The sequence below is a fragment of the Ipomoea nil genome, unplaced genomic scaffold, assembly GCF_001879475.1.
Source record: "Ipomoea nil cultivar Tokyo-kokei standard unplaced genomic scaffold, Asagao_1.1 scaffold0317, whole genome shotgun sequence".
In the NCBI taxonomy this organism is placed as follows: domain Eukaryota; kingdom Viridiplantae; phylum Streptophyta; class Magnoliopsida; order Solanales; family Convolvulaceae; genus Ipomoea; species Ipomoea nil.
Window position 1 is genome coordinate 5,173,260 of NW_017616745.1, and position 57,059 is coordinate 5,230,318.

A 57,059-nucleotide genomic window follows, 5' to 3' on the forward strand; every position below is an offset into this window, starting at 1 on the left:
ACTTAATATTGTTTAATCCTTATCATATTAGAAAATCTAATCAGACCTCAACTATGAATATATGATCGAAACTGTATAGAATTAGGATTGTTTAAACATAATTGAGTGCCTATATTAATACCATCTGCTCCCCTCCTACCCAATCCCTACAATTCTCCTTATCAGTTCGCGCGCGAAATTAAACTTTGAGACCCAAATTCTCCAATTTCTTCACTGCCATCATGTCTTCTTCGGACATCAACGACTGCGAGAAGATGGTGAGACTGAGAGCCAACGACGGCGAGGAATTCGAGGTGGCGGAGTCCGTGGCGGCGCTGTCACAGACACTCAAGTTCGTGGTGGAGGATGCCGGCGGCTTGGGAGAAGACTCTGTCATCCCATTACTCAAAGTCGACGGAAATACGCTGGCGAAGATTCTCGAGTACTGCAAAGTGCACGCCGCCGCCGCCGGCAAAAGCAATGCCGAGAAGAAGGAGTTCGACAAGAAGTTTGTGGAGGTGGATCAGGCGGAGCTTTACGATCTTCTCACGGCGGCGGACTATCTGGAGATAAGAGACTTGTTGGAGTTAATGGCCCAGAGAGTTGCGGACATGATCAAAGGCAAAACCGCGGAGGATATTAGAAAGATTTTTAATATCAAGAACGACTTCACGCCGGAGGAAGAGGAGGAGATCTTGAGGCAGAATGCTTGGGCTTATTGAACATTTTTTTGGGGTTTATAGTTTTGGAATTTTTTTTTTCTAATTGTATATTTAATTAAAATTGACGTTTTGGTAGATTATTGAGTTGATTTGTATATTAATTCTGTTCAATTTATGTTTTGTGAAATTTTTTGTAATTTTATTACTGCTTTTCTAAAAAATTATTTATTACGGTATATATTTCGAATATAAATCACAATCACATCCGACTTTAAACATTTAATTGTATTCGATCTAAATTTTTAAAGACTTTTTAAAAGTTTGTCGGTATTTGATCCAAAATTCAAAAACTTATTAACTTTTATGTACTCTATAATATTAGAATTTCACTAAACTTTTTCCTTACAAATATAAATAGTTGAAATGCAACATTCAAGACCTCAACTCTAAGGGGTCGTTTACCAAAATGGAAAAATAGAGGATTTTCTGGAAAAACAGAGAATTGGAGAGGTGGAAGAATGGAAAATGGAAAACTTGTTTACCAAAATTCTCTTTCCAAATTCTTATTCCATCTCCATTCTCCACTTTTCTTAAGGAATTTGGAGAAATAGAAAACCAACTTCTCCAAATGGAGAAATGGATAAGCACGCGTGAACAGTGCTTTAGGTCGTAGGATCGAATTCGCGCGAAGCCAATTTGACGCCTCTCTCTTCAGTCTTCAAATCTGATGTGTGCCTCTTCATTGCTAGCTTGTTCCTTCATTAATTTTTTTTTTAGAGATTATTATTATTATTATTACCAACGCCACCCCCCTCTTCAAAGCCAGCTTCTTCTTCTTCTTTTATTTTATTATTATTATTATTATTATTATTATTATTATTATTATTATTATTATTATTATTATTATTACCAACGCCACCCCCCTCTTCAAAGCCAGTTTCTTCTTCTTCTTCTTTTTATTATTATTATTATTATTATTATTACTAGCATTGTACCCGTGCGATGCACGATATAAAAATTGCATTTTAATTTTGAATTGTATTATATTGTAATGCATAATACGATTGTTCATTGTCATAATAAACTACAAATATAACATCAAAATAGTTCATAATACAAAATTGCAAGTCCAACAACAAAAAAAACTTGGACATACCAAATTATCAATTTATTTAACAATTATTAAAAACTTCATGGTAAACAACATTTGTTGTTGAAGTACAATTCTTATTATGATCATCACAAATTAAAATTTTCAGGCCCTTAGGATTGCTAACTCTAGACGCTGCCACATACAATTGTCCGTGTACAAACACTGGTTTCTTCAATAGCAACCCAACATGCGATAGTGTCTGACCTTGACTCTTATTTATTGTCATGGCATATGACAACATTACTGGGAACTGTCTTCTTTGAAATTTGAAAGGCAATCTTGTATCTGATGGAGTCATAGACATTCTAGGTATCAAGACCGAACTACCGGCATTGTCACCCGTCAAAATTTTGGCCTCGATAACATGTTCGGACAATCTTGTAATAACCAATCTTGTACCATTACATAAGCCTAATGAGTGATCTATATTTCTCAACAACATTACAGGTGATCCAACTTTCAATGTTAATGCATGGTTGGGGATCCCAGATGCTCGCAACCCGTTGAGAAACTCTGGGGTGTGAACATCTCCCAATATACCGCTAACTGAATCTGATTTACATACAGTGTCGCAACTGAAGTATGTTTTACACTCAGCTATATGCAATTCACTCATATATTCATTTATTGCGTTGACAACATCTAGCGTTGGTGCTAGTACGGCACGACTTTGCATATAGTTGTGATTACAACTACCGTTCAGAAACCCTGGAAATATACAATCAACAATCGTCTTGATCGGATCACCGTCACACTGTAGTAACAAATCATGCGGAATATCAACATCTGCATAGCCATCATTTGGACCACCAATTTTTCCATCACCGATAGAAGCAATCCAATTAGCAAACTGCTCAACTTCAGACTGATCCGCACCAGCTTCTATTCTATTGAGACGAAGATTCTTTGTCAATCGCAAAACTATACAATTATCCCACAAATATGAAGAATTTATAGTTGCGCCAACAATATCTTGCCTTGTGCCTATTGGAATCACAGGCAGTATTTGTCTAAAGTCTCCACCAAATACAACTGTCTTTCCACCAAATGTTTTGTCAGCACTTAAAGGATTGTTGAATCTAAGCAAGTCCCTCATCGTCCTATCAAGAGCTTCAAAACAATGTTTGTGCATCATAGGAGCCTCATCCCATATTATTAGCTTTGTCTTTATAACCAATTCAGCAAGATGACTACCATGTTTTATGTTACATGTTGAATCCTCATTTACTGATATGGGTATTGAAAATCTTGAATGTGCAGTCCGACCACCAGGTAGAAGCAAGGAAGCGATACCACTTGAAGCTACATTAATCACAATATCACCTCTAGATCGCAATGATGCTGATAACGCCCTCCAAAGAAAGGTTTTTCCGGTACCACCGTAACCATATACGAAGAATAAACCACCATTATTATTTTGAACATCTCCCATGATCGTGTCATATACAACCCTTTGTTCATCTGTGAATTTCGAAGTTAACATCTCACTCTCTTTAGATAGAGCTTCACGATCATATGACAATTCTTCTAACAACAATCTATTACTAAGTAATGATATATCAGCCAAGTTGGGTAATGGCATTGGTGGGAAGTCTTTTAAAGACTTATTATAGACTTGTAACAATTTTTCTATTTCCATCAAAGCATAATTTTTCTTCGAATCTTCAGTCAAACTCAAGTCTGTAATAATTAATATTAATGTGAGACAAATTAACTTATACTATTTTGCAAAATGAATAATATTTTAAAACATAAGTGATAAGAAACCTTGATTTCCAGCTATTCGCCTATGGTAGAATTCTGCATCTTCAGAAAGGTGTTGCCATGTAGCACCCCAGACTGATTCTGGCCTTACTATTGAACTTGATGTTAGCAATATAACAAAAAGTTTTCTCATTGAGTGCCCGGACGACCAATGGCTTGCCTCATTGATTGCATCAATATATTCCTTATCATCATCTAGCAAACCGCGGGCATAACATGCATCCTTGAACGTCAAGTGACTTACACCATTAAATGTCTTGATGTCTTCAAAACTGGTAGGACCACGTACAATGTTCAAAAGGCACCTTAAGTAATATATTTCGCCACTTCCTGGTGGGACATAAAATATACGACCAATGGAAAAGCCCCTCTTCCTTGGATGCCATTCACGAACATTCTTTTTCCAAACAAACTTATTTGGCATGTCAATGTACGTTAAAAGTCTTGCATCTGGGTATTTCTTGTTAGCTTCAAACCAAGCAGTAAACATGCTCTGAGCTACGGTTGGACGACTTAACACTCGTTCAATACTATCGTCATCCTCAAAAATCACTGACTGACAGTTTGGCAGATGAAAACTCAATCTCTCCACAGATGGCGTTCGAAATTGGACGTCAAAACTGAACAATCGCCATGTGGCCTCACATGCAGAAACATAACGACAATCATAGTACATGCCTATCTCATCTATAACCTCATTAGAATTTTCATCCACTGTACTTTTATAAAACTCAGCAGTCACTCTATCGTTTCCCTTGTTCACATACTTGAAAAGGTATTTGATAGACCTTGATTGGTTACACCACTCAACATTGATGTGTGCATTGTATTTAAGAAGAAGGTACCTGTTATGTGGGACTACATATTGATTATCCAACTGCGTACCATTTTTCACTACTGTTCGACCATCATCACGTCTCCTATACTTTGGGTAACCATCATCATCTAAGGAAGAAGATTCTACAAATGTTTTGGGAAAATGCTTTGAACATTTTCCGTTTGCCATGCATGGAGACTTCTTATTTGCAGCACCACAAGGCCCATGAATCATGAATTCCTCAACTGCATTAAAGTATTTGATATCCCAATCTTTGTCGGGGATCTCAGCTGAGATAATGTCATCCATGTAAGTCGTGGATAATTCAACACATTGTCTTAACAAAAACAGTAGAATATGGGCATGGGGCAACCCTCTCTTTTGAAATTCAATAGTATATATCACTGTAAAAAGAAAAAAAAATGTTACTATGCAATATCTTATTGAAATAGTATATGTACAAACTAAGGATAAATATTAATACTCACTAACCTGATCTAACTTCCCCAAATAATTGACCAACCCTTATCTCCCTAATAAGGGAATCCAGTTTTATTTTAAAAATTCGACAAACTATGTCGGGTCTATCCTCAGCATTTAATCCTCGTTTCTTTATGTATCGCTGAATCTCTGGCCACTTTGGATTACATGTAAATGTAATAAACAGATTCGGGTACCCAATCCATCGACAAATAGCCATGGCATCTTGATAATTTTGTATCATGTATCTAGCCCCCCCTGTGAAGCTTGACGGCAAGACAATTCGTCTACCTTGAGTGCTAGGGTCAATTTCACCTCGTGTCAATGCATCTGATAACCCTTTATATGCTTCACACCTCAATGACTTTTGATTCTGCCGAATGTATGTTAGTCTACTGGATTCGACCATGGTGTACGCATCAACCAAAAACTGTTGCAACAGCCTCTTCGAATATAAGATTGTGTTGACCTCCTCTACCCTCTCATGTATACGGAAAGAGAAAAACTCCCTTTGGGATATTCGTTGCCTTCCAAGAGTAGAACTTGATTTTGGTACAGTGAACTGTATATATTCACGATAACCATCCTCACCGTATGGGAACAAAACAGGATATTGTAAGGGCAAATAAGATGGATTCAACTCACTTATACGCTTCAATTCTCCACATTTGGACTCAACCAAAATATCTCGTTGCCCTAACATTGGATCTAGATCACCAACTATTAGTGCTGCAACTTCGAAGGCCGTTGGTAAGTTATAAGTTCTTGCATCACTACTTCTTTTACCAATGAGTCTCATTTTAACATCCACTCGGGGGTTAGACTCAATCTCACCCTTAGCCATCCGAAACGATTTAACTAACACATTATGCTCATCTAATACTTCTTTTATGTCTGCAACAACACCATCATGAATTCTGTTTTTACCATCGTCACTCCTACAAAAACGTCACAAAATGTATATTTTATTAATTTATTCTTTGAAGTTGAGCATATGCATAATTAAAAATTCTTGTAAGTTTTTTTGAAACAACACCTGAATGTGTTGATACGGTTGTTGACCTCGTTTTGAGTATCGTGTATATACAGCTGGGCAAATTTTGGTTGATTACCATCTGCAGGTAATAAGCTTCCGATCAAATGGAAATTTTGACCATTTATCCTAAAAATTGGTGGGGCATTTCCACGGTTTATAGACTTGTCAACTTTACCACCCATTGAAGTAAAACAAAACATACTATTATATGTCCTAATATGTTCTAAAAAATTTGTCCTTTTGTCACCCTGAACAAAGAACAGGTCATGCAATTTTTTGGGAGGGACTGTCATTGACGGTAACTTAATCTTCCCTTGAGCACAACATCCTGAATACTTTGGTGATCTGCATACAACCGATTTATTAACCCTTTCTTCATACCAAAAAATAGCATCGCACTGATCACAACTGTATACCGGATCACCTAAATCTGCATATTCAACTACAAAATCCAAAAAGATATAATAAAATAAGTTTCGCAAAAACAAATGTCAAACCAAAAAAAAATTGAAATCGTAGTTAAAATTAAGTAATTTGGCCCTTACCATTAGTACAATCCTCTTCTATTTCTTGTACATGGAAAACGTCATCAAAATCTTGAGATAAATTCATCGGAATGAACTTAGCTTGCGAACTTGTTTCAATATTCTCGTTCATATCTTGTTCAGCTGGTTTTTATAAAATGACAATCTATATGAGCATTTTATATTAGTTTGAATGATAGTTAAAATTGTATAATTAGAATTACATATTTGTGTATATAATATTTCAAAGTACTTTGATTTCTTTTGGTCCGAATCATGCTATGAGGGTCGCATTGACGACTTCTGCTTGCCCGTGTATGTATTTTTTTTGGTGGTACGACATTTGATGTGCCTGTGAATTTTAATAAACTTCAGTAAGTGGTGAAAAAATGTCAAATTTGGCACTTGTAATAAATGGTTGTAACTATCGATACATACCATTTGTAATATCACTCAAAGGTATAGTTGAATACATTGTTAATTGAGATTGGGCATCCTTTTGCATCGGTGTACATAAAGACCTTTTCTTAATGAGTCTTTCCTTAACTACATAAAAAAAAAACGTACGAAGTAATTAATAGAACATTTTTTAAGACTAATTCTAATCATGTTTATAAATTCAAAATATAAAACAACATACATAATCATGAATAGCTAATCTCTATACAAAATAATTATCTATCTAACTCTACGTAAACATAATTTTATTCCGTAATCTTAAAACTTATCACCTGTATCATGAGCTCTTGAGAATGAGTTGTTTTGTCAAAAATACCTTGCGATTGCATCTTAATTGATGATGCAATCTCATTATTACTCTTTATTGACGACTTGACTAAACTCCCATCTTCCAAAAAATAAATATATAAAATAATCATACTTCAAATCTTATAAAAATATTATTCACTATAAATATGGAATTAATCAATCAAAGTACTAAAATAAAAATTAACACCATACACTTACTATTGTATAAAATGTTTATAGGTGTACAATAATTTGCTTGAAAAACACCATACAAACAATTTTGAATTGTAGTAGATTGGCAAATAACCGTCTCTTCCAAACAATTTTCTTTGTCCTCTGCATCAGTGTATATATTTTATTAAATTCAAATACGTACATGGTCATATTTAAATAATAAAAAAAAACATAATAACAATTTTATTTAATTACTAACAAATAAATTGAATTTCTACTACATAAAAATTCATTAACTCAGTATTTCTACTACAATAAATAGATAAATAAATAAATCAATAAATATCTATATATACATATATATAATGAATTCTCACATGTTTCGCCGAAAATATAGCATAAAAAAACTATATATATTATATTATTAGTTAGTGAGTATTAATATTTAAATGAGGTTAGTGCCCCAAATCTCCCCCAAACCTGCTAGAATATTCTTCTCATGAGCTCCTAATTCTGGGCGACGAAAACCAAAAATCTCATTTTCTCCTACTGCATCTTACTTGGTTCTTTGTACAGTTGTCTTGCTCTATCGTGGATTTTGAGTATTACGCTTTGGAAATTTCCTCCAAAGTCTGGGGGGTTCTTCCTTCTACTTCCCTAATTCTAAGGTTGGAGTTCTCTGAACTTCAACCTCAGTGCATGCGGCTCCATCAAAACTTTTTACAGCTTTCTTGGATTCCGATTGGTTTTTTAGAACAAAATTTTCAATGGGGGTATGTTTTTAGGGGTTTTCTGTAGATTATTTAGATCTGACCAACTATATTTGTTTTAAGGAACAAATCGACGTAGTTAATGAACAAACTTCATCGATCCAGATTACGGTGACTCAAATCTTGGGTTCCTAGAGGTTTACTTTTACATCTCTATTATCTCTGTTAGACATGCTAAGAGACTCTATCATGGATTTTCAGTATTACGCTTGGGAAATTTTCCTCCAAAGTCGGGGCGTTCTTCTTTCTACGGGTATAATTCTGAGCTCGGAGTTCTCTGAACTTCAACCTCAGTTTACGCGGCTAACACTTATCTTTATTCAGCTTTCTTGGATTCCGATTAGTTTTTTAGAACAACTTGTTTCAATTATTACTACAATGGAGGTATGTTCTTAGGGGTTTTCTGTAGATTATTTAGATCTGACCAACTATATTTGTTTTGAAGGAACAGATCGACGTAGTTGATGACCAAACTTCATCTATCCAGATTCCGGTGACTGAAATCTTGGGGTTCCCAGAGGTTTACTTTTACATCTCTATTATCTCTGTTAGACAGGCTAAGTGACATAACACCCCAGATATGGGTCTTTTATCTCTGTTAGAATGATTCATGACATAATACAAACTATATTGTGTTTTTGCATGTTATGCTCGCTAAGATTTATATGGAAGACAAACCGGGAATAAGTACCTATCTTACTTATGTATGGATTTCGTATTGTATTCTAAGCATCTATGATAGTTCTCTGTGAATGAAATTACTGATATGATAATATGAAATTTATGTTGCCCGATTTTTCTGCTTTATGTTTTACCTAAACTGTTCTTCTAAACACAGATGTTGAGATATTTGCACATGATGAGAATTAAATCTGATGCTTTATGCAGTTAGGAAGGTTGAAATACCTGGATTTGGAGAACATTGTAGCTTCCTCTTTCTTCCTATGACTGCAGAAGTTGTTAGTTTCTTCATTCTGCTAGAATTGTGTTTTGGGAAAATATGAGAGAGGCTTAAAATTATATAATATGATGTAAATATACAAATGGTTTCTTTGACTATTTAATTTGGCATTACATTGGAATACTAACAGTTTTGTCTTAATTATTTCGTGTTTCCAGGCATTGGAATACCTCAATGCTGCGCAAAGGAAACTCTGTCATTATTGCGTTTCGAAAATACAATTCCTATTATGATTATAGATATGTAAATAAATAATGACCATCAATACTTTGAAAGGCGTATCCCACTTTCGGTATACCAAAGTCGTTTTTCGTGAGCGGGAATTTGGCTCTATTGTTGTTTCCTAGGTGTGTGACTATTTTATATAGTAAGATTATTATTATTAGTACCAACGCCCCCGGCCCCTCTTTTCAAAGCCAACTTCTTCTTCTTTATTATTATTACTAGTTTTTTTACGTGCATTGCGCGATTGGTATAATGTCCAATGCTTTTTTTAAAATAATTACTTTAAAGTATATTAAGGCAAGATTATATTGAAATTGTTCATGCATAGATAATTGAAGGTTGAATTTGCGTATTTAAATAGGTAATTCTTCTCCTAAAGGTTGAGTCCCCAACCCCAAGGGCCCCCCACACTCCGACCCGACAGAGCATTGTGGGAAGTTGTAAATCACGGTGACTCAATGGTTCAGCAGACAGGGCCAAATGCTGGTACGCACAAGGAATCCGCCCACTTTGGACATAATTCACGCATTGCCGCCGCTGAGGTTCACACCTTGGTCTCTTCTCCCAAATACTACCCACTAAACCATTGAGCTAAGCCCGTGCATGTTAAATAGGTAATTCTAAGTTTACAAATTCAAGATAATATAGTCAATATTGATTATAATTGTCAATAAAATAATTGTATAAGTATGGTTGAAACCAAATACGGGACATAAGGGAGAACAAATAAAAATTAGGGCATAAAATATGAAATATATACTAATATTGTTTGAGGAGATTCCGACATTAGGATTTGTGGTTAAGTTCTATTGAGATTTTAATATTAGAATTAGATTAATGGTGTAGTTATAATTCTATATTAGACTTTAATATTAGAATTAGACTAACGGTGAATTAACGGAAAAGTTAAATGGATAATCATATAATTAAGGATAAATTAGAAAATCTTAAAAGAAAAAAAATTAAAACCTGAACAATATGAACCATTCATTTGATTTAATAATTTGGCGGTCATTTTTTCTACCCAATGTTAATAATTAAATAAATTCGCTGGTCAAATCCGCTAATGTTAATCGCTAACTGCTGATTGTCAAACAAGGACATTGCGAGGTAGTTCTCACTTCAATTTGTTGTGTGATTTGAATACTCTCTTTGTCACAAAATCTCTCAAGTAGTTAATATGGTTGGCTTTATTAATTATATTTTTTTAATTTTTTCATGGTATTAATAAAATACTTGGTAAATAAATATATAGCATTATTTTATGTTATAACTTTGATATTTAATTAGAAAAATAGTGCACAAAAAAGATAATAGATAATGTAGTGAATATAATCAATTGATGAATTTGAATTTAAAACTTTTAACATTTGAGAAAAATAAAGACAACATAACTAATGAAAATATTTCTTTTAATTAATTTATTGATAATTAATAATTTGTTTTTCAATGAATAAAGACATTGTAAGGACAATGTAGCGAATATAATCAATTAATAAATTTGAATATAAAGAATTTTTATATTGAAGAAAAATAAAGACAATATAACTAATAAAATTATTTATCTTATTTAATTTATTGATAATGAATAATTTTTTTTTTTTTGAATAAAGACATTGTGAACACATAATTCTAAATTAAAGAAATGCATATGTATTATTTTTTGTTGTAACTACTAAATTATTATTTATATAATTTAATAAGAGTAAAATAGAGTACTAATTATGCCAACTTTGATTGGGATGAGGTTCGAACCTAAGACCTTTTTTTTTTTTATTGAAATCAATGAGTAAGTTTTTTTTTGAAAAGAGCCTGTACGGCATTTTATTCGAAGTATGCAGAAATAGAAGCTGGAGGAGCAGAATCCCAGTACATAGGATTCGAGTCAGTAAATGTAGTAGATGCTAATGTATGAGCTAAATAATTATCTACTCTAGGAATGTAATGAAGTAAACAGTAATCAAATGTCGATAAACTAGTCCTGCAACTATCAATGGCATAGCCCAAGTAATCCCGTGACGAGTGTGTCGTAGAAGACAGGCATTGTTGAAGCACCAAACAATCCGTGTATAGCTCGATAGAGTTTATTTCGCGACTCCTCAACCATGACAATACTTCCTTGCATGCAACAGCCTCCGCCATTAGGGCTGAAAAACAATCTATCACTGTAGTAGCCATGGCTGCAATATAACTCCCTTGGCCGTCTAGGATAATTGCTCCCATTCTTGTCCTGTTCGTCTGTGGATCGTAAGCCGCATCGAAGTAGCATTTTCCCCTCATGCCGTGAACAGCATTGCGCGCGGTGTATGTCGTAGAGAGTTGCGGTCGATGTACTGTGACGATGGGCGTGGCAGCCGTATGTAACGCCGTGGCTATAGGCACGTCCGCACCGGTTGTTACTGCTATGGTGTGGTCTACCGTGGTAGCATGGATCGGCTGAGTTGGTGTTCGGTGGTGAACCGCCTTCCAAGCATTGAGAGCTGATGCCGCCATCACAACCACTTTCCGAGGCCTGGGTAAGTACGCATCCCACACAGCTCCATTCCTTGTGCGCCAAATATAATAGAGTATTGCAACTGCATAAATAATCCCGTCATCATCTAAAACATTCATCAAATCATTAAACCAATCTCCAAAAATATTTATAACATTATTGGGGATTGGAAGGTGGGATTGTGTCCAAATGGCTGCCGTGTAGGTACATTTGATCAAGGAGTGCACAACATCTTCATGTTCAATTCCACACATAGCACATGTTGGGTCAATATCAACCCTCTTTATAAGTAGGTTCTTTGTAGTGGGCAAAATATCATTTAGAGCTCTCCATAAAAATGTTTTCCACCTGGGTGGGATTTTAAGCTTCCATAACTTTTGCCATTTATCAAATGTCACAACCTGTTGGCTATATTCTCCAACTACTGTTCTGTATCCATTCTTAACAGAATATTCACCTCTTGGATCCCCATACCAGTACCACAAATCCTCATAATCTGGTGACACAGGTATTTTCAGAATTCGTTCAATATCCTCAGGTATGAAAATATCTGTTAGAATATCTTTATCCCAGGTTCGTGTCTGTTGATCCATCAGACCCACTACTTTCGCCTGTGCCAATTGGGGTGGTTTTTCTGTTAATATCTTCGGTTGTAACCCATCATGCAACCATGGATGATCCCATATCAATGTTGATTGGCCATTTCCAATTCTCCTCCTAACTCCCCCACAAATCAATTCCTGTGCTGCCAAAATACTCCTCCAACAAAAGCTCGGGTTAATTCCCAAACATGCATCATATAAAGAATTAGTGGGATAATACCTGGCTTTATAAACTCTTGAAACTAATGATTGTGGCTGTGTCAGGAAACGCCATCCTTGTTTTCCAAGCATAGCTAGGTTAAACGCTCTCAATTCTTTAAACCCCAATCCTCCATATTTCTTTGGAATACATAACTTATCCCAAGCTTTCCAGTGAATACCCTGATCATTATTCGACCTCCACCAATATCGATTCATGGTTCGCTCAATGGCAGCGCAAAGAGAGGTCGGTAGCAAAAAGACACTCATTGAGAAGGTAGGCATAGATTGAGCCACACTTTTCAATAGGACTTCTTTCCCTGCTTGTGACAAGAGTTTTTTATTCCACGAACTAATCCGCTATCTTATCTTATCCTCAATATAAGCAAAAGCTGCCCTTCTGTTTCTGCCCACAAATGATGGGAGCCCTAAGTACTTTCCAAAATTCTGTGCCTGCACCACCCCCAATATATTGGCCACCTCATCCCGCGTTTCATCTCCTGTGTTCTTACTATAACAAGTACTCGATTTGTGATAGTTGACAGCTTGACCAGACATTTTTTCATATTTTTTCAGACAACTTTTAATCACACCTGCTTCTTGGGCATTTGCTTTGAAAAAAAGCAAGCTATCATCAGCAAAAAATAGATGGGTAATAGAAGGTGCCCCTCTAGCAACTCTACATCCATGTATCTCCCCCTTCGCCTGCGCTTGTTGTAGTAATAGTGAAAGCCCTTCAGCACAAATGATAAACAAATAGGGCGATAGGGGATCACCTTGCCGTAAACCCCGAGTCGGAGTAATTTGTTCAGTCTGTGAACCATTAATTAATACGTTATAAGACACAGTGGTCACACACATCATCAGTAGTCTCACCCATCTGTCATCAAATCCCAGCGCCATTAACATGCTTTCCAAAAAGGGCCATTCCATACGGTCATAGGCTTTCGCCATGTCGAGTTTTAGAGCCCCCCAACCTGCTAAACCACATTGTTTCCTGTTTAGGTAATGTCCCACCTCCGCAGCTATCAGTATGTTATCCGTAATTAATCTCTCAGAGATAAACGCACTTTGGGATTCAGATATGATATTCTCCATTAATGGTTTCATTCTGGCAGTAATAACTTTAGCCATAATCCTGTAGACCACATTGCTTAAAGCAATTGGCCTATAATCAGAAACCATCTCCGGGTTTTTCTTCTTCGGGATTAAAATAATATTCGTCTCATTCAGCTTACTCGGAAATGAGCCAGTATTCAAGCAATTCATAATATACGAAGAGACATCAGTTCCCACCACATCCCAGAAATGCTGATAGAATCCTGGATTCATCCCGTCCGGTCCTGGTGCTTTATCAGGATACATTGAGAATAATGCAGATTTTACCTCACTTACTTCAAAAGGGCGCAATAACCCCTCATTCTGTACTGGCGTTACACGCGGTTGTATAGTCGCAAAGAATTCATCATTAATTGTAGGAGAGCTCGATTTAAAAATGCCTCGATAGTAATCCAAGATGATATTTCTCATGGCATCTCCCTCAATCCAATCCCCACTATCATTCGTTATTTTAGCAATAGAATTCTTTTTCTTTCGATTAGAAGCATACCTGTGATAAAACCTGGTGTTTGCATCCGCATCCTTGAGCTAGTGCTGCTTGGCCCTCTGCCTCCAATAAGTATCCTCCTGCAACTCAACACGTGTCAAACACTCTTCTAATCTCTGGAATTCAGCTAGGGATACTGGATCTGTACATCCTCTGAGGCGTAACTGTTCCTTCCGTAAGCACAATATTTTTTCACCAAACTTGTGGAATCGGTCTCCACCCCAGCGCGTTAACCGGTTACCACACAATGTGACACATTCCTGCAATCCCCTACCTCTTCCTTCGTCCCACGATTTTTCTACCACCGCTCGACATCCTTCATCATGTAACCATGCCATCTCAAATCTAAAACCTCTTCTCAGACCCCCCCTCCTTTCCCGAAGATTCAGAATCCCAAGGAAAAGAGCCGAGTGATCTGACTTTCTAGTTAAAATATTCTGCACACTTGCATCGGTTACCAGCTCTCTCCAATCTTGCGTGGCCAAAACCTTATCCAACCTTTCCTCGATCCAGTTTGGAGTTCCCTTCCCTTTTTCCCAAGTAAAGGGATACCCAGACATCGGTAATTGTGTCAAGCCACACTCCTCAATTGCCTCTCCAAAACCCCTCAACAAGCTGTCCGGATGAGGATTCCATCCTCGTTTCTCACACTGGTATAAGAGATCATTAAAATCTCCAATGATTACCCATGGCAGATCCGACTTTCCTGCCAACGAACGAATAAGATCCCATGACTCCCTTCTCTGTGGTCGTTTTGAGAAGCCATAGAACCCAGTCATCCTCCATTTATCAAATCCCGGCATACTCACTTCCACGTCAATATGATTATCAGAATAACCTATCACAGTTGCTGTATCATTCGCCCTCCATAATAATGCCAAGCCACCACTCAATCCAGAATTATCCACATTCAAAAGACCATCAAAACCAAGTTTTACCCGAAGTCGTTCTGCATGATCCCGGTTAACCTTGGTCTCAATCAAAAATACAAAGTCGGGTTTCTTACGGGACACCATGTCCTCAATTTTCCGAACTGTCCGTGGATTACCCAAGCCACGGCAGTTCCAGCTCAGAGTGCTCATTGGGATGGGCGGGTCTGCACTGCAGCACCCGCCATTCGCAAGTTTTTTTGTACGTCTGTCATCGTTATATCCTCCTCCACAACTCCCTCACCTCCTCGGCCTACCCCACATCCCGCATCATCCGATGGTACCGAGCTCGGACCATCCGATTCCACACCCACACCCACGACAACTCCCCTCCCAGCCTCACCATCCGTTCTCCGTCTTTTTGGATCCACTCTCACCCCCTCACCCTCCCCAGCCACCTCCCTCTCCCTTGCACTTTCCGACTGCCCCATCCCACCCTTTCCCATCACCCCAACTTCCACGGCCCGGCCCCCTAACCCGGTCAACTCCTCCCTCCCTACTGTCCCACCATTCTGCCCGTAACCCCCCATCCCAAAGCCAATTTCTTTTCTCCTTTCTTGTCCTAGTTTGAACCATTTATCCCCAATGTGCTTGGCTGGACTATTACCCCCCGCCCTCAATGTCGCAGCAAACATGTACTGATCCGGGGTTAACAAAGAACGTCGAGCCGCTAAACAAAACTTATCAGTGTGTCCCATTATTCCACAGAAGAAACAGAACATATGCAGGCGCTCGTACTTGAAATTTATCCAAGTCCATGTCCCATCTCGCATAATCATCTTCATACGTCGTTTTAACGGAGCCGTCACATCATGCGTTATGCGTATCCGGTAAAACGAGGTCCATGACCTCTCAAAGTTCCGCTCATCATACCGTTTAAACACCCCCGCAAAATCACCAATCCGTTCTAACACCTTCACCGTTCGATAACCCAACGGAATATCGTAGACCTGTATCCAGAAATCCACAGTGTTCAACACCACTTGCGTTGGATCGACTCCATCCTCGAGAATTTGACAAATAAGTGTTGTGTTTTTGAACGCCCATGGCCCCTCCTCCAACACCCGGCGCATATCGACTTCGTCAAAAAACGTAAAGAGATACAGATTCGGGAGCACATCTGTTATCTCTATTCCCATGAGAGGCCGCCAAGCTGCTGCCATGACCCTCTTCATCACCTCAACCTTGAGAATTCGATCGGTCAAGAACTTCCCGATCAACGTCCACGTTGTTCGCATAGGGGGCTGCGCCGGACCTTCGAACATCTCCTCCTCAAACCGCACTCCATCCGCATCATCCTCCAGGTTCATGTCTGCCGTTGATGCAACAAGCTCTCGTAGATTCATCCTCGCACGAATGATGTTCAGTCGGAAAACGAAAGTCTAAACCCTAGGAACGCCGGAACCCTAGAACACAGGGAGAGCCAACGCCGGAACCCTAAATCGCAGGGAGAAATCAATGAGTAAGTTAACGGTGAACTAACGGCAATTCTTAAAATTTTAACAGAATTAGTAACGGTGTGTGGGTATTTTAGGAAATTTTAGTGTAAAATTTAAATCTGATCAATCTTTTAATCAATCTGAACCATTCATTTGATTAAAATCTGTGACCGCCATTTTTTCTACCCATTATAGGCCTAACTCTCTTGGGCTCTTATTAGTATAGTAGATAGTAGATTATATTATTATTGTTATTATTATTATTATTATTATTATTATTATTATTATTATTATTATTATTATTATTATTATTATTATTATTATTATTATTATTATCTTTGTTGTATAAATGTACAAAATTATATGGCCCATATGGAATGATTTTATTTAATGAAATTTGAAAATTAGAGAAATAAAAAACTGGAGGAATAGGGAATGAAAATTATAAAATTGGAGAAATGGAAAACTGGAAGAATGGAGAAAGAAAACTGGAAAAATGGAGAAATGGAAAACTGGAAATGAAAAAACAGAGAAATGAAGTAAACGACCCCTAAACTTTTCAACTTTCCCTACGGACTTTTTCTCCATGTATAAATCAGACAAAATCTTCATCCATTCTTATCAAATTTTATGGTACGTTTCATAACTTTTATAGATACTCATATAAATAGTTGAAATACGACCTCCAAGGTTCCAACCTTAATTTTTTATTTTATTTTCAAACATTTCTATTTCCAATGACCAAGAACTATTGTTTTCACTTGGTTGTTTGGGGATGTTTTTTTACCCTATGATTTGAATTTGTGACCTTCCATCGGGGACAGTCACAGAAATCAGAAATGTAATTAAAATACAAACTACTTGGGATTATAGAATTCACCAATAATAATAATAATAATAATAATAATAATAATATTATTATTATTATTATTATTTTCATAAAATTTGTTATATATATTAAGGATATATATATATATATATATATATATATATATATATATATATATATATATATACTAGTTTTTTACGCGCATTGCGCGATTGAGATAATGCCCAATGTTTTTTTTTTTAAATAAGTACTTTAAAGTATATTAAGGCAGGATTATATTGAAATTGTTCATGCATAGATAATTGAAGGTTGAATTTGTGTATTTAAATAGGTAATTCTTCTCCCAAAGGTTGAGTCTCCAACCCCAAGGCCCCCCCTCACTCCGACCCGACAGAGCATTGTGGACAAGGAATCTGCCAACTTTGGACATAATTCCCGCACTGCCGCCGCCGAGGTTCAAAACCATTGAGCTAAGCCGGTGCGGGTTAAATAGGTAATTCTAAGTTTACAAATGCAAGATAATATAGTCAAGATTGATTATAATTGTCAATAAAATAATTGTATAGGTATGGTTGAAACCAAATACGGGACATAAGGGGAACAAATAAAAATTAAGGCATAAAATATTAAATATATACTAATATTGTTTGAGGAGATTCCGACATTAAGATTTGTGGTTAAGTTCTATTAAGACTTTAATATATATTAGAATTAGATTAATGGTGTAGTTATAATTCTATATTAGACGTTAATATTAGAATTAGACTAACGGTGAATTAACGGAAAAATTAAATAGATAATCATATAATTAAGGATAAATTAGAAAATCTTAAAAGAAAAAAGTTAAAACCTGAACAATATGAACCATTCATTTGATTTAATAATTTGGCGGTCATTTTTTCTACCCAATGTTAATAATTAAATAAATTCGCTGGTCAAATTCGCTAGTATAATCCGCTAACGCTAACCCCTAACTGCTGATTGTCAAACAAGGACATTGCGAGGTAGTTCTCACTTCAATTTGTTGTGTGATTTGAATACTCTTTTTGTCACAAAATCTCTCAAGTAGTTAATATGGTTGGCTTTATTAATTATATTTTTTTAATTTTTTCAGGGTATTAATAAAATACTTGGTAAATAAATATATAGCATTATTTTGTATTATAATTTTGATATTTAATTAGAAAAATAGTACAGAAAAAAGATAATAGATAATATACTGAATATAATCAATTGATGAATTTGAATGTAAAAATTTTTACATTTGAGAAAAATAAAGACAATATAACTAATGAATTGATAATTAATAATTTTTTTTTCACTGAATACAGACATTGTAAGGATAATAAGAGTAAAATAGAGTACTAATTATGCCAACTTTGATTGGGATGAGATTCGAACCTAAGACCTTTTTCTATTGAAATCAATGAGTAAGTTAACGGTGAACTAACGGCAATTCTTAAAATTTTAACGGAATTAGTAATGGTGTGTGGGTATTTTAAGAAATTTTAGTGTAAAATTTAAATCTGATCAATCTTTCAATCAATCTGAGCCATTAATTTGATTAAAATCTGTGACCGCCATTTTTTCTACCCATTATAGGCCTAACTCTCTTGGGCTCTTATTAGTATAGTAGATATATATATATATATATATATATATATATATATATATATATATATATATATATCGCAATGCACTAATTTATTTATGATTTATAAAAATATAATATATATTGTCATCTAATAGTAACCTGTTATCTTTCAAAAACATACTATATGTTGTGTTTAAAATAATGAATTAATTTTTTACCATAACTTACCTAAGATTTTTTTAAAAAATTATATTAGACACTCTTAGCCATATTATTATTAATGTTATTATTATCTTTGACTAGTTTTATAGTAGGTTTGTTTTATATGGTGTTCCTGTTAGATAGGATAATCTTATGTTAGTTGTTATTGCTTTCATATTTAACTCCTATCCTATTGGGATTGAATGATCAGAATAGTTATCTCATCTGGTATTAGTTAGACCAGGTACTCTCTCTCTCCTCTCCTCCCCGCAAACTATCCGATCACCTCCCTAGAACATTCGGCGACCACCATGTCCACCAACTCACCTGAGCGCACTGTTACTGCTGACGATGGTGCACCTCTGGTCGCCTCCCAAACCTCTTTATCGAGTGCCCATCACTTTGTATCGATAAAGCTCACCTACAGTAACTTTTTGTTCTGGCGAACCTAGTTGGTGCCGTTTCTTCGCGGCCAAGAGCTCCTTGGTTACGTCGACAGGGATACACCGTGTCCGCCACCCACGATCAACACTGCTCCGGCCGATTCCGGTTCCGCTGCAACCACTACCGTCCCAACACCGAATCCAGCATATAGAGCTTGGATTAGAATAGTTATCTCATCTGGAATCAATTCGGTACGCTCCCCAACCGCCGGCTCATGCCAACCTCGTGGTCTCCGGCGAAGATGCGGCGGCGGCAGCTTCAACCACCGGGTGGTTCCCGGATACCTGGGCGTCGGCCCATGCCACGCCGGACCAATCCAACGCAATCGGACGAGTATAACGGAGGGGATGTCCTCCGTGTTGGTAATGGCGCAGGTTTGATAATTTTGCGCGTTGGTTATGCATATGTACCTTCCGAGTCCAAACCATTACATTTATATAATGTGCTTTATGTCCCAAAACTGTCTGTTTCTTTACTGTCTGTTCACCGGTTTACAAATGAAAATAACGTATTTTGAATTTCATAAGAACTGTTTTATTGTGAAGGATTCAATAAGCAGGGCAGTGCTGCTTAAGGGTCCTACGTCGGGCGGCTTATACCGGCTACCGGTCTCTCAGTCTCATTTTGCCTACCTAACTTCCCGTCCCGCAGTTTGGCACCGCAGGTTGGGCCACCCGAATGCGCATGTCCAAAATCACATTTTAAAGTCTTGCCCAGTTGCACCAAATAAAGCCGAGTCATTGGGATCATGCACATCTTGTCACCTCGGGAAAGCATCCAGATTTCCATTAGATAGAGTTTCATATTCTAGTGAAAATGTATTAGATTTTCTATATACCGATATCTGGGGCCCAGCTCATTTAATCTCGGCTAGTGGGTTTAGATACTTTTTACTATTTGTAGAAGATTATTCGCGGTTCTGTTGGTTTTATCCCTTACGGGTAAAATATGATATATATAAAATTTTCGAGTTGTTTCGAGTCATGGTAGAACGTCAATTCTCGCGTTCTATCAAATCAATTCAGTCTGATTTAGGCGGCGAATATCGCAAGATGCATCACACTTTCACCCAACTTGGCATTATTCACCGCCAGTCTTGTGCATATATGCACAAACAAAATGGCAGAGTCGAACGTAAGAACAGACATATTGTCGAAACAGGGTTAACCTTATTGGCCGAAGGTTCAGTTCCACAACAATATTGAGATTATGCCTTCGAAACAGCCACTTGCCTAATAAACTACTTACCTACATCAGCCTTGAAATTTGACACTCCATACACACGTCTACATAAAACCCCACCCCCATACACGTTTCTTCGATTCTTCGGGTGTCAGTGTTACCCTTATCTCAGGCCCTACAATCGGCACAAGATAGAGTATCGCTCGGCACCCTGTGTCTTCTTAGGGTATCCGCCGTCCTTTAGGGGTTACAGATGCATGGACCTAACGAGTGGAAAGATTTATATCTGCCGCCATGTGCGTTTTGATGAATCTGTTTTCCCGTTTTCAGGCTTAACTTTACAGGCCAGAACACCTACAGTTCCACATCTGGTGCCATGGGCCGCTGGACCGATAGTAGCACAACTCCCGATACTGTTCACACTACAGTACAACCGGATTTACCTAGTCCCACGCCGTTGGCTCAAGACCCTCCTCCCCTGGCCATTGAAGGTCCCACTGAACCACATCGACACAGGACTCAGGTTCAGCAGCCTCATTCACAGGAACGTGGGCATATTATGCGACTCAAGCACATGACACGAGGCACGGGCGAATAGTTTCATACCCTAAGTGCAACTACTGATCCGACCTGCTACTCGCAGGTTGTTGGGCATCCTCAGTGGTGTGATGCTATGGATTAGGAGTTTAATGCCCTATTACATAACAACACATGGAGTCTGGTTCCAGCTGAGCCGCATATGAATGTCGTTGGGTGCAAGTGGGTGTTCCGAACCAAACGCACTGTAGATGGCTTGGTAGAACGATACAAAGCCCGATTGGTTGCCAAAGGGTTTAATTAAGTGGCTGACGAAGACATTTTTGACACTTTCAGCCCTGTGGTCAAACCGACTACAGTCCGGCTGCTGTTTTCTCTAGCCGTGACAAATGGCTGGACTCTGCGACAGCTAGATGTCCACAACGCTTTTCTCAACGGCCATCTGGCTGAAACAGTTTATATGAAGCAACCGCCGGGGTATGAAGACCCTGTCCACCCAGATCATGTGTGTCATCTTCAGCGGTCGTTATACGGGCTTGGTTCAAAAGATTACATGATTTTCTGCTATCTGCAGGTTTTTTGGCGTCTAAAACCGATGTTTCTCTCTTCTATCACTCTACTGGTGTGTCTCGGGTGTACTTACTTGTCTACGTTGTCGACATCATCATGATGGGGAACGACCCCGCTCTTATTACTAATCTACTCGACTGCCTATCCACAGCTTTTAAGATACGCGACCTTGGCACTCCTAGTTTCTTCCTCGGCGTTGAGACTCTGAAGACTGATACTGGGATTATACTCACTCAGCGTCGCTATATGAAGGACATTCTGAGCCGTGCCGGCATGACTGATTGCAAATCGTTGGCCACTCCAGCTGCCGTCAATCAACCTGTTTCCCCGTCTGGTCAACTGTTTGACAACCCGACTCAGTATAGGCGCATTGTTGGAGCACTGCAGTACTTAACCATTACACGGCCAGATCTAGCCTATGCGGTCAATCGCCTGTGTCAGTTCATGCACTCTCCACGGTTGATCATTGGGCTCTACTAAAGCGGGTGGTGTGTTACATCACAGGCATGCTCGACTACGGCTTACGACTCTCCGTCTCCGCCTCCTCCGCTGTTCATGCTTTCTCGGACTCGGATTGGGCCGGCTGCCCCCAGGATAGGAAGAGTATGAGTAGTTATGCTGTTTTCATTGGCGCTAATCTCATTTCGTGGCTATCTAGAAAACAACGTACGGTCGCCCGCTCATCAACTGAAGCCGAATACAAAGCCCTCGCAGATGTCTCGGCCGAGGTCACATGGGTTGTCTCTCTCCTACGTGAGCTAGGTCTTCACTCTGGCGAACCGTCTACTCTCTGGTGTGACAATCTGGGCGCCACGTACCTGTGTGCTATCCGGTTTTTCACACCCGGACCAAGCATGTCGAGATTAATTTTCACTTCGTCCGAGATAAGGTTGCCTCTGGTGAACTGGTGGTCAACTTTGTGTCTACGAAGGATCTGCTGGCCGACATCTTCACCAAACCGCTACCCGGGCCGCGGTTCGCTTTGCTACGTGACAAGCTCAATGTGGTTGCTCACCACCCTTGTGCTTGAGGGGGTGTGTTAGCCATATTATTATTATTGTTATTATTATCTTTGACTAGTTTTGTAGTAGGTTTATTTTATATGGTGCTCCTGTTAGATAGGATAGTCTTATGTTAGTTGTTATTGCTTTCATATTGTAACTCCTATCCTATTGGGATTGAATGATCATAATAGTTATCTCATCGACACTAGTTACCAGTTACCACACGCGCATTGTGCGAATAGATTAATGTCTAATGTGTATTATTAAATTAATGTTATCCCGTCATATATCAATGCAATATTATCAAATTTTCTATACGAGTAAATATTTAAAGCATCCATAAAAATCAATCAAAGCCAATCTCTATTATATATAGGGAAGGGTTGTATAGCTTCCCGTGCGGTTGTGCGGTTAGATCTGAGTCGTTGATCAAATTTAGATCAACGACTCAAATCAATGAAAATTAAAAAAAAAAAAAAAAAACGCGCGCATGTTTGGAGGAAATATGCATTAGCTAAAAATGGCGCACCTTAAGTGATAGAAACACGCACCTTAAGTGTTAGATCTTAAGCACAAACTCACACACATTAAGTACAAAACCCACACACATTAAGCACAACCTCACGCACATTAAGCACAAAACCCATGCACTTTAAATATCAACTCACAGACTTTAAGTTTCAACAACTACTGACATCAAGCACAAACTCACGCACATTAAGTACAAAATCGACGCACATTAAGCACAAAACCCACGCACTTTAAGTATTAACTCACAGACCTTAAGTTTCAACAACTACTGACATTAATCATTAACCTCACACAAATTAAGCACAAAAGCTACGCACATTAAGCACAAAGTCCACTCACATTAAGAACAAATCTCACGCACCTTAAGCACAAAAGTCCACACTTTAAGTTTTTACAACTACTAACGTTAAACACAACCCCACGCACATTAAGCACAAAACTCACGCACCATACGCACAAACCTCACTACACGCATCTTATATACAAAACTCACGCACATTAATCAAAGATCCGCTCACCTTAGTTTTGACCTAGATGCAAAAATTACAAAATTACCACCACATTTTTTTTTTAAATTTTGGCAATCCTGAACGTTGATTTAAGCGAGATGAATGGCCTAGATTAAACCGTACAACCGCACCTGGGCACGCTAACCGCACCAGAACCTAATTATATATATATATATATATATATATATATATATATATATATATATATATATATATATATATATATATATATATATATATATATATATATATATATAATACCTACAAGCTACAGTAAATTAAAGAAAAAATAATTCTAAAATAGGTGGTTGAATGGGTGGAGCAAAATTCTCATATTAAAAGGTCATGGATTTAATTATTATCAGCACTCTTTCAATTGAATTCATCACCTTAAGGCAATTTATGTTTGGGACTATTATACAAGCATTAAATTTATTCTTGTATGCAGAGCTCCCTTTTTACGAAAAGGAAAAAAAAATTAAATTAATTAAATCCATTTTTTTAATTCTCTATGTGGATCAAAACTGTCATTTTGCTAATATTTGTGGAACCAAAATTAGTATTTGCTCAATCACAAAACATACCTTGGAGTTGTGGAAAAGTCAAATCGGCCAATTCTTTGGAACCCCCCAATGAGCACTTCTCATGAAAAGGATAGTCAAGTGAATGGAGTATAAATTTTTTACTTAAAAGTTAATAATTTAATTATTATCAATACCCTCTCATACTATATATTACAGACGAAGACCAAACAAAGAAAAATTTCTCAAAAAAATTTGACTTCATTTTATATTTTAGCCTGTTAAAATTTAAAAAGAAAATTATCAGGTACTGAGGTACTTCTAACTACGCCTACAACGAGGCTCAAAACCTAGACCTCCCACATAGGGGAGCAATCCGATACCAATGGACCACAAGCCACTTGACTATAATCCTTATCAAGGCATGCTCGACTACTGCTTACGACTCTCCGTCTCCGCCTCCTCCGCTGTTCATGCTTTCTCGGACTCGGATTGGGCCGGCTGCCCCCAGGATAGGAAGAGTATGAGTGGTTATGCTGTTTTCATTGGCACTAATCTCATTTCGTGGCTATCTAGAAAATAACGTACGGTCGCCCGCTCATCAACTGAATCCGAATACAAAGCCCTCGCTGATGTCTCGGCCGAGGTCACATGGGTTGTCTCTCTCCTACGTGAGCTAGGTCTTCACTCTGGCGAACCGTCTACTCTCTAGTGTGACAATCTGGGCGCCACCTACCTGTGTGCTAATCCCGTTTTTCACGTCCGGACCAAGCATGTCGAGATTAATTTTCACTTCGTCCGAGATAAGGTTGCCTCTGGTGAATTGGTGGTCAACTTTGTGTCTACGAAGGATCTGCTGGCCGACATCTTCACCAAACCGCTACCTGGGCCGCGGTTCGCTTTGCTACGTGACAAGCTCAATGTGGTTGCTTACCACCCTTGTGCTTGAGGGGGTGTGTTAACCATATTATTATTATTGTTATTATTATCTTTGATTTGACTAGTTTTGTAGTAGGTTTATTTTATATGGTGCTCCTGTTAGATAGGATAGTCTTATTTTAGTTGTTATTGCTTTCATATTGTAACTCCTATCCTATTGGGATTGAATGATCAGAATAGTTATCTCATCGACACTAGTTACCAGTTATCACACGCGCATTGTGCGAATAGATTAATGTCTAATGTGTATTATTAAATTAATATTATCCCGTCATATATCAATGCAATATTAACAAATTTTCTATACGAGTAAATATTTAAAGCATCCATAAATATGACCGATGACAAAAATGTTTGATTAACCGGTGCAATGACAGTTTTAGAGGGAAACACACTCGCTGAATAGTACTCAAGCATAATTTGTGCAACACAGAACCCTATTAATTTTGGCGTGATCCATGTGTCTCTTGTTGCCTCTTCCAACATAAATGAATTCTTGATTACTTAAACAAAGTTCATGTTAAATTATTTTATATTGATAGTTGAAAGACCGTGGGTGGGTGGTTAAAATTTGACAGTTGAAGGACCATGGGTGGTGGTTAAAATTTGATAGTTGAAGAACCATGTGTGGTTAATTTGGACCACGGATGATAATAATTTAAAAATTGAATGACCATGGATGATCAATTTGAATGTTTAAGATTAAATATGACAAAATTACTATATCCGGAGGACCATAGATGCTATTAACTCTGTTTTTGTCAAATACTTGTGTCGTAATAGTTTTTATTTTTGGAGATCAATTTAGTGATTTTCTTGTGGGCTTACCAGTGTTGGGCTGTCTAGAATTTTTGTTTCTGACATTTCTGACATTCATTTTTCATGTGGGCTTACCAGTAATGTGTGTGTGTGTGTGTGTTTTTTTTTTTTTTTTTTTTTTTTTTTTTTTTGAATAAACCAGTAATGTGTTAATAACTTAATATTAGATGGTTAGAAAATATGTTTGATGTCAATCAAATTATTTATAAGAAGATTGTGGCTAAAATGTTTGAGGTTGAGGTAAACAAAAATATTTCAAAATATATATGAGAGGTTATAAATGAATACTAATATACTATATTGTATTTTGTAATCAAACTATTAACTATTTTAATTAATAGTGATATTCTTTGTTTAATACTTTTTGACACCTTTAGACGAAAAAATCATGTCTCAGCTCCGACACTTGAGTTTTCTCTTATTCTACAATATATATATACGCGCGTGCGTGCGCACACACACACACACACACACACACACACACACACACACACACACATATATATATATATATATATATATATATATATATATATATATTTACATTAAGTAATTGAGCCATTTTTAATTGTATTTTTCATTATAAATATGTAATTGTTGCTGAGTAATGGCTTTGGTCGAGTTGAGACTCGAGTTTTATTCAAGTTTTAGTCCAATATAAGTCTTTTTTCACAGATAAATTTTAGATTTGACTATGACATTAGATTGGTCTCAAACCAGACTTAAATTTTGCACTTTATTATCACTAATCACTTGATGTTTTGTTCATCTTTGTGTTTTACTTATCATAACAAGTCAATTATTTTCAATACTTATTAACATTATAGTCAAATTTGAATTTGATTATCCAACTACCAGAATATTTTTTGTCTCAACAGTACTAAATAATATGAGTCGTGACATTCTTATATTTATTAATATTCATATAATTATATAAAATTCTGTATAAAATACTGGTTGGACCACGTAATACATTCATATATATATATATAAGTATTTTCTTGGTTAACATCATCATTGACAACCAAATTAAAATCTGTGATTATCATATCAACTTACCACTTGTCTCCTACTTGCTATACAACACTTGTCACATTCATTGATTAACAGATATATATACCTATCATATTCCCTGCATTTAGGAATCATAATTCACCAAGTTAACAGAACACAACAGCCCCACCATCTTAACAAAATATGTTTTCTAAACATTTGTGATGCTATTTAATTTAAATTATTCATTTATTTAATCCAAACTCACCCTCAAAAGACATAGTCCCTCGTCTCAGGACCTCACATAATTGTAAAGGGATAAATCGCAGTGACATAGTGACCTATAAAAAGACTAGTGTCTGATGTCCACATAGTTGTCCAGACTCAATCATAAATCCTCACTATCAATCTATCACCAAAGTACCAATTGTTGATTTATTTTCATCCCAACCTACCAACTAAACAAAGTATATATACTCGGCCTCCTGGATAATGATTCAATGGTTGAGAAATTGCATTTAAACTCATCTCCGATTATAGAATCAGAATTTGAATCACAATTTTAAGTGAAGTGAAAATAAAATCGTTTCTAACAACATAGTGAAAATTTCAATCATAATCTAAAATGGAGCGGAGACAAACCCGCTTCCCACACAACAGAGCGAGAACATAAAGGTACAGCTATTCAACAACTTCATTATACTATATTTGAGTAAACAATAAAACAACTCACTATATACATCATATCTGATAATATTAATTTTCCCTTTTTTAGATGAAAAATGTTTTTGTGTTTTGTAAATTAAACCTTAAAAAGGAAAAAAAAAAAACAAAAACAAGAAACAAAAAGGAAAAAAGTACTGTAATATTCTTTGCAGTTTGCACTTTCCGCTGTAAAATAAAGGGGAAAACACAAAATAAATTAATTACTACTTCACTTTAAAATATTAATTAAAATTTTTGAAATTAAGTTAGTAGGCCCCACGGTTGATCATCTCCATGTGCTGCTGTATTGACTGTTCCCTCTGCAACCTCATCTCCTCGTTGAACTTCTTGATGAACGCTTCCACTCGCCGGTTCAATTCGTCCTGACTCAGCGACGGCTCTTTCCTGGCCTTCACCGGCGGCAGCAGCGCCGCCGCCTTCGGCGAGTCGTAGTTGGTCCGGTCCTTGAACGTCCGCGACTTGAGCGCGTCTCGGTCCTGCGGCCGAGGATACGGAGGAGCGTGATTCTCATTCTCGTCGGCGGAGGCGTTCTCGAACGAGTCGGACCGCCTTAGCTGTATCGCCGGCGTCAGGAGGTGGTTCCTTTCGGTTATCATTCTCCACGTGTTCTCCAGTGTCTCGTGCTGTTTCGGCCTCGCCGGCAACCTCAGACCTTCAAGGCCGGCTTTCGGCGGCGGTTTTTGGTCGGCGAGTGATAATTTCTCAGCCGCAGCCCACCGGAAAAGTCCGGTTTCATCTCCCAGCGGCGGAGCGACGACGGCGAAATTAGAATACTCGCCGGCGCCGCCATCATCTTCACTCACAGCTACAATAGAACCGTTCACCTCCGGTTCAAAATCCGGTTTGAGCTCCAGCTGAGCAACGGCCACCAGACGGTTCAAGTCCGGCGAGGGAGGAGTCCTGGCGGTTACTAACAACCTCCGAAATTCTCGGGGATGCAGTTGCGTCTCATCATCTTCAATACTCTCCCGTTGGAACCGAGAGGCGAGAACGATGGTGACGATGATAACGTTAATGGCGACGTAAAGGTACAGCGGCTTGAGGCGCGCCGTGAACCCGGTCCAAACCGCCGAGAGATCATGCACGAGAACCGGAACGCCGGCTCTCATCGCCATGGAAACCGACACAGCTCCGGCGGAAATCAACAGAATCTTCAGATACCGAATCACTTCGCTCGTCTCTATCGTCATTTTTCTTTCCTTTTTCTTTCCTTTTTCTTTTACACTCAGAAACCAGTGAATGAAAGCTTAATGGAAATGGCGATGAGGGTATCGAAAGCTAAGCATGGAAGTATATATATAAGCCATGATGAAATCTGGGCCGTTTAGGAATGGATCATTTGACATGGATCGGGTCGGGTTAATCTGCAAGACGTAGAAGCGCCATTTGTACAACAATTGTACGTAGTAGAACTCGGATGGGCCCACGTGTGGGGTCAACGAGTAATTGTGGTTGTTGACTTGTTTTTAAGGATAAGGTCATTTCCTTAGCGCGGTAATTCATTCTATTTAAGGATAATGCTAAACATTAAGAAAAACAATTATGTATATAAGTAAATTTTGTGTTGAAAGTTTTTAACAAAGAGAAGAATTTAATCTCTAAAATCCATATTAATCACGTAAAAATTTGGTAAAACTAGGTGATATTGTTAAGAGTTCTTGCGTTAAGATTACGTTACAAGTGAAAAAAATTTTAAAAACGGAAGTATTAAAGTTTTTAACAAAAATAAGAATTTAATCTCTAAAATCAGTACTAATAAAGTCAAGATTTGATAAAATAAAATAATGTAATTTATGTGACATTATTAAGAGTTCACGCGTTAACATTACGTCACAAGTGATAAATTTTTAAAAAAGGAATATAATATGGGTTCTTTAAAGTCTTAGATTGCACAAATCTCTTTTAAAGACTTATTTTTTGAGTGATTCAAAAATTATGAATTCCCAAATCTAATGAATTTTATTACTTTAACCCAACATAATTTATTTGATTAGTTAGTAGGTTTACACCGGCCACAACTTAAAAAGCTTGGTTGCCCTTCATTATTACTTTATAGTTTTTGTACATAAGTAAATCACATGCATGATATGTCTTAATGTCATTATATTTGTCGAAATGTTTCTATATTAGTGTTCCGCACATTATGATAGTCAACTAGACAGATTATCAATTTTACTTTAAATTGGTCGGTCAATTAAATTGTGAGTATAATATTTGTTAAAATGCTTCTATATTGGTGTTTCGCGCATTATGAAAGTCAACGAGACAGATGGTCAATTTTACTTTAAGGGTCTGTTTAGAAATCCAGAAAATGATTTCTGGAAATCATTTTCTGGGTTTTGGGTGTTTGGCTAGGTTGGAAAATGAATGGTCAAAGGAAAATGAAGAGAAGTCAATGGAAAATTAGTCCAAATTTTCGAAAAATGACTTCCCTTTTATTTGGGGAAGTAATTTTCCATCTTCACCACACTTGCTTCACTTCAGCTCCTCCTCCTCCTTCAAAGCATAGAGAACTCCACCAACAATATTTTCGGCGGAAACCATAGCTGTGGTTTCCGCCGGAAACATTAAAAAAAAAAAAAAAAAAAAAAAACGAGAACAAGAAGAAAACTTTTTAATAATTAAGATTATTTGATTTAAAAAAATAAATATTATTATTATATATATTTTTTTTATTTTAAACAAAATAATTAATTACGGAGTATATAAAATATTTAGTTATACAATTCTATCTTATTTTTCAGAAAATGAACCAAACACACAAACACTGTTTTCTGCCGCAAACACAAGAAATGAAAATATTTTTCAAAAAATGACTCATTTTCCAAATCATTTTCCTGCTTTTCAAACCGACCTAAGTTGGTCGGTCAATTAAATTGCGAGTATAGTTAATCACTATTATCGAGGTGGAGTTGTGGTGGCAAAATCATTCTAGAACTGCCAGCTAGATCAGCTAGTATACAATACACTCTGGACTTCCCAGATGCCATTTCTGTCTCTCTTTTTCTTCTTCTTTTTCCCCAGAGAGTATCAGTGACTATTTTACTCTGCAAATTGGCACTGGGAAGTGACCACAACGGTCAAATTTCTCAATTGACCGTTAGCAGCGGCGGAAGCTTTTTTCACCGGCGGAAAGTGATGCCAGTAAGGTGGTGGCTCCCCTGCCCCACTCCAGCTGGTTGTGGTGGCTCCCGTTGCCGACCACTGGCTTTTCATCGGAGAGCGATGCTAATTTTTTTTATAATGGAAAAAGACTCTGGAGAAAGTAACTGATCATCAGAAAATGTTACTTGCATATTTAGACAAATATAACTCTCACGTAAAGTGACAAAATGTAATAGAGATTGGCTTTGATTGATTTTTATCAAATTTTATCATGTTGGAGAAAATGTATATCAGAATGATTATAATAGAGACGAAAATTATATAGTTTCATATGTTCGTGGTTGTGTCCCACTGCCCACAAGTAACAACTGGCATGAGAGCTAAGCTACTGAAGTTTGAAAATGAATTGAACTATATATTTAGTTAAATGCAATGCTGAAAATTTTGAAATTTCCGACCACCTGAAAATGATCTTAAATCAAGTCGAAAGTCTTGTTCCGACCACTTTTGATATCCGAAAAAATCTTCGTTGCTATTTCCGACCACTTTTTGCTTTCGAATTGATTTAAGATCATTTTCAGGTGGTCGGAAATTCCATAATATCCAACAGTGATGCATTTTTCATGGCTTAATTAGCATCCCTTAATTATAATGCTATTTAGTTACAGATTGAGTGGGTGAACATGATTGTCGTACTTAATGATTACGAGTTCGATCTTGTCAACATCTATCACAAGTAAATTTTATTTTTGTTTAAATCTTGTACAATAAATTTAACCAAAATGATATTGACAAGAATTAAATTGATGATTTTCAAACATGAGAATCATATTCTATCTACCTGACCGGAAGCTTTTTAATTCTTTAAAGAAATACTTATAATTATACTGTCTGTCGGTCTGTTTGGAAATTTCTAATGGGCCATGAAGGAATTGACTAATGATGGAATAAGGGAATATTAGAGCCGTTTATGTTACTTTTTCATTAGCTTTTTCATGGTTTTCTTAAATGAATTTTTTACTATACTTTATCTTAACTATTAAGGTTGATATGATGACAATAAAGGTATCCAAACTATATATATATTCCCTTTTTGAATTTGTTAGGTAAAACAACCTAAGATATCCTTTCAAAAAAAAAAAAAAAAACCTAAGATATAATATAACAACATAATAACATTTAAGATTCTATGTTTTATTTAAATTAAGGTCAAACTTAGGTTCTAATATTATTCATGCATTATTGATTGTTGTTGGAGTTTCTAATCGCACTTCATTCGCGGTATGAATGTGAGCACTGTGTTTGCATTTTTGTGCATGTCAATTTATATGAAAACTCCAACTCTTAACTATTGAGACATTCGTATTTGATTTTTTAATTTATATGAAAACATGCATGAACTTTTAAAAAATTATATTCTCGATGATGAATATAGTCCTTTTAACTTAATGAAAGAATCAGTTAAATATCAACATTTATTATTAAGTGACAAAAGCTCAACCATCGGTTATATAACATGTGAATGGTTATTTTATATAACTTTCTGCAAGCTAAGAACCTACCTATATGTTTGCAGAGACATTATTCTTTTAAGATTTTTCTAAAAGTGTCAGTGTGAGAAACAGAATGAAGGAGTTCAGAATTCTTCATTGAAATGAAGATCTCTTTGAGCCTTAACTCGTCAATAGGAAGGATGGAAATGAGGTACAACGGTTAAAGAGTGGTCAGGAGGGTTTAAAAGCGCATTTTAAACCCTCCTAGATGTGTGTATGTGTTTGGTCATTTTAACTAAAATTTCTACAATCATAGTTGTAAACGAGACAATAGATAGAAACTCTAAACCAATTTTTTTTTTTTTATTAGATCATGAGATTTCTTGAGCAGACCCTAATTGTAGGAGCCACCTTTAAGCCTATACCATACCATACGAGCATACCCTAACTGTAGGAGCCATGCTCAAACTAATCCACGTTCGCATCGGACTGGCCCAATTAAAGGGTAAAGTACTGGCCAGATTGATTATTCCATACAAAAGGGGATTAAAATCGCGACCTCTCTTACAGGATGACAGTGCATAGCCACTCAGGCCAACTAAGTTAGTTAAAATTAATCTAAATTAGAGCAATCTAGATCATACAATTAATAACAACCGTAACGTGTCCTCATAGAGTCATGATTAATTCAGTCAAGTAATAGCACGGTGGAAGAAGACCGTCGTCGGTCGTCGGACTGTACCACCGCCCTTTTGCTAGGTCTTTGCCACATTGTACAGTCTCTAACCCTCATACTACGGCACTATTTCATGGATTATATATATATTATTTATTCAATTGTATTGGTTCACAGTCTAATAATCTTTAAAAAAAAAATTGATATAACTCGGCTTGGATTGATTATTTATATTATTGGCCTTTACCTACTTGTAATTTTTATTATTTTTTATTAAAATTTATGTGATAAATGATACTTTTCGTTCTTAAATTATAGAAAAATAATACTACTATTTTATATTATTTAAGTATATTATACTCACTTTTCGTCTCTCAATTGTATGCGATTTTTTTTTCATCTATCAAATATATATCTACAAAGTGGCTTTTTATTTTAAACTTAATCATAATAAAATTTAGGAATGGAAAATTTTACTTTGCAATGTAAACAATTAAGTAGATGAAAATTTGTGATTGTATAATTCATGAGAAAAGTAAAGTATCATTTTATTTACAATTTTCTCTATTTATTTAATTGTCTAATGGCGTAATGCATGCATGTATTTGATTAGTATATATATATAGAAAGGAATAAAAAAAAAATTTGGATGACAATATAAATATGCAGCCATCACTAGGTGAACTTTGCAAGCTCTTCTGCTCTTTTCTAATAGCTCGCAAAACTATACATTAGAGGGAAATCACAAAAAAAAAAAAAAAAAAAAGAAGAAGAAGAAGATTCTGAACATGTGAGTTTCTGATACGAAAATTGTGTTTCACCCAACCGACTACACATTTTTGGCTTTATAAAATTATTTTGAACATATATATTAAAAGTGTTGATGAAGAATAATTTATAAGCTTAACCTACCAGATTAGGACTAGCTAACAGACACGTGCATGCACGGGCTCATTGTTTTGTACCGTTGTTAAATAATTACAAGCATATAATAATTATTAATCATTTTGAGTGTGTGTGTGTGTGTGTTTTTTTTTTTTTTTTTTTTTTTTTTTTTTGGTGTTCAACGTCGACAGTCGAAATCCATGAATTTAATTATCCTCTTTGTGTTTTTTTTTTCTTCAAAAAAATATATTATTTCTGTCATATACTCTATTGATTAAGATTCTTTTGATTCTTTGTCGGTTGAGGAACATACACTTGCCAACCAAAAATAAAAATCTATGCAAAAGAGATGAATCTACCTAGAGAAGTAATAGTATGCAATGGACCAATAATTGAAAATAGAAATTCATGAAAACTCCCAATTTTTTTTTTTTTTTTCAAATTTGTTTCAATAATTTAAAATAGGAATAAGGGTTAAATATACCACTCAACTGTGCACCACATTGCAATTGGGCCATCAAACTAAAAAAGAATGCAATTGGGTCCCTGAACAATGTAAATTCATGCAATTCAATCCAAATTGACTTGTTTACCTGTAAAGGCGGTTACTGAATTTAAAAATATTTTTCTAATAATTTTAAATTGAAATTAAAATTAAAAAAAAAAAAAAAAAAAAAAAAAACCTTCGTCTCCGGCATAGATGAAGGGGTGGCTTCGTCTTGGGCCGTCTCCCCAACCATGGAGACGTCCTGAGATGAAGCCACCTTTGTCTCAGGCCGTCTCCATGGCCGGGGAGACGACCTGAGAGTTGCCCGCCACTTCGTCTCTGACGGAGACGAAGTGGCGGCTTCGTCTTGAATTGGGCCGTCTCCTCGGCCATGGAGATGGCCTGAGACACCTTCGTCTCCGCAGGAGACGAAGTAGTAAAGAATACTTCTTCGTCTCCGATGAAGACGACGTAGTTTTTTTTTTTTTTTTTTAATTTTAGATTTTAGAGTTTTTCTTATTTAAAATTATTAAAATAAGTATTTTTAAATTCGGTAACCGTATTTCTAGGTAAACAGGTCATTTTTGGATTAAATTGCATGAGTTTACGTTGTTTAAGGATCCAATTGCATTTTTTTTTTTTAGTTCGATGACCGAATTGCAATTAAGTGCACAGTTGAGTGGCCCATTTGACCCTTATTCCTTTAAAATATTTGGAAAATAGCAAGACGCTACCCTTCTCTCAGCACATGTCTTCAACCCATGATTTACTTTGGTGCCGATAGTTAGGATTAAGTATTTACGATTATGTTAAAAGTAATAATTAGTAGTACGCGAATATATAATTTTATTTTATTTTTTATATTTGTATACTAACCAATACGTGACAGGATGAGACTTGACTTTTCAAGTCTCTACTCAATCAAAACTTTTGTTAACTTGGGGACGACACACCATACAAGTTGGTCAAATTGTGTTACAATGCAAGTTCAATTCGACTCTTAGTGAGAGTGGCCAATTAACTTTATTGATTTGAGCTAGTCAATGATGTAATCAAAAATTTCTTTTTAAGATTTAATTGGGGAAAAATCCCCTTTCCCCCCTTTTGGTGTCTGATTTCCCCTTTTCATCTTCTCCCAAAGGTCGTTCTAAGGTTTTGAATTGGAATATACACCATATAATATAACCTGGAGGCCGGATGTGGTTGAGTGGAAGGAACTCATACATTCTTAACCAAAGGTCAAGGGTCCAATCTTTGGCTTTGGAAATGGAGCAGTCTTAAATCTCTAGGTCAGCTGTCCCACCCAAAAGAGGCATCTACAATTCAGCGAGGTGATTAGTCACTGTGTCCGACAATGAAAACCCTAGGCATACCTAAAAAAAAAAAAAATACACCATATAATATTCTTATTACGGTTAAATTAAACTGATTTGGATTCAGCTCAAATCATGCTCGTAACTTACAATCTTAAATTGTGATGAAATAATTACAAATGGACCCCGAGCGGGACAACATGGAGCGAACCAAGTTCGAAGCATCCGGAGGAACCCATAACTGGACCTGACCAACCCGGGTGGCCAAGCTTCGCGCTTGGCCATGGGGTTTGCCAAGGTAGATCACTTCGGCCGAGGTCGGCCACGAGCTTGGTCGAGTGACGGGGTCTTCGTGTTGGTCCGATTCTTGCGGCGTTGGTTGCAATTACAGCTTGCCACCACTTTCTCCTGGGTTGTTATGGTCGAAATTGGGTATAAAAACACTCCATCTTGTCCTTACCCAATACTCTGTCTTGTTATTAATTACACAATTCCTACATTTGTAATAGCATTTCGTACTTGATTAAATACAACATTTGTCCCCGTGACTTACATTCATATCGATATTTGTCCCTTTTATTTCACTATGCTTATCATTTGCGTTCGGTTAATCTTATACTTGTCATTTCTATAATTTAGTCGGGTTAATTAATTCGAACTCCCGGATTAATTTTCTCCATCGAATTACATTAACAATTAGTTTACTAAATATTTAAAAGTATTGTTTTTATGATAAATAATTTAAAAGTTATGGTGAGTGAGACTATCAACCACTTTTGTAAAGAAACAAAATATCATTAATCACTATACGACCAATTTATTCATTTAGCTAAGAATGTTTTTGTCTTCCCCTCGAATTAGGTAACTATCCGAATTCAAACAAAACTGCTTCAAAGCCTCAAAGGTGTTGGAAATTCAAGATCCATAAAATAATGGGGAAAAAACTAGTGGGAAAAGAACAGGTGGCGGCATATGGACAGCATAGGCCCCACCTAACGGCAGAGCAGTTGCCCCTTTCTAACGGAATAAACTACCACTCTAGTACTAATACATCTTTTGTTTGTTGGACGATATTTTTTTTTAATGCGTTTGTTGAATGATTTAATTGCACATATTTTTAATTTAATAATTGTGCAATCTCAATAAGTTTTTTTTTTTTTTTTTGAATGCTACTAGCTCTATTACATTGTAGTATCTGTTCATATACTTTCTCAACCTACTGAAACACAAAGAGCTAATAACACCTCCATTGAGGCTCGAACTCACAACCTTCCAAATGAAAGTCCAACCCGGGTACCATTGGACCACATAGTCCTGCAATCTCAATAAGTTTAATTGTCTCTTTGACACTTAACTTTATTCTTTTCAAAATACGAGTCATTTTGTAAAAAATATTTCCTGCCTTTTCTAACCTCATAAAACTAAATGAATTTGCAAAACCTTAGGTTATGTAAAATAAAAATATCAAAAATTCTTTCAAATCTTATGTCTTTAGTTCCCACTTCCCAGATCGAATTGACTTTATATTTTGGCGTGCATGAATGGTCTATTATAAATTTCCTTTTTTTGAAAAAAATAAAATTAATTCCTTTCTAAAAGTGTCATTTCGCTAGCTGCGTGGTTAATTACATTTGCATACCCAAAATGCCACACCCCAGTATCTCATTGGCACATATATGTAATTAAACATAAGAGCTCCAAATGTGAAATTTTGAGTAGCAAAACTGTCACTTTCGTAATAAATGCCATTTTTATCACTTTGCACCGCAGATTATCTTTAGAGTTGGAATGAACTGGAAGCACCCAGAAAAGCAAACCCTAACCGAATTTTTTAATTTGATATCAGAGCTAAATCTTTACGATTCATCATAGATTCATCACACTTCTATCTACATGTTGCATATAGCTCATCAGAAAGCTAAGTAATTGAATTGCACACATAACATAACTTGTTTAACGTATTATATATGAATAAATATTTAGTAATAGTCTTTTGACCTTCGTGATTTGAACTGATTAGTTATGGGTAACGGCAACCTAAGCTGATTTATCTTCTTATGATTTTTAGCCGGCTAGGATAACAAGACAGGATTTACCTAATGCACATCATAGAATAATGACTACGAATTTTCTTCGTTATCCAAAAATAAACAAAAAAAAAACATAAATATACCGTCAAAGTAACAATAAGTTTAGAGTTTTAGTTAAGACAAAACACATATTTCAATTTGAACCAGCCCAAGGGTTCAAGACGCCATTAACAGTGCAGGCCTAGCTAGTCAGTTGAGACATCCAAAAGGACCAAAACTACCCGAGTTTGTGTTCGCTAAGTAAATGTTTGTGTTCTAAAAAATAATGAAAGTATATATTTATTATCTATATATTATATGGTTGCCGATGATAATATTATAATAAATATGGGACACCCAACAGATCAATTTATCTGTGAATTTCTGGTACGAAATCTTTATCGAGTGGCTGTGCAAAGTTCCTGGAAGATCAGACGTGGTCAAATGCATGCTCTGTAACATCAAGTAGAAACTTCCTAGAAACATGCATGCAATGTCTGAACCTACCTTAATCTTCACGTCAGTAAATAGAAAATACAAATGTTATCTTGAGAGGGTTGGTTATGGCCGGTGCTTTATCCAACATATACAAATTTTATCCTCTTTTACACTTTATATATATTTTTATTTTTTATTTTTAGATTTTTATTGCTTTTTTGACGAAAATGATGAAGAAAAACACATTCACACGCGCAAAAGATTCGTCACACAATTAATTATTATTGAATATAGTAATATTGTATTGTCACCAACAAATCCCACTAGATTATTGAGCAGGTGTACGTGATAACGTGACTTGATCGACGCCGCGATCTTTGTGTAATTAGTATGTAGTTAGTGATTAAGTATGATTGGGTATATATTTATTCTCAAAAAAGCATGATTTGGTATTAGGATAACTCTAACCAAGTTAGTTAGACAATTTAATTTTCGTGGTTTAAGTTATTCAACTTAGAAAATGTTTATTAGCACAGCACAAAAAGTCAATAACGTCTTCACTGAAACTTGAACCCATAAACTCTTATGTGAAAATTTAACTTGGTATCATTGAACCACACAGTCGTTGTTATAGATAACTTAGTTGACTTATCTCTTTATAATATTTTGTTGGCTAATGTCAATGCTAGCTCACTAGACAATCAACTCAAAATAATCAATTGTAGAATTTTATTTTGTACGTAATTTCAAGATGTAGAGTTCAAATCTTACCATAGAATCGCGAAGGACACTCATCTAAGGTGACGAGACATTATGAAATTATGATTAATAGTGAGGGGCACTTGTTTCAATCCTTATATCATGGACCAAGGTTCACAGTGCATTATGGACCCTGGAGCATGTGTATGTGTTTTATATTGTGAGAGTTTGTGTATTGTGTAATGAAATTTTGTACCTTGAGAGTATGAATTCTGTACCTGAAACAAATTAATAATTGTGTCTTATATTATGAATTATGTGTCTTATGTTGTGAAATTATATGCCTATGACACAAATTATGTACCTAAATAAGATTTGAAAAATAAGTAAAGGTGTGTTTGGAAACCCAGAAAATGTCATTTTCTGGTTTCTAGTGTTTGGTGAAAAGTGGAAGATGTGAGTCAAAGGAAGATGAATGTTTGATCAAAGGAAAATACTCTTTTTTTTTTTTTTTTGAAGATAACTTCCTCTCTTTTTGGGAAAGTCATTTTCCAATTTTCACACACTACCGTCACCACCGTCGCCACCATCACCACAACTACCACCAATCCACCATCCACCACCACTGCCACCGTACTAGATAAGTGTTTATTTATCTATATTTCGCCCTTATATTAGGTCATTTTGTCCATAGATTATTCTAAATTTCACGAGGATTAGTACTTATTTGTGTTATTCTGCAAGGAGTAAAGTATTGGAAAGCGTTAGAGGTAAAGATGGCAAACCAAGGAATTGAAGATTTGGAGCAAAAACAAGAATTGAAAATTAATCTTGCTGATCATATATACACTGGGCGTGACGCGGCCTTCGTTCCATTGCGCCATCTTATATTTCCAATAGAAATACAACAAACTATATACAAATAACATTAACATGTTATATATACATTTCATGAAGCTAGTTTGATCGAAACTCAAATTCATAACTAAATATATACATAAAACAAGGGAGTTTGAGGTTTCAACGTGCAAATGTTAAACAAGAGTAAGTGTCTAGTTAACCTAGGAGAAGCTAAACTCGACTACAAGAAGATGACACGTGTTTGATCTCCCCAATTCAGCAATATGATACAAATGTAATTTAGGGTTCACTTATTTTTTACCCAACCCTATGCGTCTTGTGTTTTTTTTTTTTTTTTTTTTTTTTTTTTTTGGTTCATTCTTGTTTTTGTTATCTCATTTGTGGATTTAAAACTACAGTGACAAAATTTAATATTCTTGTTGTGAATGATATAACAAGCAATGTATGTGATTGTGGTACATATTCCAATCATATAGTAAATAGCTTTTAGAAGAAAAAAACAAAAGTAAAAAAATAACATAAAATTTCACAAAACATAAATTGAACAGAATTAATAAGCAAATCAATTCAATCTACCAAAACGTCAAATTTAATTAAATATAAAATAAAATAAGGAAAAATTCCAAAACCCTAAATCCATAAAAAAAATAAAAAAAATTCAAACAATAATTCTTATATAAGTTATGATCAAATATTAATTCATTAAATTAAACATAACATATAGTATTTGAAGGGTATAGGGTAATTTGGGGCTTCCCACCATACAAAGATAATTTTGTTTTTATTTTTTAATTAAATATAAAAATATTTTTTAAAAAAACCCCCCAAAATTCGAAAATCTTAAACCCAAAAAATATTTCAAAGCGCCCAAGGATTCTCATTTCTGATCTCCTCTTCTTCCTCCGGCGATAAGTCGTTCTCCATGTTGAATGTCTTTCTGATCTCCTCAGGGGTTTTGCCTTTGATCATGTCCACAACTCTACGGACCAGCTTCTCCTTCAACTCGCTTATCGCCAGATAGTCCGCCGCCGTGAGAAGAACGTAAAGCTCCGCCTGCTCCACCTCCACGAACTTCTGGTCGAACTCCTTCTTCTCGGCATTGGTTTTTCCGGCGGCGGTGTGCACTTCGCAGTACTCGAGAATCTTCGCGAGCGTCTCTCCGTCGACTTTGGGTAATGGGATAACGGAGTTTTCGCCCATGCTTGAATCCTCCACCACGAACTTGATAGTCTGTGACAGCGCCGCCACGGACTCCGCCACCTCGAACTCCTCGCCGTCGTTGGTTCTCAGTCTCACCATTTTCTCGCCGTCGTTGGCGCCGGAAGAAGACATGATGTCAAATGATTCTTCTGGGGAGAGTGAAGATGGTTTTTTTTTTTTTTATTGAGGATGCGAGAGACCAAGAGTGTCTGTATGTATATATAGGAGGCGGCGGTCTGCTTTTGCATGGGGATAAATTATTCCTAGGATTTGTCAAATTTAGAAATCAAGATATTATACCATATACGGAGTATATTTTTAAATTTTGAAAAATAAAATTTAAAAACTTTACTAATACTCCATAAATTTAAAAAAAAAAAAAAATCTGCAAATACCTTTTTAATCAAGTTTGTCTCTCATGTGTGATTGGTGAGCTATTACACAAGCGACATTTATTCAATGTATATTTTTAGATAATTGTTGTCAGTTTCATTTGTTATCCAAAAATAAATATTCTAAGTTATGATAGTGAATAGTATTTCTTATTAAAAAATAATGTTTACTTAAAATATATACATAAAAGTAAGATATATATAATATGGAGTTGTATATTAGTTTTTAATTATTAATTTATTAATATTTATACAATTTAACTACCTAGTAGTTTTAAAATATTGTCCAATAACTTTTTAAGATATATTTTGAAGGCAATTTAACAATGAATTTTAATTGGTAATAATATCTATTCGTACACAGTTGGAAATTTACCATGGACTCATCTAAAAATTAATTTATCTCGAATCCAGCTTGATGTGCTTCTTCTTGTTATTTGGACTGTGATGTGATTTGCAAGTTATTAAACTGAAATTAGATTTACCCTAGATAATGATTGTGAATTTCTTCTTTAAATTGAAAAAAAAAATCTTAATATAATATGTTCAGATACTTATATTTTAATTTATAATTTATTAATTTATATTTAATATTAATATAATTTATAAAATAATATTATCAATTTATAAAAAGTATAGCTTATATATAACTTTATATAGTTTATAAAAATGTGTGTACGTTCTCTAATATTTTGCGTGGGAATAAAGTATTCCAAGGTTTTGTCAAATGTCAACTTTAGAATTAAATAATCTAGACTAATTATATATGTACTTTTAATTTCATTATCTACTCTCTAATATGTAGAATGTTTTGATTGCTTGATATAAATGGGGTCATGATTTTATCTATTATGAAATACATTTTTTTTTTCTCTCCAATAATAAAACGCGTATACTTAATGAGAATAAAAGTTGAAAATAGGTTTTGTAAGATATATTAAATATAATATATCTATATATATGTGTGTATATATATATATAATTATATATACGACTATATAAATTGAGAGAAAGAGAGGGGAATGAATTGATTGATTTCCACGATTGTCCTCATTATACCAGCAATCTGCAATCTTGTGTCCATACTTGCCACAATTGTAGCAATGAAATGGAAATTTAACTTGTTTGGTATTACCTTCACCTCTTCCTTGGTTGGAGTTACCACTTCCTCCTCTTTGGTTGAAGTTACCACGACCTCTTCCACCAGAACCTCCTCTTCCTCTTCCACGACCTCTACTAGATCCTCCACCTCTTTGTTTAGTGCCAGTCAGTCAGTCACATTAAGGGTGACTTGACTCTTTAAAGCTTCTTCAGCTAGTGGTTCTGATTTTAACGCAATTCTGTCAATATGACTTTCTACCATACCTTTCAGCTCTGCAATTGATAAGAGCTCGGTTTTGTGTGACTCTGTTATTGAAGCCACCACATGGTCATACTTCATCGGCATAGTTCGAAGAACTTTTTCAACCACTGCATCATCTTTGTTAGTAATGTTATATTATATGGTTTATTTGTTTATGGCTGTTATTATAGTTGACTAGTCTTTACTATTAGATAGGAGCTTTTAGTGGTAACTTTCCTATAGGTCTCTATTGTGTAACCTCTTTCCAGTTTGAATGTGATTTGCGTTGTTTCACTTGGTATCAGTTAGCGTCAGGCTAGGAATCCTACCCTGTTTTTTCTCCACCACCTAACCATGTCGACAAACTCCTCTGAATGCACCGTAACCACCACCCATCCACCACAAACAACCGGGAACTCCCTTAACGCAGCGCATCACTTTGTCTCAATAAAATTAAAAAATCATAATTTCTTGTTTTGGCGCACCCAAATTATCCCTTTCTTACGTGGCCATGGTTTATTTGTTTATGGCTATTATTATAGTTGACTAGTCTTTACTATTAGATAGGAGCTTTTAGTGGTAGCTTTCCTATAGGTCTCTATTGTGTAACCTCTTTCCAGTTTGAATGTGATTTGCGTTGTTTCACTATCTTCAATTGTATCTCCGTATAACCTCATCTTATTCACCCTATCAATAAGACGAGTGAAATACATATCTACTGTTTCTGTAGAGGTCATCTCACAATTATCGTACAACCTTTTCAACGACTGCAACTTAGACTTCTGCGCCCGATCGACTCATTTGTGTGACACCGATATATTATATTTAATATATCTTATAGATATATTATATTTAATATATCTTACAGGTTTTGGAGTTTGTATGTAGTTTTTTGTTTGTCAAATTTATAAATCTAGATTTCCTAATGCTTTCATAGAATCTTACAAATACCTAATTACAAGATACCATATACGGAATATATTTTTAACTTTTGAAAAAAAAAATTTAAAACTTTAATTAATAATATATATCCCATAAAAATAAAAATTATTCCAACACCTTCTTTCATATTGCACACGGTCTTCTATTGTGATTTATTCACTTATATGTGATTTGTAAACTATTACATAGAAGCGAGATTTACCTTTAGATAATGATTGTGTGTTTCTTTCGTAATTTAAAATAAAAGTCTAATATAATATGTTTAGATAATTATATTATAATTTAAATTATAATACTATTTATAAAATGTATAGCTTATAACTTTATATATAGTTTAATTATAAAAATGTGTGTGTATATGTATGTATGTATGTATATATGTATAGTATTGATGGGGTGAGGACCCCGGCCCAAGGTATAGGGGCCCAAAGAAAATAGATAGGAGAAGTGGGCCAGCGTCGAGAGGAGCCCGAAGAACAATTGGGCCGAGTCCGGAAGTCGGCCCATGCCCAAGCATGGGGCCCAGTTCCGAGCTGCCAAGAGGAGTCCAGTAGGAGCTTAGGCCGAGACAAGGAGTCGACCGAGGCCCAAGCCCAGGAAAGGACTCGGCTCAAGGAGCCGTTGAGAGCATTGAAGAGGCTCGTTTAAAAAGGGAGCCGTTGAGACATTGAAAGCCGGACACGGTCAGGCCGTTACAAGCCTGGGAGAGCCGTTGGTCGACCGAGTAATAGCATCCAACGGCTCCGTATCTTAATTAGCCATGAAGTCGGCCATCAAAGGCCTTTAAGTCGGTAGAGGGGGAGCCACTATATAAAGGTTCCTCCATTCTTGTAAAAGGAGGACAATTGAACACCCAAAGAGGGGAGAATACCAAAAGAGTTCCGAGTACTAGTATAATCTCCGAAATAGACATACACTTTATCGAAAGGTGCACCCACCAGCCGAAGGTTGTGTTGGACCTCCTTGGGCCCGAAAACCCTAAAACCATCACTGGCACCGTCTGTGGGGATCAAAACTAAGAGTCACGTGTCCTCTTGAGTGAGACGAGTCCGAGGAACAACGATTAGAATCCCAGTCGAATTAGAAAAGTTCCAGACATGGCAGGAAGTGAAGAACAATCGAGCCGTCATAACAATGGACGGGAAGCAGACCTGAGAAGCCAGCTGAATCGGAGAAATGCCCGGAGCCGGGAAAACGAGACAACGCCGCCGCCGACACCACCGATAAACCAACAATTGCCCCAAGTGCTGCTCACCCCAGAGCAGCTGCGTGCAATCGGACGCGCCTGTGCCGAAGCAAGCCTAGGAGTGAGAGAACAGTCCATCACTCGCCAGCCGCAACGCGAGTCACAGCCGCTTCATAGGCCCGACAACCGGCAACAGAGCCGACGGGCCGAAAGCCAACCGGTACAGTCCGTTCATTCTCGGCTGGGTCCCAGCGTTGGGCGTCGGTCGGCAAGAGAACGATTGGGTCGGATGGAACCCAGTCATGCCCCGTTAGCCGCTCGCCATCGACAAGCTACACGAGAGAAGAACCGTACCAAAAGAACCAGGACTGAGACTCGTCGCGTGGAGCAACCTCCACGCAACCCCGACCAACCGGCTGAGTCTGAAATCGGCGAAAGCACGGAATCCACAGGAAATCGCACCCGGGAGAGGGTCGAAGTGGCGAACTTAGTGCAAGAAGTGTGAAATTTGAAAGAACAGATGGAGGGGAAAACCAAGTCCCCAGGACGTACGTTACTGACCGCCTTACCCTTCTCGGATGAGGTTATGGCTTTTAAAATACCGGGTGATTTCAAGTTCCCGGAGCAGGCCACGTTCGATGGAACCGGCGATCCCCGGGAGCATTTGCTGAGCTACCAGGCTAAGATGCAGGTTTTGGGGGTATGAGATCCGGTCATGTGCCGCGCCTTCTTGCCCACGTTGAAAGGGTCAGCACAAAGGTGGCTAGTGGCACAGCCCTCGGGATCGATTCGCAACTTTGAAGAGCTGGCAGACCGCTTCATGAGCCATTACGCCGCTAATATCAAGCCACAAAAGGACCTAACACACTTGGGTGACATTCGTCAAGACGAAGGCGAGTCCTTGAAAACCTATCTGGCCCGCTGGCAGAAAGAAATCCAGTCCATAGAAGAGGTCGAGGACCAGACAGCGCTCACCTTCTTCATCGAGTCGCTGCGGTCCGGCTAGCTGTACCGAGACCTGAGGGACAATCGTCCGGCCACCTACGCAGAGGCCATTCATATGGCCAACACAGAGCAGGCTATGAAGTACAAGCGACAGCGCGAAGTCGGCGGATCCGCCAGCGGGAAGAGGACGTGAGCGGAAACCAAAGAAAGGCGCCCGGACGTGACTCGGTGACCCGAGGTCAGAAGGCCATACGACAGACCCGTCGTCTACGCTTATCGGCCGATTCCCGAATGTCCGGTCCATGAGATACAAACGGTCGCCCCGCCTCTGCCTTCGCCGACCGACGATCGCCCGACGAACGAAGAAATGGGTAAGACCTCTAAGTATTGTCGTTATCATAAATCTTATACTCACAGCACGGAGGAATGCTTCTACCTGAAGAAAATCATGGAGGGTATCATTCAGCAAGGAACCCCGCCTCCTAATCAGTGGAGGCGGAGATCGGTCAATCGAGGGGATGAGGATCCCACCGCTGTTGCCGAAAATAGTCGAGGCAAGCAGCCGACTCCCAAGGAGGAGGAGGCTCAGTGGCGTCAGAAGCCGGTTATCAACATGATAGTCGGCGGGCCGGAAGGTGGTGACTCAACGAACACCAGAAAAGCCTGGGCCCGCCAGTTATACGTCGGAACGGTGTACGGGCGCGAGGAGAATCCTAAAAAGGCGTGCCGAGAGCCCATTGTGTTTACCGACCGAGATTTACCAGCCGGTGAAACACCGCATTGAGAAGCCTTGGTTATAGCTATGGACATCAATGGCGTTGTCGTTCGACGAATCTTGGTGGACACCGGAAGCAGCGTCAATGTGCTGTACCTCGAAACCTTCATCAAAATGGGAATGACTCGGGAACAGCTGAGTCCTGTCAAAACTCCCAACGCCGGTTTCACAGGGGACTCGGTGGAGGCGGAAGGATCGATCACACTTCCAGTTGAGATCGGCAGTTACCCAGACGTACAGAGACTCAGCATGAAGTTCATTGTGGTGAATCTGGCCTGTTCACATAACGCTATACTCGGCCGACCGGGTCTCGAGGATTTGGGAGCGTTGATTTCAATTGAGCATCTTTTCTTAAAATTCCGCACGCCAAACGGAATAGGCACGGTGCGCTGTGACCGTAAGGTCGCTCGCGATTGCTACCTACAGGCATGTAAGGGGATGGGCAAGCGCGAGATACAGGTCCATGAGATCACCGAGAGGCCCCCAAAAAGGACAATAATACCACGTCCGGAGCCTGCCGTCGAGTTGGAAGAAGTCGAGATCGACTCCACGCAGCCGGACTGACGAGTCCGAATTGGAGTCGGCCTCCCCGAGGAAGTAAAGGAAGAAATTATAAAGGTGCTCCGGGAACACCGGATGGTCTTTGCCTGGTGCCCGGAGGACATGCCAGGCGTCGACCGATCGATCATATCGCACAGACTCGCTGTGGATCCCGGGCATCGACCGGTTGTGCAGAAGAAGCGATACCTGGCCAACGACCGAAGAGAATTTGTGAAGAAGGAAGTGAGCACGCTACTCGCAGCCGGACACGTCCGCGAAGTTAAGTACCCAGAGTGGTTGGCGAATGTGGTCCTTGTACCCAAGCCCCCGGCGTGGCGGATGTGCGTAGACTATACCGACCTTAATAAGGCCTGCCCAAAAGATCCGTTTCCCTTACCGCGGATCGATCAACTGGTCGACGAGACAGCGGGGTCGGCGCTGTTGAGCTTTATGGACGCCTTTAGGGGGTATCATCAGATATTCATGCACTCGGCGGACGAAGAAAAGACCGCGTTTTTGACACCGGACGGAGTTTATTGTTACCGAGTCATGCCGTTTGGGCTCAAGAACGCCGGAGCCACGTATACCCGAATGGTGGCCCGATTGTTTCAGCACCTGCTGGGAAAATCGATGGCCGCGTACGTCGACGACATGCTCGTCAAGAGCCGAGAGGAGAGCCAACACGCAGAGGACTTGGCCGACTGCTTCAAGGTAATGTTAAGGTACAACCTCCGGCTGAACCCCAAGAAATGTGCGTTCGCCGTGCAAGGTGGAAAGTTCCTGGGTTACATGGTCACCAAGTGAGGTATCGAGCTTAACCCTGAGAAAGTACAGGCCATCGTCGACATGCAGCCTCCCAGCACTATAAAAGACCTGCAACGGCTGACCGGCCGATTGGCCGCCCTTAGCCGCTTCCTAAGCAAGGCGGCAGATAAGACCGTGCCCTTCTTCGAAGCCATGAAGAAGAAAGAAGGATTCGCTTGGACCCCAGAGTGCCAGCAGTCGTTTGAAGAATTGAAACAATACCTCTCGACACCCCCGGTATTGTCTACCCCCCAGGAGGGCGAGCCCTTGTTTCTGTACTTAGCCGCCTCTCGCAAGGCGGTGAGTTCGGTATTGGTCCGAGAGGAAGAGCGAGTCCAGCACCCGGTTTACTACGTAAGCCGGTCTCTGAAGGCTGCCGAGTCAAGGTATACCGCCTTGGAAAAAATTGTATACGCGTTGGTGATTACCGTGCGCAAGTTGGCGCCCTACTTCCAAGCTCACACTGTCCGAGTACTGACAGACCAACCTCTCGGAAGTGTTTTGCGAAACCCATCGTCGTCCGGCCGCCTGGTAAAATGGGCCGTAGAACTAACCCAATATGGGATTGAATACCAGCCCCGGCCTTCCGTGAAGGGTCAGGCCTTGGTCGACTTCTTGGTCGAATGCACCGCGAGTGAGGAAGAAAAGGAACGCGCCGTGGAGAGCTGCCTAGGCGAATGGTGGGAAATGCATGCGGATCGGAGCCTCGAGTCGACAGCACTGCGAAGGGTTCCGACTGTATTATGCCCTGAGCTATCTGTTCCAAGCCTCCAACAACGAGGCCGAGTACGAAGCTGTGTTAAACGGCCTCCGACTCGCCAGGGCCTTAGGGGTCGAGAGGTTACGAATCAAGACTGACTCTAAGTTAGTAGTCGGGCAGATCTCAGGCACATGCGAGGCAAAGAATGCCCGGATGACTGTATATAGAGAACGCGCGGTTGAGATGCTAAAAGAATTTGGAGCCTACGAAATAGAGTATATATCTCGAACGGATAACATAGAAGCTGACATATTGTCCAAGATTGCCTTGGAAGGAGTACCGGACCACCTGGTAAAAATCTGTCAGAAAGAGGAGCTAAGCCGACCAAGCATCGAAGAAGCACCGCTAAGGGTCCAGCAAGTGACTGGCGAGGAATGGGACCGAGAGAAAAATCTCGAGATGTTCTGGATAGAGGACATCTGGCGATTCGTAGAAAAAGGCGAGTTACCGGAAGACCCGGGAGTCGCCGTGAGGGTTCGACGAAAGACCCCTTCTTTCCAGATCGTTGATGGGCAGTTATATAAACGGTCGTTCGGAGGACCTTTGTTAAGATGTTTGCTCAGGCCCGAGGCCGAGAAAATAATGGACGAAGCCCATAGAGGCATCTGTGCCGCGCACCAGGGTGCCCACACACTCGCTCGGAAGTTAGTCGTCCAAGGATATTATTGGCCCACCATGATGCGAGACTGTATTGAATGGATATCCAAGTGCGGCGTTTGCCAGGCATTCGCTAAGAAAGATACTCGGCCAGCTACTTTTTACACGCCGGTCACCACCGCTATCCCATTTGCCAAGTGGGGGATTGATTTGCTAGGCCCATTTCCAGTCGCCCCCGGAGGTTTGAAGTTCTGTGTCGTAGCTATCGACTACTTCACCAAGTGGGTCGAGGCGGAACCACTGGCCACCATCACCGAGTACCAATGCCGCCGCTTTTTATGGAAAAAGGTAATTTGCCGCTTCGGCCTGCCCGAGCACATCGTTAGCGACAACGGACGACAGTTCGATTGCCAGGCATTCACCGACTTCTGCCGCCGACACGAAATTCGCCACACTAAGGTGTCGGTAGCATACCCACAAGCCAATGGACAAGTCGAGAATGTGAACCGAACGCTAGTGGATGGAATTCGGAAGAAATTGGAAGACATTCGAGGGAATTGGGCGGATGAGCTTGACCGAGTCCTATGGGCTTATCGCACCACCCAACGACGAGCAACGGGAGAGAGTCCGTTCTCCCTCGCGTATGGCTTTGAGGCCAAGGTTCCAATTGAGGTGGTCGAGCCCACCCACCGGATCCGTACCTATTCAGACACGGAGAACGAAGAAAGTCTTCGAATTGAGAAAAATTTCTTAGAAGAAAGGAGGGAAGCCGCGAGTGCGCGAATGGCTGAATACCAACAGGCGGTGAAAAGATATCGCGATCGGCGGATTCGTCCGCGAGCCTTCCAGGTTGGCGACCTCGTGCTACGGGATCGACAGGCCAGTCAACCCACAGAAGGGGGTAAGCTTGCGATCAAGTGGGAGGGACCATACCGTATCGCCGCGGTTGTCCAAGCGGGGACCTACAAACTAGAAACCATGGAGGGCAAGCCCGTGGATCGAATTTGGAACGTCATCCACCTGAAGAGGTTTTATCAATAGAAAGGGACAAAGCATGTATGGGCCCGCGGGTCCTGAAAGACTTGAATAAAAGTACGAGTTACGGTTGACCACTCCAGGGACTCGGCGAGTATATAAAGAAACAATGGGGAACTGACCCTAAAACGTTTCTAAGAAAGTAAAAGCCTAAGGAGTCGCCTCGACTGAGGGACTCAGCGAGAAAGAGTTAGGAAACAAGGGCCCAGACCCTTAGTCGTTTCCGTGAAAAAGCCAAGAGGAGTCGCCTCGACTAAGGGACTCGGCGAGTATATAAAGAAACAATGGGGCACTGACCCTAAAACGTTTCTAAGAAAGTAAAAGCCTAAGGAGTCGCCTCGACTGAGGGACTCGGCGAGAAAGAGTTAGGAAACAAGGGCCCAGACCCTTAGTCGTTTCCGTGAAAAAGCCAAGAGGAGTCGCCTCGACTGAGGGACTCGGCGAGTATATAAAGAAACAATGAGGCACTGACCCTAAAACGTTTCTAAGAAAGTAAAAGCCTAAGGAGTCGACTCGACTGAGGGACTCGGCGAGAAAGAGTTAGGAAACAAGGGCCCATACCCTTAGTCGTTTCCGTGAAAAGGCCAAGAGGAGTCGCCTCGACTGAGGGACTCGGCGAGTATATAAAGAAACAATGGGGCACTGACCCTAAAACGTTTCTAAGAAAGTGAAAGCCTAAGGAGTCGCCTCGACTGAGGGACTCGGCGAGAAAGATTTAGGAAACAAGGGCCCAGACCCTTAGTCGTTTCCGTGAAAAAGCCAAGAGGAGTCGCCTCGACTGAGGGACTCGGCGAGTATATAAAGAAACAATGGGGCACTGACCCTAAAACGTTTCTAAGAAAGTAAAAGCCTAAGGAGTCGCCTCGACTGAGGGACTCGGCGAGAAAGAGTTAGGAAACAAGGGCCCAGACCCTTAGACGTTTCCGTGAAAAAGCCAAGAGGAGTCGCCTCGATTGAGGGACTCGGCGAGTATATAAAGAAACAATGGGGCACTGACCCTAAAACGTTTCTAAGAAAGTAAAAGCCTAAGGAGTCGCCTCGACTGAGGGACTCGGCGAGAAAGAGTTAGGAAACAAGGGCCCAGACCCTTAGTCGTTTCCGTGAAAAAGCCAAGAGGAGTCGCCTCGACTGAGGGACTCGGCGAGTATATAAAGAAACAATGGGGCACTGACCCTAAAACGTTTCTAAGAAAGTAAAAGCCTAAGGAGTCGCCTCGACTGAGGGACTCGGCGAGAAAGAGTTAGGAAACAAGGGCCCAGACCCTTAGTCGTTTCCGTGAAAAGGCCAAGAGGAGTCGCCTCGACTGAGGGACTCGGCGAGCAGTTAAGGAAACAGGGTTGAAGAGAAAGCCCCAAGCTCAAGATAATACGAAAGAGAAGAGAAAATGGTAATTCTATTAAAAAAGGCCCGAAAAGGAGGCCAGCCTTTACAAAAGGGACTATCCCAAACAGGATAGCCCTAAACTACTGGGGAGGGGGTGTCGACGTCAATCCCTTCGACTTGAGCCCCTGCCGTTGGTCCAGCCAAGGGAACAGAAGAAGGGTCCTCGGCCTGAAGAGAGGACTCGGCGAGCTCAGGAGGTGTTGCTGAGGGAAGAGTCGTTGGATCAGAGGCCGCCGGAAGAGCCGCCGAGTTCACAGTAGCCGACTGTCTTTCAGTCGCCGGAAGAGCATCTATCACGGGCTTGAGGCCCCAGCCCTCGGGAGTGAAAGAGGAGTCCCGGACCAGCAAGGCAGAATGGATCTCTGTCTGCGCCTCGCGAAAGCCGAGGCGATAGTCGCGCTCGCCCAGGTCCAGGAGGAACTCGTCACCGTCCGGCGTCGACAGCCACTCCTTAGCAATTTCCTTCTGGCGAGCCTCTATCGCCGCCTTCACCTCCGCCTCGAAGGCAGCCGACTTCTTGTATTCTTCGACAGAGGTCGCAGCAATCGTCGCCACCTTGTCCCGCTCTTCCTCCACTGACGGGTGACCCTCAGCATCTCGGAATTGTGCACCTCCACCGCCTTGAGGTGCTTCGCCTGCTCTTCCAAAAAGTCCTCCTCCGTCTGACGCAGCTTGAGGGCCATAGACCGCATTTCGGCCCTGTAGTTCTGCAGCCGCTTACTCATCTCCATTTGGAAGGTGAGGTTCTACGAAATGACCACGAGTCAGATAGTAAAAGGAAAGAGCGAATGAGAGGAATTAGATGGGAAACACTTACGCGGTACGACTGGCGCAGCGAGGCCTCGATTATGTACGCGTCCCCCAGAGCATGAGTCGCCTCCACGTCCTTAGGCAGGAGGACGTTAGCACACCACTTACGGACGGAGGAGGCGCCCATCCAGATTTGGGCATCCTCCTCTACCTCATGGCACAACCGGATTCTTTTTGGAGCCGGCTCATCAGTTTGACCGGCCGGGTGCTTAGAGCTGGGGCTCTCTGTCTGAGGAGGAGGCGGCTGTCGAGTGGGCGACATCACTGGCGACGGAGTCAAGTCCACCACGTTTCGAGGTGGTGGAGGAGTCGGCCGGGGAGCAGGAGACGGTTGGGATGAAGAGGCAGCAGCAGTGCCGGAAGTGCACTGGGTCAGCCGATGCCTCATCTTTTCGGCTCTGTCCGCCATCTCGGGAGTCAGTTCAACCGCTTCGTCGGAGCTGGAGGAGTCGGAATCGTACGGACCTGCGGAAAGGGGAGAAAAACCATGAAGTATTCCGAGTCGGAATGTGGCAGATAAGAAAAGAAGAGGAACGAGGAGTAACGAAGACTACCTATGGTGGCCGCACCCTCCGGTAGCAAGCCACGCTTAGCCATGGCCCGGACTCGGGACCAGTACTTGACAGAGTACGGCCCAAAGCCCTTCAAGAACTCGCCGCCCAGGACCGCATCATCAGAAGGAACGGCACGTCGAGAGCAAGGCTTGAATAGAGCGGCCGGCCACAAGGTCGGAAAGGTGAAGGAAGAAAAAGCAGGGCGGACGAAGAAATAGAGGAGCTTCCAGTCCTTAATGGAATCGGACAACCCTCGAAAAGCTGCCGCCCGGGCGAGCGGCGACTTGAACGAAGCCCGGCGAATGCGAGCCGACCTTGTTCACGGTAAAAGATACCGGAACAGGTCTAGGTCTGGCTCGCACAACCACCAATGGCAGAGGTTGACGAAGCAAGTGAAGAGTCGGTGAGAATTGGGCACTAGTTAGCCCGGAACTAAGTTGTAATGGCGGTAGAAAAGGGAAAGAAAAGGACACGGAGGAACCCGGAAGCCAAAGGCAACCGAGTGTAAATGAATACCGACACAACCCTCGGGAGGGTCGTAAATTTGCCGGCCCTCCGGGGCGAGGACTACGGCGGAAGGCCCAAGAAGGTATCGGGCCATTTCCAGATCCACCGCATTGACAACGGATGGTGACCCGGAAGGGCGGACGATGGAATCGAACTTGCCCCGCGGCCGTCCGACGCCACCCGGCAGAGCCGCCACCGTCGTTAGAGGAGCGGGGCTCAGCGGAGTAACCTCCCCCAAAGAAGAGGGGTCGGGGGAAGAGAAGATGTCGATGGAACGTCCGCCGGAAGTTCCATACGGCGAAGAGAGGACGTCGCTGGAATGTCCGCCGGAAGTTCCATACGACGGGGAGGAGAAGAAGAGGACGAAGAAGGAGAAGACGAAGAAGGAGAGGTCGTCTCAAGGTTATCAACCGAGTAACGACGAGAAGAAGAAGAATGTGAGGAAGAAGACATTACCTAAGTCAGGAGAGAGATCGGAGGAAGTATTGAGTGGCCGGAGAAGCTCAAAGTTGAAGCTGAGAAGAGAGACTGGAGAAGAGAAGGGAAAGAGAGACGAAATGACTATTTAAAGTGGAGGAATTTCAAAGGACGGCCACGTGCCACCTTCTCGTTGGAGGAAGAGGAGGTGACGAGACGTGAAGGGACGCCGCAATTAATGCCTCAAAAGGCGGCGCGACGGTTCAGGCCTAGGGTTAGCCCACAGACGGCGCGTCTGTCCTAGGCTAGGGTAGAACGTCAAGTGACCCGGCCTGCTAAGCGGAAGCCCGTAGTGGGCCATGGCCTCTGGGCCCATGTGATACGAGCTGGAAGCTTCTAGAATGACCCGGTAGAACCCGACTCATCGAATGATATCAGCCGAGTTCACGAAGAGACTCCCGTAACCAGGTCGGCAATCAGACTCGCGACTCCCTCACCAGGAGGGTCTCGCCATAGCAAGGCTAGGAATCAGTCCCATAGACCAGAGGTCGGATGACAAAATACTAAGAAGATGTGGGGTCGGACAGAAAAACACACAATTTATTTAATTAGTACGAAGATTACAAGGCCCAGCACTCGGCCGATGCAAATTACAAGAAAAAAAAAAAAAAAAAAAAAAAAAAACAAGTCAAGGCTTGGCTTCTTTCTCTGTCGACGGGCTAGCGGCCGGAGGGCCTTCCAGGAGGTACTGAGAGCGGAAGGCAGAGGACTCTGCTCAGGCTCAGGCATTTCGTCCAGATACACGGCGGGCTTCCGTCATCGATCATTTGCAAAGGCCTCTCCAGAGCGCTCGCGACATGGCCACACCGAAGAGGGGAGGAGCCTCCCACTTCTCTTCCACCATTGGTTCAGGATCTTCCACCACCGGCTCCATCTCCACCCCAGATTCCGTCTCCACGTCAATAGGTTCCCCTGCACATCAGGTCCAGCAATGTCTGGAAGCACCACGATGGGGTCGGAGGCCGAGTCGCCCACCAAACGACCTCCGTTAGCCAACCTTTTCTGCCTCAGTTGCTCCAGACGAGCATGCTCCTTGTTACGAATGGACCAGCGGCGATCACCGTCCCTATAACTCATAGCGCCGTACCTTCGCGAAGTGGAAATGTTGCGATTTGCATCAACTGTGAAGGGCCTTTATATAGCCCAGCAAAGGCAAATACCTAGGCGATGATCGCGGAGGAGATTATAACTGACATAACTGAGCCGGATTAGACGGATGACGCGAATCTCTGTCAGAGATTAGTTCCATCAGATCCGCTCGAGAAGAGCGAGATTCGCACGCCAATGCAGGAAAAAGTGGATTCGCCCAGGATATGGGGAATCTTGCAGGTGTCAGACCGAAAAGATTTCGATGACGTGACCGACCCCTTGACCAGTCGTCCAGATGAGTACGTAATAGAACACGACAAGACATAAGGCAAGGATAGCATTTATTATTATTGCAAAAAGGAGGATACAAATGGCAAGGAGCTTATTACAATGGGAAATATGAAAATGCTCCTAAAAGAAATCCCTCCGAACTATGGCCGACTCCGGTACATACGATCACTCGCCAGGCGAGGAGGAGTCGCCCCCAAAGAACCCCCCCGATGGTCCAGGCGGGGATGGGCAGAACGAGTCCCAGAAAGCTGGCATGAGTGGTGGCGCAATCGGCTCCTCGTCATCCGGATACATCTCCAGGTAGCGGGCGTAATCCTCGTCATTCATCAGGCCCGTAACCGGCCCGTCCAGGTCATCCAGCGGAATCGAGAAGGTCATTTTGAAAGTAAGTTGCTCTGGAACCGCCACCTCAACAAAGGACCCGTCTTGAGAAGTCACTCGGCAGTGTGGGAGTAGGCGGATGGCGTGATGGCGGGTGACCTCGCGTCGAGAAGGAGTCGGCGGCTGAGAAGCTGAGGACATAGCGCCGGCAGGAGACCTCTGAGGGGCTGGGCGAGGAGTCTTCTTCCCGTGTTCTCGTTCAGGCCGAGTCCGCTTGGAGGGCAGCGGACGCCAAGGAGACCCGAAGTCAATCCGTTTTCCTTTCAGAGGAGAACGACCCATGATAGACTTGAGAAGGTGAAAGAAAAGGAAGGACGCCATTTAGGGGCCAAGTTTAGACGGAAGAATCCAAACGGCCCGCGAGATCCGGAGGAGATGGCTGAGGATCCGGACGTTACCAAAAGATATTTAAGACGAAGATACGATGATTGAGAGGATGAACAGTTGCTACTTTTCCAAACCTAGGCTAGCGGACCGGGTGTGGAAAAGTGAGGGACTAGTTGATGGGGTGAGGACCCCGGCCCAAGGTATAGGGGCCCAAAGAAAATAGATAGGAGAAGTGGGCCAGCGTCGTCGAGAGGAGCCCGAAGAACAATTGGGCCGAGTCCGGAGTCGGCCCAGGCCCAAGCATGGGGCCCAGTTCCGAGCTGCCAAGAGGAGTCCAGTAGGAGCTTAGGCCGAGACAAGGAGTCGACCGAGGCCCAAGCCCAGGAAAGGACTCGGCTCAAGGAGCCGTTGAGAGCATTGAAGAGGCTCGTTTAAAAAGGGAGCCGTTGAGACATTGAAAGCCGGACACGGTCAGGCCGTTACAAGCCTGGGAGAGCCGTTGGTCGACCGAGTAATGGCATCCAACGGCTCCGTATCTTAATTAGCCATGAAGTCGGCCATCAAAGGCCTTCAAGTCGGTAGAGGGGGAGCCACTATATAAAGGCTCCTCCATTCTTGTAAAAGGGGACAATTGAACACCCAAAGAGGGGAGAATACCAAAAGAGTTCCGAGTACTAGCATAATCTCCGAAATAGACATACACTTTATCGAAAGGTGCACCCACCAGCCGAAGGTTG

At 39.9% G+C, this 57,059-nt stretch overlaps 5 protein-coding genes across 5 annotated transcripts; 1 reads left to right on the forward strand and 4 right to left on the reverse strand.

Annotated features, from left to right (window-relative positions):
* The first annotated feature begins 211 nt into the window (after positions 1 to 211).
* Positions 212 to 701, forward strand: LOC109167345 (SKP1-like protein 1B). The gene has a single exon (XM_019316367.1). It carries the CDS (start codon positions 222 to 224, stop codon positions 699 to 701), a length of 480 nt encoding a protein of 159 aa, XP_019171912.1. The 5' UTR covers positions 212 to 221.
* Positions 702 to 1,813: 1,112 nt separating this feature from the next.
* Positions 1,814 to 6,548, reverse strand: LOC109166402. The gene is made up of 7 exons (XM_019315386.1): positions 6,437 to 6,548; positions 5,946 to 6,333; positions 4,868 to 5,793; positions 4,035 to 4,779; positions 3,562 to 3,863; positions 2,515 to 3,474; positions 1,814 to 2,391 (listed from the first exon to the last, which is right to left on the reverse strand). Exons 1-7 carry the CDS (start codon positions 6,546 to 6,548, stop codon positions 1,814 to 1,816), a joined length of 4,011 nt encoding a protein of 1,336 aa, XP_019170931.1.
* A 4,568-nt stretch (positions 6,549 to 11,116) lies between these two features.
* On the reverse strand, positions 11,117 to 12,805 carry LOC109166418. Its single transcript, XM_019315387.1, has one exon. The coding sequence runs from the start codon at positions 12,803 to 12,805 to the stop codon at positions 11,117 to 11,119; it is 1,689 nt and encodes a 562-aa protein (XP_019170932.1).
* Positions 12,806 to 28,204: 15,399 nt separating this feature from the next.
* On the reverse strand, positions 28,205 to 29,149 carry LOC109166435. The gene has a single exon (XM_019315398.1). The coding sequence runs from the start codon at positions 29,147 to 29,149 to the stop codon at positions 28,205 to 28,207; it is 945 nt and encodes a 314-aa protein (XP_019170943.1).
* Positions 29,150 to 40,843: 11,694 nt separating this feature from the next.
* On the reverse strand, positions 40,844 to 41,317 carry LOC109166444 (SKP1-like protein 1A). Its single transcript, XM_019315404.1, has one exon. It carries the CDS (start codon positions 41,315 to 41,317, stop codon positions 40,844 to 40,846), a length of 474 nt encoding a protein of 157 aa, XP_019170949.1.
* Between the last annotated feature and the right edge of the window lie 15,742 nt (positions 41,318 to 57,059).

Excerpts from the sequence above, each read along its gene's own strand:
- LOC109167345 (XM_019316367.1), top strand. The coding sequence starts at position 222 with ATGTCTTCTTCGGACATCAACGACTGCGAGAAGATGGTGAGACTGAGA.
- LOC109166402 (XM_019315386.1), bottom strand. The coding sequence starts at position 6,548 with ATGAACGAGAATATTGAAACAAGTTCGCAAGCTAAGTTCATTCCGATG. Across the intron at positions 6,334-6,436 it reads AGAAGAGGATTGTACTAATG|TTGAATATGCAGATTTAGGT; the intron begins GTAAGGGCCAAA and ends TGGATTTTGTAG. Across the intron at positions 5,794-5,945 it reads AATCAACCAAAATTTGCCCA|GAGTGACGATGGTAAAAACA; the intron begins GCTGTATATACA and ends ACGTTTTTGTAG.
- LOC109166418 (XM_019315387.1), bottom strand. The coding sequence starts at position 12,805 with ATGAATCGATATTGGTGGAGGTCGAATAATGATCAGGGTATTCACTGG.
- LOC109166435 (XM_019315398.1), bottom strand. The coding sequence starts at position 29,149 with ATGACGATAGAGACGAGCGAAGTGATTCGGTATCTGAAGATTCTGTTG.
- LOC109166444 (XM_019315404.1), bottom strand. The coding sequence starts at position 41,317 with ATGTCTTCTTCCGGCGCCAACGACGGCGAGAAAATGGTGAGACTGAGA.